This window comes from Callorhinus ursinus, unplaced genomic scaffold (genome assembly GCF_003265705.2).
Source record: "Callorhinus ursinus isolate GAN/ISIS: 27379988/994484 unplaced genomic scaffold, GSC_fseal_2.0 scaffold49, whole genome shotgun sequence".
NCBI classification, from domain to species: Eukaryota; Metazoa; Chordata; class Mammalia; order Carnivora; family Otariidae; genus Callorhinus; species Callorhinus ursinus.
In genome coordinates, this window is record NW_027397111.1 from 5,726,056 (window position 1) to 5,798,144 (window position 72,089).

General features: G+C 40.6%; 1 non-coding gene across 1 annotated transcript; it reads right to left on the minus strand.

Annotated features, from left to right (window-relative positions):
- Positions 1-17,032: 17,032 nt before the first annotated feature.
- On the minus strand, positions 17,033-17,139 carry LOC112806375 (U6 spliceosomal RNA). Its single transcript, XR_003203842.1, has one exon. It is a non-coding gene; the product is annotated as a U6 spliceosomal RNA (small nuclear RNA).
- Between the last annotated feature and the right edge of the window lie 54,950 nt (positions 17,140-72,089).

Genomic DNA, 72,089 nt, shown 5'->3' on the forward strand with positions numbered 1-72,089 from the left:
CACCACTTTTTTCTAACCTGCTGTGCTGGAGGGCAAACATGACCTCCTGGGGCCCTCATCTCCTGAGTAGGAGGCTCAGTCAGATTCCCTTGTCCTGAGCTCAGATTTCTTCCACTAAAAAAAGTACATAAATGGAAATACAGTTTGTGTCTAATGTGCTGTGAAGGCAAATGTGCTATTAATTAGTATACATTATATATGTATAATATGTGGTTAACATATCAGATTTCCTCCATTAAACACTGTGTGAATGTGTGTACATTCTCTCTGATATATGGTCCCCAAAGATGACCATATCCTAATTCTGAGAAGCTGTGAATATATAGCAAAAAGTCTTTGCAGATATGATTAATTTAAGGATCTTGAGGTAGGGAGAGTTTCTTGGATTATCTGGGTGGGCCCAACATAATGACGAAGTCCTTGTAAGAGGGGTGTAGGAGGGGTCAGAGTCAGAAAAAGGAGATGTGGTGATGGAGGCAGAGGTGGGAATGATACACTTGGAAGATGGAGAAAGGGACCATGAGTCAGGAATATAGGTAGCCTCTAGGAGCTGGAGGGGCCTAGGGAATGGATACTTCTCTGAATCCTCCAGAAGCAATACAGCCTTGCCACTATCTTGGTTTTAGACTTCTGACCTCCTTAACTGTTAAAAATAAATTTTTATTGTTTGAAGCACTAAGTTTATTGGCAATTTGTTATAGCAGCAATAGGAAACTAATACTACATATATGTATATATACACACACACACATACACATATACATATAGGTATACATATACACATATATATTCTAAGTTATAAAATTCAGTGATTATAAAACTTATACATGTTTGTACATATTATTTAAAGTGAAAATAACAATAACTTACATTTAGAGTACTACTTATGACTTAAGACTGTGGTTTCTCGAACCAGGTCTGCCATATTCTAGCATTAAGACTTGGGCAAGTCACTGATTTCTTTGCACCTCAGTTTCCTCATCTCTAAAATGAGGATATGATCCTACCTCATAGGTTGAACTGAGAGAGAGAGAGAGAGAAAATCAAGTACTTATAAGAGTACCTGGCACGCAGTAAGCACCATATTAAGTAACAGTATCCTGACTTTTCAGATGAAGAAACTGAGGTTGACTTTCACATGGCCATGCTGCTCCAAAGTGGCACAGGTAGGGTGAGAATCTATCCAATTCCAACTGCAGTATGGTTTCCACACCATACTTTCTCATTAACAGAGGGAAAGTATCTGTTATTAACTGAATATTTGTGTTGCCTCAAAATTCATATGTTGAAACTCCAACCTTCAGTATAGCTGTATTTGGAAATGGGCCTACAAGATTAATTAAGGTTCAAATGGGGTCATAAGAGTGGGGCCCTGATCAGAGAGGATTAGGGTTCTTAGGGCTTGTTCCCCTTGAGCCCCTCCTCTCTCTTCCTCCCCCTTGGGGAACACATTGAGGAAAAGGCCACGTGAGGACACAGCAAGGAGGTGGCCATCTACAAGCCAGGAAGAGAGCCCTCACTAGAAATCAAATTTGTCAGCACCTGGATCTTGGAATTTATAACCTCCAGAACTGTGAGAAATAAATCTCTGTTGTTTAAGCCACTTACTTGGTGCTATTTTGTTATGACAGCCTGAGCAGACTAATATATTATTCTTTCACAGGCCCCAATTCCCTTTCCACAACTGTATAATCCTGTTAACTATTTGGTATACACCCTTCCAGACAGACAGATAGACAGACAGACAGACACACACACACATACACAAACACACACAAAAACCACTTGTAAAAATTTTAAAAAATAAAATGCCATCATACAATATATATGGTTTTGTAATTTGGATATTCATTCAATATGTCATGAATATCTTAAAAAATTTATTCATTTCAGAGCTAGAGTTTAATGATTCATCAATTGTACATAACACCCAGTGATCATTACACCAAGTACCCTCCTTAATGCCTCTCACTCAATTATCCCTCTCCCCCCACCTCCCCTCCAGCAACCCTCAGTTTGTTTCCTAGAGTTCAGTGTCTCTATGGTTGTATCATGAACATTTTTTAAAAAATTTATTTCAATTACAAGATAATATATAGTTATTTCTTTTTAAAAAGGTAGAACATTATGGGTAAAGCTAAAGTCTCCTTGGGCCACGACTTCTAATTTTGGTCTTCTCTCTTATGACACAAGATAACTACTATTTGAGTTTAGTGAATATCCTTCCAGATCTTTCTTTATATACTCCAATGTTTATAGCAGCAATGTCCACAATAGCCAAAATATGGAAAGAACCCAGATGTCCAAAGACAGATAAATGGATAAAAAAATTCTGAGATTTTTATCCATTTTAAACTGCCAATAAAAGGCAGTTTTATCCATTTTAAACTGCCAATAAAAGGCAGTTTAAAGAAACTGCCTTTAATATATGAGGAAACAGAGGTTCAGTGAAGTTTAAATATATATATATAATGGAATATTACTCACCCATCAGAAAGAATGAAATCTTGCCATTTGCAACAATGTGGATGGAACTAGAGGGTATTATGCTAAGTGAAGTAAGTCAGAGAAAGACAAATACCATATGATTTTACTCGTGTGGAATTTAAGAAACAAAACAGATGAACATAGGGGAAGGGAAAGAAAAATAAAATAAGATAAAATAAGATAAAAACAGAGAGGGAGGCAAACCATAAGAGACTCTTAAGTATAGGGAACAAATAGGGTTTTGGGAGGGGCGGTGGGTGGGAGGGTGGGGTAAATGGGTGATGCGCTTAATTAAGGAGGGCACTTGAAATGAATACTTGGTGTTATATGCAAATGATGAATCACTACATGCTATTCCTGAAACTAATAATATACCATATGTTAACTAAATTGAATTTAAATAAAAATAAATAAATGCCTTTAAACACATGTACATATACCCATAACAAGTATATGATTTGTTGTTTGTGTCCATTTTCTTACATAAATTCTGTCATACTGTAAGGACTGTTCTGAAAGTTGGCATTGTATTTCTGAGATCTATATACATTTATGAACATAGATTTGGTTTACACCTCTTAACTGTTTAATTGTATTTTGTCACATGAATGTATTGCGTTATATTTGTCCATTCCATTATTGGGGATCTTTGGGTCATTTTCATTTTATTGCTATTATAATACTTCAACTAGTTCCCTTATTCAATCTTTTTGAACACATGTGAACATGGTTCTCTGGGGTATAGACCTAGAAGAGGAAATGCTGGGTCATAGGATATGCACTTTTAAAGTTTTAATAGACCCTGTCAAAGAAATTTTCAAAGTGATTGTCCTCATTTATATTTGTTCTAACAGTGTATGAGAGTACTCTTTTCTCTATAGTATCACCAACCCTTGATTTTGTCAGTGTTTTAAGTTTTGCAGATGTCATGAGTACAAATAGGATCTTCTTGTTTTAGTTTGCATTTGGAAAAGTTAGTTAGTTAGTTGAGCAACTTTTCAAACTGGCTATTTGAATTTTCTCTTTTATGAATTGCCTGTTCATATTCTCTCCCCAATTTTTATTGTGCTGTTTACCTTTTTCTTATGATCTGTAGGAGTCCTTGTGGTTATCTTTCTGTCCTAATACATGTGGGTCTACTTGATTATTATCATTTTTTAATAGTTGTGTAGTATTCAGCCATATATACCAGGGGTTGGAAAACACTGAGGCCAAATATGGCCTTCCATCTATTTTTCTAAATACAGTTTTGTTTTGTTTTGAGACATATCCAGGCCCATTATTTTACCTGTTGTCTGTGGATGATTTAGTGCTATAACAGCAGCACTGAGCAGTTGTCACAAAAGCTGAAAATATTTTCTCTCAGGCTCTTTACAGAAGAAGTTTGTCCTGATATAGATAAATCATAGTTCGTTTAACCATTCTTCTTTTGATGGATATATAGATTGTTTCCCATTTCCCACTATTATAAAGAATTCTGTAATTCATATCATCACACACACACACACATCTTTCTCTGCAGTTATGAGCATCTCCTTGGGCTGAATTCCTGAAAGTGGAATTGCTGGCTTATCAGACCTCTATGTTAGTGAAATTTGCTTATTTGAACAGTAATATTCTGAATTGGAGAATATTTTATTTTATTTTATAATTTTAAAGATTTTATTTATTTGACAGAGAGAGACCCAGCAAGAGAGGGAACACAAGCAGGGGGAGTGGGAGAGGGAGAAGCAGGCTTCCCGCCAAGCAGAGAGCCCGACGTGGGGCTCGATCCCAGGACCCTGGGACCATGACCTGAGCCGAAGGCAGATGCTTAATGACTGAGCCACCCAGGCACCCCCTGAATTGGAGAATATTTTAAAGAAGGGTTATTTCCCAGGAATAATGATAGTTTCCCGTTATTTAGTAGTACCAGACACTGTACCTTATACATATTATCTCATTTAATTGTTGTAGTGGCTCTGGAATTAGTATTAGAAACTGCCTTTAATATATGAGGAAACAGAGGTTCAGTGAAGTTAAGGAACTTGTCCAACGCCACAGAACTGATGCATGGTAGAACCAGGATTTGAACCCACTTTTCTATAGAAGTATTTTCTACTACAGGGTGATACTTCTTTAGTGAAGAACTAGGTGATGCACACTATTGGCATAACATAGTGTAACAAGTAGGAATTTTGCATATTTGTTCTTTAAATGAACAGGTAACAACATTTGTAATTATTGCAGTAAGTTTCTGTAGATAGATGGGTTAAATTAATTTTATAGACTCTTAAAAACTGTTGGCTTTCATAAGCAAGCTAAACATTTCCTTTGCGATCTTATTTATATTTCTATAAAAAAAAGCACAGCTGTGATGTCGTGGAAAAAATACTGGATTTGGAAACCCAAATTTGGAAAAAACCATGATTTCTGCCTCCGTCCAAGATTGCTCTGTGATTGTGGGCAAATTTTCTACCCTCTCTGTGCCTCTGTTTGTTCACAGAATTGTAAGAAATCAGTGTGAGTAGCTGTAAAGTGCTTGATACTGTGTCTGGCATGTAATAAGTATACAATCTGTGATGGCCCTCATGCCCTGGGGATATTTCCAGAAGGAGGATTCAATCTGATAAACCCTGGTACACTTCAATGAGTTTGTTTCAAGGCTCACGCTCTGCCCTGCTCTGAAATCCTAATGCCATACCCTTGGGATAATAGTAACCAAGAGATGGCAGATACTGTCCATTGCCAAGAATGTACCTAATGCCTGCAGTATGGAAAAGAGAGGCCAAGTCTTGACTTTTTCTGGCATTTAAATGTTGCTATGCCTGGTCCATGCTCTTTTACATACTGAGAACATTAATACTAACACGTAACACTTATTCAACACTTACTATATACCAGAGATTGTACCAGTTATTATCTCCTTTAATTCTCACCTCACTGCTGGTAGACCAGTACTCCTATTCCTACAAGGAATCCACTAGATGAGGAAATAGATAGAGGCCTACCCAGACAGGTTACAAAGTGGTATGTACTGAGTAGGTGGAAGAGCTAGAATTTGAATTTACATCTAACACTTAAGCCTGAGCATTTAACCACCTATGCTAGACTTTCCCCCTTAGTTAGGAAGCCTTCAGGAGGATTCCTTAAGGGGACTATATGTGTGTTTATTTCAGTGCAGGCTTTGGGGTGGGAGGATCTGCCCTCCTGGACATACAGTGCATCAGACTTGTGCATGCTAAATCATCATCTATTAACATCTGGTGGGTAGGATTGCCTTTGTTGACTGTCTGGCGCCACGAATCAACATGTCTGCCTTAGACATATTGATTTCTTTGTCATCTCAGGGAAGCCTCCCCAAGCATTAGAAAGTAAGGTCTGACAGCTGACCATTTTGCTTTTATCTTTGCCTTTCTCCTATCAACAAAGGAGTTTCTTTCACCCCAAATTAATGCCTAGCATCCATGTCAGAACCAGATCAATTTGTCTGTGCCATTCTGTTGGGATTTCTGTCATTCTTTTTTCTTTTAGCTGCCTCCCAGACCATCTTGTTCGCAGTATAAGCTCCAAATGGCCTGGAACTCGTCTTTTATGGCCTCTGCCAGATTAAACATTTAGAACATAATATACCCAGCTTCAAAAACAATTGTGCAGCCTTCTAGCCAAGCAGCATATTGATTTTAATTTAGGCAACTGCACACGTTTTCAGGTCTTAGGAGGAAATATGGGGCTTCAGACTGCCAGTGACTCATGGCCCCTTTCCCTTCCTCTTACCACTTCTTCACTTAGGGCTAAAAGAGCCTCAAGATCATAAGGTGGGAAACATTGGCTTCCTTCTGTGCATTGGTGTTTTCTCTTTTGGAGCTGAGACTATCAAAGCCTCAGTTCTAAAACTGCTCTGAAGTAGTAAGGAAGCAAGGTAATGTAGGAGTAGTGTGGACACAATTTGGTTCAGATCCCTGCCTTACTGTGGAATGGTATATGACCTCATTTCACCTGCTGGACCTCAGGCTTCTCACCCGTAAAATGGGGCAATAAGGACATTGAACTCACAAAGCAGATGTTAGGATTAATTATCAAGCACTATAAGATCCTCGGGAAATATCATGTTTTTTTGTGAGTGACTAATCATGGTGGAATATTTTAATGCTCAGGAAGAGTTTCTTCTCACCCCAAGGAGGCATCAATTCAACAACCACTCTGTGGAGACAATGAAGCCTGGTGCATTTTGCATTTTGATTAAACGTAGTGGCATCCTATATATCAGACTGATGGTGCATAACTTCATCAATGAGCTAATTCCAGGGATTCAGTCATTAACACAAGACCCCCAGTGTGGCTTCCACTTATTTGTTCAACATACATTTGCACAGTTCTTGCCTTGTGCCAGGTCTGTGCTAGGCGCTGCTCCATAATCAGGAATACGTCAAGAGTGTTTGCCTTTAAAAAGCTCACTCTAGGGTGGAAGACAGACACATATAACAGTAATTTCAATGCAATGCTATATAGTGGCTGTTCCCAAAGAAATATCTGCTAAGGTTGGGGAAGGCCATTCTAGGTCTTCTTATTTTCCAGTCTCAGGGGGAAATCACAGTAGCAGAGCTACCAGGAACCAAAACTCAAATACAATGGCTTAAACACATTATCAGGTTATTTTCTGACTTTTAAAAAAAGTCTGAAGGTCAGCAGCTAGGGCTGAGGAGCTCCAGCTGTCACATCAACATGCCAGTAGGAAGAAAAGAAAGGGTGTAAGAACAAAAGATGTTCACTCAGCTGAGTTAGGTCTCTTTAAAGTAGCTCCCCAGAAGCTCAACACTTCCCTGTTGTTGAAGCCCCTGGAGGCGGTTAGCTGGACACTTTGCTACCCATACAGAATGGAAGGGAGAGTGGTTATTGCATTGATAACTAGTCATTGCAACATCCACCCAATAGAATGTTAGGTTTCCCCACCATCTTGAGATGTCTTACATCTGTTTGTAAATAAAAATGGATGAGGGCAATGTCAGGCTGAACCAATGATAAAGTTTTGTGGTACTAGGTGGGGATAGCATGACTTTCAATGCCATGATTAATGTCAATTTGTGTTCCTGCTGTGATGAGCGGGGGGAGGGGGGACCAAGAGGGTGAAGGACAGAGATGAGATGGAGTGACAGAGCTGACTGGAGGCAAAGTTGGAAAAAAGTGGATTCCTTGGGTATAGGCCTTGGGAATGGAACACGTGAACAGCCATGTCTCCTGCAAGGAGAGAAGCTACTTTTCTCATCTGCAACTGAGCGGGGAAAGCTATAGAGAACACCAGGAGGTAGTCAGTATTCTGGGGCTATTTTGTTGGCTGCAGTGTTCTGACTTGAATCTACATAGCAGCAGTCAGAGGAGTTTCACCCCTTCAGCAAACTGCCTGAGAGGCCCCAGACTGCTGGAACGAGGTGTTCAGCTCTCAGAAATGAGCCTGGAAGTTATGCTGTCAGCCTTTTGCATTCCAAAATTGACTTGTCATGATGGTATGAAGCAATTGTGTCTTTCAGGTCAGAATGACTTTACATTAAAAAAAAACAACAAACAAAACTCTAACTCTGGTTGCAGAGAAATTAAATTAAAATAATTAATAGAGCTTGATAAGTGAAAATCTAACTTCGCTTGCTTGTAGCAAAATAACTGAATGTCAGCCAAAAATGAATGTTTCAGTACCTTGGAGAGTTTGATAAATGACAGGTACTGATAACCCATTTTATGGAGAGGTACTTAGAGTTATGAGGAGAGAGAGACAGTGGGGCCTCTTGTAACATTTGTCCTCACCTCCCCCTCCCTGTTATGCTCACACAAAGCTGCTGGCCACATTGCCATTGTGGAAGTAGCACATCCAGCTGCCTGTCCTCCATCCCTACTGAGTGCCCATGGACACCCCCAGCATGTCTAAATCTGATCATCATCCCTCCCCCTCAATTCTATTTTCCATCCAAATTTGAACTCTGAGTGGCATTCTGACTCTATGCCAACTGCCCAATTCTAATCAATCACAAAGTCCCACTAATTCAAATGCCAGAATTTTTCTCAAGTCCCTTTTCTCCTTTTCACCCATGGAACAATGGCCCTAATTCAGACTTTCCTTTTTCCTGTTATATAGCCAATCTTCCCTGGCTATTCCTGCCCTCAAATCTCCTCCATCAATTCTGTCTCTGTAAGCATGTGATGGTCCCACTTCCTGATATAGAATAATTCAATGGCTCCCTTTGTTACATGATAGCATCCAATCTCTTTAAGCATGGCTTGCTCCAATGATCTGTCACAAAAGGTAGTGGAACATGGCAGTTAAGAGTATATGCTCTGGAGCCAGCCTACTTTGATATAAATCCTGGCTCTGCCACTTGCTGTGTGATTTGGGGCAGTTACTTTTATTGCCTGTGACCTGGTTTTCCCATCTGTAAAATGGGGGTGATAGTCTTATTTCATTAGGTTGCTATGAGAATTAAATGGGTAAATGCATACATACATACATACATAGGTACGTAAAATAAATGTACACGCATACATACACACACACTTAGAATCGTGTCAGCCACATAGTAAGCACTGTATAAGCATTTGCTATTATGATTCTTCTCCCCATACATTATGCCTCACAACACCTGGTGGCTTCCACCACTCAGTGTAGTTTCTTGTCAGGCTATCCCTAATCTTTAAGTAGCCTTTGTTTACATTGACCTTCTGCCTCAGAAGTCTTCCTAACCACCTGGCCAACTGCCATCTATCCTCTGTGACTTAGTTCAGGAATTTCCTCCTGGTCACCCATGATACTTTGGGAACATCCTTTGCTTCCCATTTTCCTCTTTGTCTACAGTGATCTATTTATCAGCCTGTTTTCCCCACTAGCTTATGGAGAGGAGAGGTTGTATCTTATTTATTTTTTATTTTTTAAATTTCCTGCCTCTAGATCAGTGATTGGTATCAAGAAGAAATGCAGTAAAATTTGTGGACTGGAAGATATTATACTACTAATAAAAACCCCACTGTCAGAGCTATCTTTCTAAACATAGATCTGATGACAACTTTTCTCTACTCAAAAGTGTTTATGTTCTAATAATACATTATATATTAATTAATTGAATTTAAAAAATGTTTTTAAAAAATGCTTATACTGAAACACTGAGGACTGTATTTAGAATAAGCTACAAGTCTTGTGTCCCATTTCTTACTTGCAAGACCAGGGAGAACCTGGCTTGAGAGCTGCCCCATGGAAAGTTTCCATTTGAGGATGGAGAAACAAAGTCCTAGCTGAATGACCATCCAGCCTTGTTAGCGCCTTTGTGAGGGCTTTCTGTATCATACAGTGGTGAATAAATAGGCACTTCTATGTGTCATGGAGATTATTGTTGAGCAGGAGAGATAGACACTTAAACTTGGTCAGTGGATTGGGGATGGAGAGGAGTTAGGGATACTGAAACAGTCTGGAGGGAGAGCTTAGGATTGGAGGACACAGCTGGATAGCAACTTAACTGGTTTTACTCCTTTAGCCCAGCCCTGGGAATTCAGCCGCCAGGCTATAATGGTAAGATTTTTGTTTGACTTGAGATTCTCTATTCACTGTCCTTGGGGGTGGGCTCCTACCCTGAGGAATTGTGGGCTCCATGAAAAGCGTCCTCATCCAGGGAGTCTGGCCTAGGTACCACCTTGTTCTTTGTGACTCCATGACCCCAGGGCTTCCTGGTACAGGAGAGGAATTGTTATTGAATTTGCTGTAGTATATGATAGACGACCTAAAACTAGAGTTTCTGTCCCTGATATATTTTTCTGTTTAAAATTGAAAGGGACACTGTTAAAATAGTTTCCTTCCTGGATGCTTCTAAAACTCAGCCTCCCATCCTGCATGTTTACCCTTTGAAAACTCATGCAAAAGAATCCCCAGATCTAGCCTGCACATTGGAAAACTGTTGTTTACTCTCTAACTTTTATTCATCTGTTTTTTTATGTTTTTCAATACAATTTGGGCTGTTCATTACTGCTGTGACCTAGAGCATAAGTTCCATCTTAGTTATCAGACAGGTTCTTAGTTGCAAGTATCAGAAATCATTTGGTTAACTTAAGCAGAAAAGAGATTTAAAAAAATTTTATAACATAAAAAATTATACATATACACAACATAAAAATTGGAATTTTATGTAAATGGTCTAAATGCTGTAATCAAAAGATACAGGGTGGCAGAATGGATAAAAAAAAGATTCATCTATTTGCTGCCTACAAAAGGCCCACTTGAGGCCCAAAGACACATACAGACTGAAAGGGAAGGGATGAAAAAACATTCACCATGCAAATGAAAGTGGAAAAAAACAAAAGCCAGGGGAGCAATACTTATATCAGACAACATAGATTTTAAAACAAAAACTAACAAGAGACAAAGAAGGGCATTATATAATGATAAAGGGATCAATTCAATAAGAAGATATGATAAATATGAGTATCTACTCACCCAACACTGGAGCACCTAAATACATAAAACGATATTAACAGACGTAGAGGAATTGACATAACACAATAATAGTAGGGGGTTTTAACACCCGACTTAAATCAATAGATAGATCATCCAGGTAGAAAATCAATAAGGAAATACTGTCTTTAAATGACATATTAAACCAAATGGACATAACAGATATATACAGAACATTCCATCCCAAAACAACAGAATACACATTCTTTTAACGTGCACATGGAACATAATACCAGAGCAGAAATAAGTGATGGAAACTAAAAAGAAAAAGAAAAAACTCAATGAAACCAAGAGCTGGTTCTTTAAAAAGATCAATAAAATTGATAAACTCTTAGCTAGACTCATCAAGAAAAAAAGAGAAAGGATCCAAATAAATAAAATCAGAAATGAGAGAGAAGTAACAATTGACACTACAGAAATACGAAGGATTATAAGAGAATACTATTAAAAATTATGTCAACAAGTTGGACAACTTCGAAGAAATGAATAAATTCATAGAAACATATACTCTTCTAAAACTGAATCAGGAAGAAATAGAAAATCTGAACATAGTAATTACCAGAAATGAAATTGAATCAGTAATCAAAAAACTACCAAAAAATAAAAGTGCAGGACCAGATGGATTCATAGGTAAATTCTACCAAACATTTAGAGAAGAGTTAATATCTATTCTCCTCAAACTATACCAAAAAACAGAAGAGGAAGGAAAGCTTCCAAATACATTCTACAAGGTCAGCATTACCCTGATACCAAAACCAGGCAAAGACATCACAAAAAAGAAAACTAGAGGCCAATATTCCTGATGAACATTGATGCAAAAATCCTCAACAAAATATTAGCAAACTGCATTCAATGATACATTAAAAGGATCATTCACCATGATCAAGTGGATTTATTCTGGGAATGTAAGGTTGGTTCAATATTCACAAATCAATCAACATGATATACCATGTCAACAAAATGAAAGATAAAAATTTTATACTAATGGACCAATGAACTTTACATTAAAAACTAATGATGATGTACTATATGTTGGCTGACTGAACATAATAATAAAAAATTATATGATCATCTTAATAGATGCAGAAAAAGCATTTGACAAAATTCAACACCCATTAATGATAAAAACTCTCAACAAATTGGGTTTAGAGGGAACATACCTCAACATCATAAAGGCCATATACGGAAAACCCACAACTAAGTGGTAAAAAACTGAGAGCTTTTCCCCTAACATCAGGAACAGGGGGCCCACTCTTGCCACCTTTATTCAACATGGTACTAGAAGTCCTAGCCACAGCAATCAGATGAAAAAAAGAAATTAGAGGGATGTATATTGGTAAAGAAGAAGTTAAACTGTCACTGTTTGCAGATGACATGATACTATACATAGAAAACTCTAAAGACTCTACCAAAAAACTACTAGAAGTAATAAATGAATTCAGTAAATCTTGCAGGACACAAAATTAATATCCAGAAATCAGTAGCATTTCTATACACTAATAATATAGTAGCAGAAAGAGAAATTAAGTCCACTTAACAACTGCACAAAAAAGAATAAAATGCTTAGGAATAAACCTAACCACAGAGGTGAAAGTCCTATACTCTGAAAACTATAAAACATTGATGAAAGAAATTAAAGATGACATAAACAAATGGAAAAATATTTCATGCTCACGGGTTGGAAGAACAAATATTGTTAAAATGTCCACATTACCCAAAGCAATTTTCAGATTTAATGAAATCCCTGTCAAAATATCAACAACATTTTCCACAAAACTGGAATAATCCTACAATTTGTGCGGAACCACAAAAGATCCTGAATAGCAAAAGTGATCTTGAGAAAGAAAAACAAGGCTAGAGGTATCACAATTCTAGATCTCAAGATACACTACAAAGCTATAGTAGTTAAAACAGTATGGTACTGGGATAAAAATGGACACATAGATCAATGGAATAAAACAGAGAGTCCAGAATTAAACCCATGCTTATATGGTCATTTAATCTATGATAGAGGAGGCAAGAATGGGGAAAAACATCTCTTCAATAAATGGTGCTGGGAAAACTGGACAGCTACATGCAGAAGAACGAAACTTACACCATACACAAAAATAAATTCAAAATGTATTAAAGACCTAAATGTGAGACCTGAAACAATAAAAATCCTAGAAGAGAACACAGGGAGTAATTTCTCTGACATTTCTCTTAGCAACATTTTTCTAGATACATCTCCTAAGACAATGGAAACAAAAGCAAAAATAAACTATTGGGGCTACATCAAAATAAAAAAGGTTTACACAGTGAAGGAAACCATCAACAAAACAAAAGGCAAACTATTGAGGGGGAGAAGATATTTGCAAATGACATATTCAATAGGGGTTAATATCCAAGGACTACAAAGAACTTATACAATTCGTCACTAAAAACCCCAAACAATCCAATTCAAAAATGGGCAAAGGACTCAAATAGACATTTTTCCAAAGAAGACATCCAGATGGCCAACAGACGCATGAAAAAATGCTCAACATCACTCATCATCAGGGAAATGCAAATCAAAACCACCAAGAGATATCACCTTACACCAGTCAGAATGGCTAAAAAAAAAAAAAAAAAAAAAAAAAAAAAAAAAATAATAGGTGTTGGTTAGGATGTGGAGAACAAGGAACCCTCATACCCTGTTGATGGGAATGCAAACCAGTGCAGCCACTGTGGAAAACAATATGGAGGCTCCTCAAAAAAATTAAATAGAAATACCATATGATACAATAATTCTACTATTGGATATTTACCCCAAGAAAATGAAACACTAATTTGAAAAGCTATCTGCACCCCTATGTTTATTGTAGCATTATTTACAATAGCCAAGATATGGAGGCAACCTAAGTGTCCATTGATAGGCAAATAGATAAGGAAGATATGGTATAAAACTTTTTAAATTGGAATTTTAACTACTTTTTTGACATTTTTAAAATTTAAATTCAATTAGCCAAGGTATAGTACATCATTGGTTTTTGATATAATGTTCAATGATTCATCAGTTCAGTATAACACCCAGTGCTCATCACTGGAATTTTAACTATTTTAACATGTGCAATTCAGTGGCATAAACTACATTCACAATCTTGTGCAACCATCACTACTCATTAATAATAACTTTCTGTTCTCCCCCTTCCCCATTCTCCCTTTAGGTTTCCAGAGGTAACCTGAATCCTACTTTCTGTCTCTATGAATTTGCCTATTCTTGATATTTCATATAAGTGGAATTACACAATATTTGTCCTTTTGTGTCTGGCTTACTTCACTTAGCATAACATCTTCAAGTTTCATCCATGTTGTAGCACATTGTCAGTACTTCATTCCTTTTAATGGCTGTATAATATACCATTGTATGGATATACCATATTTAGTTTATACAAGGAAAGGATTTTTAAAAAGGATTTTTAAGGGGCGCCTGGGTGGCTCAGTCGTTAAGCATCTGCCTTTGGCTCAGGTAATGATCCCGGGGTCCTGGGATTGAGCCTCACATTGGGCTCCCTGCTCCACGGGGAAGCCTGCTTCTCCCTCTCCCACTCCCCCTGCTTGTGTTCCCTCTCTTGCTATGTCTCTCTCTGTCAAATAAATAAATAAAATCTTTTAAAAAAAAAGGATATTTAATAGGCTCTATAGAACAAGGCCTGGAGCCTATGTAACCAGTGTGGGGCTTTACCCCAGAAGATCTAGGCACTGAATTGAAGCTGCCTCTCAACAGTGTGATCTGGGTAAATTACTTTGAGCTTCCATCCCTCATCTGGAAATAGGGATAAAGAGTCTTGTGCAGACTATTTAATCATTTGAGACAATCCATGTAAATCACTCAGCATGAATTTTGACGCTTAAATAAAAAAATACTCATGAATGTTAACTGTTATCATGGCTTATAAAAATTATTATTTATACTTCTTCTTCCTAACGCCAAATCAGACAGGCAGAACTTTTTCTAAAACATCTCTTCCTAAGGAGAGAAATAAAACAGCTTTTTTATACATATTTTTAATCGATTGTTTCTTGGGCTTGGAATTTCTGAGGAAAGGAAAAATGCTCCCCTCCTGACCAAGAAGCAAACAACTGTGGTCAGTCCAACCTGATATCCTTTTTAGATGGGGGCAGCTCTAGGGTTTTCCTTTCCGAGTATAAGCCCACATCATGGAAACACAAAAGGACCAGATGGCTAAAGGTGATGTCTGATAGAAGGGAATAAGATGTAGTTCCCGTTGGCTCTAACTGGACTCACCTACAAAGTGAACTAGTTATAGACTGGGAGGAGGTTGTGGTTCTTAGAAAGCAGATGGACCTGGATTCAAATCCACGCTTTGTTGTTTACAGGTCAAGTTTCCCACTTTGTAGGGCTGGGAGAGGTTATCCGTGTGAGCTACTGCCCGAGAGCACTGTTGGCAAAGGCACTGGGGAGGAGTCCCCAAAAGAAGCTGGAACATCAGGTTGAGGTGTCCTGTTGCTCATTAGTCTGTCATTCCCTCTGGCCTCTCTGTGCTGGTTACCCTGGATATGTTGGCAGTGGGGAGCCTCTAGTGTGGTCTTTCAGTATCACCCTCAGCAAGGAAGGAGTATGACAATTTTCCATCCATTATTGGTTGAGATCTGGTAATTCTGAGTAGAACTTTAAGCCAGCCTGGGTAATCTTGAGATGTAGCTCTGCCCTCTTATTCCCTAAAGTGTTTTTATTTAGTTGTGAAATTGATTTTTTTTTTTTTTGGTGTAAACCTTGTTGTAACAGAATGATCTTCACCTATACTTCGGATGCCCTGAGAAATTAAATTTATATGCTACACTTCCACTTTGCTCATGCTACTGACCAGCAAGACCATGGGAGTGCGGGCAGTTACAAGGTATTTTCCAAAACCTATCATGGACACTTCTCTAACAGAGTCCTTCATTATAAGGACTATAATAATGATGATCTCTCATACACTGCAGGTCATTTAACTCCATTACTGAATTTATTCTTTTCAAAAACCTTTTGTGTCTGACATATGACAGAGGACTAGCCTCCATTTTACAGATATGAAACTGGAATTCAGGCATCAGTTGCTAACGGACGGCCTCGTTGGGGTCGGTATCCACACTTCTGACTTCTGGTCCAGTGGTCTACTTATTTCTCCCACTCTGAGCGGGGCAGTGTGGGAACTCCAGATTTTATTGACTTGGTGGTTTGTGATATGGTTCACTTGACCTCCCTCTGCCTGGAAAGGGAGCAAATCTGTGATCTTTCTTTCTCTCCAAATTTCCAAAGAGGAAGCAACTCTCAGCCAGAACAGGAGCCTGAGCCTGGTTTGTAGACAGTGGGGCATATAGGTGGCTTATTGCCATGTGCCCTGGGGCAGCAGTAAATTGATATTTGCTGATCTCCAAGCCTCTGGCAGAGATGGGAAGGGAGGGCTGGGAAAGTGACATTTCTGTAAATAACCACACCTGGTTCTAAGAGCAGAAGGATTGGCATGTCCCTGTAGCCTCATCAATTACCATCAACCTTTTGCAAAGGGAGCCCAGGGGAGAGAATCTCTTCACACTCTTAACATTATTTATAGACACCTCATCCTGTCCACATTCTGGGGGGGGAGCGTGGTTTGCTCAGCAGCGGCCTCCTTCCAGATGTGTTTGTATTCTTCCAGGCCCAGTGGAAAGCATCCTTCAGCCCCTCCACTCCAGGGAACAGAGGGGATGCCTGACATTGGGACATAAAGAAGATGTGAAAGGGAAGACATGAGCAGGATGCCTGAATTTCTCAGTTAGATTCATGTACCTCTCAGCAAGCACTGATTGAATAGCCACTTTGCTGCTAAAGAAGGCAATTCAGGCAATTTATGGTTAAATAAACATGCTTTGCAAGCAGATTTAAGTCCCAGCTCTGCTATTTACAAGCTGTGTGGTTTGGGTTAAGCTTCTACCTCCACTTCCTCATCTGTTAAATAGGATAATAATAGCTCCTCTCAGGGTCATTGTGAGTGTTTGAATGACCCTGAGGTCATTCTAGGGCTACTGCCACAGCAGATAATAGGTATAAGGTGCCTCTTCTTCTTGTTTTCAATTTTAAATATGGAATGCTTCATGAATTTGCATGTCATCCTTGTGCAGGGGCCATGATAATCTTCTCTGTAACATTCCAATTTTAGTATATGTGTTGCTGAAGCCATCACTGGTGCCTATTCTTGTAAGAGACTATGACTTACAGGCTGTGGGGGGTGTGTATGTGTGTGTGTATCTGTGTGTGTGTGTATACGGGTGCATGCAAATACGATTTTGATAGAAACAGGCCTCAAGAAACAAAGACAACGTAGGCAACACAGGCAGGGAATTTTTGGTGAAAAAGTAATGATTAAAACCTAGAGAAGGAGCAGCTCTTCAGACAAGACAGGTCAGAGGGAACTTCATGGTGGGAGAGACACTGAGTTACCAGAGGGTCGGAGGTATGTTATTGGACCAGCAGTGTGCCCGCCTCATGCCTGTGGGCTGGCAGAAGGCCTTAGGCCAGCTTTTAGGAAAAGGTGGTTTAGTCTGGAAAGGTGGCCTGGGGCCATGGGGCAGTGTCAAGCTTTGGTAGCCTCTCCAGATGGGGAATTTTGTTGGCATACCATACTCCACGTGGAGCATTTGTTAAACAGCTAATCTAGCCCCAGCAAAATGTGGCTGCCTAAAGTGACAAAAAGAATAGATACATTTTGAGTGAGTTTAATGGGTTTTCCTGCTCAGTTCTCTACTTTCAAAAGGCCTACCTCACACAAATAGTGATTAGCCAGTTTATGAATTTCTTGCATTAAACAGTTTTTATAACAAATTCAAAAATTCACAAAATTAGACAGAATAGTATAATGAACTCTCATGTCCCTATTACCCACACATAAAATAAACTCACAGCCACTTTCATTTCATCTGTACCCCTCCCGCATCAGAGTATTTAACACACATCCCCTAAATAATGTCATCTGTAAATATTTGTGTATGCTTTTCTAAATGTTGAGCTTTTTAAAAAGTACAATCTTAACATCATTATTGCATTGAAAAAAATTAGTAAGTTCTTAATATCATCAAATATCCAGTGTTCACATTTCAACAATTGTCTCCTATTTTTTTCCAGTTGAATTAGGATCTAAATAAGATTCACGCGTTGCAAGAAATTGCTATTTCTCTTTGTGTCCTCAATTTATAGATTCCCCTGCCCTTTTTTTTTTTTTTTTTACTACTTTATAATTCATTTGTTGAAGAGATCAGGTCATTTCCTATTTTCTAGATAGGACTGCATCCCTCTGGTATCATTTACCTTGCTCCTTTGTCCCCTATATTTCCCATAACGTGGCAGCTAGATCTAGTGACTTGTTGGTCTAATTCAGATTTGTTTCTTTCTTTGCAAGACTACATTATAAGTATTGTCATGCACTTCTATCGGCCAGCACATATGACTGGTTGTCTCTTTTTGTGATGTAACAGCCATTAATAATCATCGTCCAGATTCATGATTTCATTTGGGGATTTGCAAAATGGTGGCATTCTAATTCGATTATTCCTTCCCCATTTATTACTTGGACTATTTCTGTAGAGAGAATTGTTTTCTCATCACCCATTTAGTTAACTTATGATATAGTTTAGTCAGGAAAAACAGGTTAAATGTTTCTTTCCCTATACTTACCTGCATTCAGAATAGTGGGTTGGTTCCCTTATATCCTCCAGAGGTGACCAATGAGGTTTTTTGTTTTATGGTATCATTAGGAAGGAACTCATGAATTTTAACATATTCCATGTGTTTCAATCCACTGCAGTTGTTTTTCTCTTTGTGCTCAGATTTTCTCATCTCTGGCAGGTGAGAACCTCTAAATTGCTTCCTGAGTTCTGACATGGCCATGACCCCAGTCATCATCTTCTGGAAAAAAAAGGTATCCAAGATTGGAAATGGAAATCTCTCTTAAAGAGAAAATATATTATAAGTTTATACTGATACTTTCAGTCCAAATTTAAGATTACAGGGCTTTGCTTAACTCTTCAGTTCTATTTCTTTTATTTTTTAATTTTTATTTTTTTTGCCTAATAATTTTTTTAATTTAAATTCAATTAGCCCAGGTATAGTACATCCTTAGTTTTTGATTTAATGTTCAATGATACATTAGTTGAATATAACACCCAGTGCTCATCATATCACATGCCCTCTCTAATGCCCATCATCCAGTTACCCCATCCCCCACCCACCTCCCTTTTGCAACTCTCAGTATTTTTTTTTATTTTTAAATTAAAAAATTTTTTTCTTTATTATGTTATGTTAATCACCAAACATTACATCATTAGTTTTTGATGTAGTGTTCCATGATTCATTGTTTGTGTATAACACCCAGTGCTCCATGCAGTATGTGCCCTCTTTAATACCCATCACCAGGTTAACCCATCCCCCCACCCCCCTCCCCTCTAGAACCCTCAGTTTGTTTCTCAGAGTCCATCGTCTCTCATGGTTCGTCTCCCCCTCCGATTCCTCCCCTTCATTTTTCCCTTCCTATTATCTTCTTCTTTTTTTTTTTAACATATAATGTATTATTTGTTTCAGAGGTACAGGTCTGTGATTCAACAGTCTTGCACAATTCACAGCGCTCACCATAGCACATACCCTCCCCAATGTCTATCACCCAGCCACCCCATCCCGCAACCCTCAGTATTTTGAATCTTTTCCTCTTATGGGAAAAAATCTTGGCTCTTAATGACAGTAGTGTAATTGCTTAGTTGCTTTATCCTATTGCATAGATTTTGGAAAAATAATACCAAAATATGATTAGTGAAAATAGTTATTATTATTATTATTATTGCAGTTCTTAGATCTATCTTACTAGAGACATACAGCTGAATTGTTGTATTTTGAAACCATTTAAAATAATATACCTCTGCCTCATAGGCCTATTTATTTTATTTTGTTCTTATTTTAGGCATTGTTTTTTTTCATTCTGATTTGACACTATTTATAATCATCTAAAATATTTTCATCGCTCATTTTCCTAGAAGTAGGCTTCTTGGGTCAAATCTGAAAAAACTGCACTTGTGGTGAGCAGTGCATAATATATAGAATTGTCAATTCACTATGGTGTTTACCTGAAACTAATATAACATTATTTGTCAGCTATGCTTTGATAAAAAGTAATGTAAAAAATAAAAAAAAAACCAAGGTATTATTCAGAGAAGTCCAGCTTCTATCCCAAACTCTCCTCCTTTTTTTCCCCTTTCCCTGTAGCCAACAATTTTATTTACTTTATGGTTTATCCTTCTGTAATTTTCTACATAGTTAAAACCATACCTGAATCTTACATACATGTGTGCGTATGTGTGTTTGTATACAGAACTGTAGTCTGGAAAATCATGCCATAGTAATATATATAATAGCCTGCATTCCTTTCCATAATTGCATAGTACTTCACTATTTGAATGTACATAATTTATCCAGTCTATTCCTGTTGATGGACATTAGGTTAGGTTTTTTGCTATTACAAGACAAGTGTTCATGTTTTTGAGTTTCTGTCAGTGTTTTTTAGGACAGATACCTAGAAGTAGTCTTCCCGGGTCAAAGGATCAGAGTGCATATGCCATTTTGCTAAATATCGCTAAATTCCTCTCTGTAGGATTTGTACCTTTTTGCATTACTTCCAGCAATGATGAGAGTTCCTGTTTTCCCAAAGCCTGGTCAAAAGAGTACATGTTGATATTTTGGATTTTTACCACTCTGATAGGTGAGAAGAGGTACACTGGTGTATTTTTTATTTTTATTTAAATTCAATTTAGTTAACATATAGTGTATTATTAGTTTCAGGGATAGAATTTAGTGATTCATCAGTTGCATATAACACCCAGTGCTCATTACATCAAGTGCCTTCCTTAATGCTCATCACCCAATTACCCTATCCCCCTACGCATCTCCCCTCCAGCAATCCTCTTCTCGTTAAGAGTCTCTTATGGTTTGCCTCCCCCTCTGTTTTTGTATTATTTTATTTTTCCTTCCCTTCTCCTATGTTCATTGTTTTGTTTCTGAAATTCCAAATCCAAGTGAAATCATATGGTATTTGTCTTTCTCTGACTGACTTATTTTGCTTAGCCTAATACCCTCTAGTTCCATCCACATTGTTGCAAATGGCAAGTTTTCATTTTTCCTGATGGCTGAGTAATACTCCATTGTATATATATATATATACCACATTTTTATCCATTTATCTGTCTATGGACATCTGGGCTCTTTCCATATTTTGGCTATTGTGGACATTGCTACTATAAACATTGGGGTGCAGGTGCCCCTTCAAATCACTATGTTTGTATCCTTTGGATAAATACGTAGAATTGCACTTCTGGGTCATAAAGTAGTTCTATTCTATGTTTAACTTTTTGAGGAAACTCCATACTGTTTTCCAGAGTGGCTGCACCAGCTTGCATTCCCACCAACAGTGTAAAGGTTTCCCCTTCTGTGCATCCTTGCCAACATCTGTTGTTTCCTGAGTTGTTAATTTTAGCCATTCTGATGGGTATGAGGTGGTATATCATTGTGGTTTTGATTTGTATTTCCCTGATGATGAGTGATGTTGAGCATTTTTCATGTGTCTTTTGGCCATTTATATGTCTTCTTTGGAGAAATGTCTGTTCCTGTCTTCTGCCCATTTCTTGACAGGATTTTTTGTTTTTCGGGTGTTGAGTTTGATAAGTTCTTTATAGACTTTGGATACTAGCCCTTTAATCAATAGGTCATTTGTGAATATCTTCTCCCATTCCATAGGTTGTTGTTGATTGTTTCCTTTGCTGTGCAAAAGCTTTTTATCCTGATGCAGAAATCAATACACTAGTGTATTTTTAATTTGCCTTTTTCTTATTGTGTGTATAATCAAGATCTTTTCATGTAGATAAGGGGCATATTTAGTTTTCTGTGAATTGTCTGTACATCTTCCTAGCTTCTTTCTCCCTGTATACCATTATTAGTCTTTCATTCTTTCCTTTTTAAGGCTCTTTATATATTGTAAATATTAACCTTTTATCTACGATAAAGTTGAAAAACTTCCCCCAGTTTCTCTTTACTTTCCTTATGGTGTTTTTATGCTATGTTAGTAAAAAAATTTTTTTCCTTGTTTTATGTAACAAATTCATTAATTTTTTCCCTTATGACTTCTAGATACTGAATCAGGTAGGAAAGTTCCCCTCACTCTTGGATTATAGAATAATTCAAATTTGTTTTTTCTATACTTGTATGGATTCATTTAATACATTTAGTTTCCTAATCTGGGGCACCTGGGTGGCTCAGTCGTTAGGCGACTGCCTTTGGCTCAGGTCATGATCTCAGGGTCCTGGGATTGAGCCCCGCTCCTGGTATTGAGCCCCACATTGGGCTCCCTGCTCAGCGGGGAGCCTGCTTTTCCCTCTCCCACTCCCCCTGCTTGTGTTCCCTCTCTTGCTGTGTCTCTCTCTGTCAAATGAATAAATAAAGTCTTTTAAAAAATACAGTTAATTTCCTAATCCACTTGAAATTTATCTTGGTACACAGTTTGGGGGAATTAATACAGTTTTATCCTTTTATCTATGGCTATTGAGTTAGCCTGATGCCTTTGATCAAAAAGCCATCATTTTCTCCACTAACTTGAGATTCTGCCTTTATACTAAATTTCCAAATGCAGTTCTATTTCTGGATTTTCTATTTGTTCCACTGGGCCATGCATGTTACACTGCCACACTTTTAATTAGAGACATTATAGTATGTTTTAATATCTGACAATGCTATCCCTTTCTCATTTCTCTCTCTCTCTCTTTCTCAGGTTTTTCCCCCTTGGCTATTCTTGCTTATCTGTTCTTCCAAATGAATTTTATAAAAAAAAAATTGTCTAGCTCCAGAAAGAAACTTACTCATATTTTTGTTGAATTATATTAAACTTATGAACTATATTACATTTTATGAACTTAGGGAGACTTAAAATTTCTGATACTGAGTTTTCCTGTCCAAGAATATGGTATATCTTTTCATTTAAGCAAGGTTATTTTTGTGTTTTTTAATTACTCCATAGTTACTCTTCCTGTAGGTTTTGGACATTTCTTGATAAATTTATTCCGGGTCGTTTAATTTTTTTATTTTATTATGTTATGTTAGTCACCATACAGTACAACATTAGTTTTGATGTAGTGTTCCATGATTCATTGTTTGGTGTTTAATTTTATTTAATTTTCACAAAGGTGATTTTCTCTTCCAATATAAACTGATTTTTGTTTTCTTTATAGGAAGACTTGATTTTTGTATGTTGATTTTATAACCTACTTCACTAAATTCTTTTGTTTGTAGTAGTTTTCTAGTCTTGTAATATTTCGGCTTTTCTAGATACATACTTATGTAATTCTTAGCTCTGTTAATATGACAGATCATATTAATGGATTTTTAGAATATTGAATCTACTCAGTCAGGATGCATGTTTGAATGTGCTGTTGGATTCTATTTGCTAATTATTGATATTTATAAGTTAGATTGGTCTACAGTTTTCTTTTGTTGATGCAATCATTTCACTTCATACAATAATTTTTAAAAATAGAATATCTCTGAGAAACAGTCCGGGCCTGGGACATTTTTATGGGAAAGCTGTTTTTCTACTTCCTCTATTTCTTCTGTGGTATTTTATGTGTTTAGACTTTCTGTCTCCACTGAGATTGATTTTGACATGTTGTATTTGCTAGAAAATTATCCACTGCATCTACTTTTCCAAATTTATTTGCAAAGTAGACTCATATCATTTTAAGAAGTGCTCAGTCTGATGGTTATTTCCTCATTGTCATTTCTAATTTTATGTATTTAAAGTCCCCCCCCCATTTTTTTCTCAATTGCAACAGCTAACAGGTTTTTTATTATGTTCTTTTTTTTTCAAATAATTAACTTTTGGATGTATTTATTGGCTCTATTTTTTCTGTTTTTAACTCAATTTTTTTTCAAGGTATAGTTAACTTATTGTGAAATTCATTGTGGGCACCGTTTGATGATTTTGACAAATTTATACACCTCAACAACAAAACACTAATCAAGATAGAAAACAGTTCTATTATTCTAGAAAGTTTCTTCTTCCTCCTTTCCAGACAACTTCCTACTGCACCCTAGAGGTAACAGTGTTCTAATATCTATCACCATAGTTTAATTTTGCCCATTCTCAAATATAATAGAAATGGGATTATACAGTATATGCTATTTTGTATCTGGCTTCTTGCACTTAATATGTGTTTTAAGATTCATACATGTTCTTGAGTGTATCAGTAATATATTCTTTTTAATTTATGAGTGGTATTCTATATTAGATATACTACAGTTTATGCATCTGTTGTCAAATTTGGTTTATTCCATTTTGGGGCTATAAAGAAAAAACTGCTATACAAAATTAAACTATTGGGGCAACACCAAAATAAAAGCTTTTGCACATGGGGCTCCTGGGTGGCTCAGTCGTTAACATCTGCCTTCAGCTCAGGTCATGGTCCTGGGGTCCTGGGAGTGAGCCCAGCATCGGGCTCCCTGCTTCTCCCTCTCCCTCTCCCCCTGCTTGGGTTCCCTCTCTCACTGTGTCTCTCTCTGTCAAATAAATAAAATCTTTAAACAAAAAAAAGCTTATGCACAGTGAAGGAAACCATCAACAAAACAGAAAGCAACAGACTGAATGGGAGAAGATATTTGCAAATGATATATCTGGTAAGGGGTTAATATTTAAAATACATAAAGAGCTTATACAACTCAACATAAAAAAAATCCAATTTTAATCTAATTAAAAATGGTCAGGACACATGAACAGACATTTCTCCAAAGACATACAGAAGGCCAACAGACACATAAAAAGATGCTCAAAATCACTCATCATCAGGGAAATGCAAATCCAAACCACAATGAGATATCACTTCACACCTGTCAGAATGGCTAAAATCAAAAACGGAAGAAGTAAGTGTTGGTGAGGACATGAAGAAAAAGGAACCCTTGTGCACTGTTGGTGGGAATGCAAACTGGTGCAGCCACTGTGGGAAGCAGTATGGAGGTTTCTCAAAAAATTAAAAATAGAATTACCATGTGATCCAGTAATTCTACTACTGGGTATTTTCTCAAAAAAACAAAAAACAAAAACCAAAAACACTGGGCTCCTGGGTGGCTCAGTTGGTTAAGCGACTGCCTTCGGCTGAGGTCATGATCCTGGGGTCCTGGGATCGAGCCCCACATCAGGCTCCCTGCTCGGTGGGAAGCCTGCTTCTCCCTCTACCACTCCCCCTGCTTGTGTTCCCTCTCTCGCTATCTCTCTCTCTGTCAAATAAATAAATAAAATCTTAAAAAAAAAAGAAAACAAAGACACTAATTCAAAAAGATATATGCACCCCTATGTTTATAGCAGTTACAGTAGCCCAGATATGGAAGCAACTCAAATGTCCATTCATAGATGAATGGATAAAGAAGGCGTGGCATATATATATACACACATATATATTAACATATATATACATAAGGTATATATATTAATATTACTCAGCTATAAAAAAGAATGAAGTCTTGCCATTCAAAACAACATGGATGGACAATCTAGAGGGTATTATGCTAAGTGAAATAAGTCAGTGAGAGAAAGACAAATACCATATGATTTCACTCATACATGGAATTTAAAAAACAAAACAAATGAAGAAAAAAAGAGACAAACAAAAAACCAGACTCTTAAGTATAGAGAACAAACTGGTAGTTGCTGGAGGGGAGCTGGGTGGGGGATGGGTGAAATAGGTGAAGGTGATTAAGAGTACACTTATCATGATGAGCGCTGAGTAATTGTTGAATAATTATTTTGTACATCTGAAACTAATATAACACTATATGCTAATTATACGTGGATTAAAAAATAAAATAAAAAAAGAATAAAGCTGTTATAAATATTTTGCACAAGTCTTTTTGGAGACATGTTTTCATTTTATTTGGATGAATACCTAAACATGGAACAGTTGGCTTATAAGGTAGATGTGGCTAAACTTGATAAGAAATAGGCAATTCCACTTGTTATATTTCTGAAGGAAATGAAAACACTAATTCAAAAAATACCTGCCACCACAATATTCATTGCAGCATTATTTACAATAGCCAAGAAGCAACCTAAGTATCCATCAGTAGATGAATGGATAAAGAAAATGTCACACACACACACCCCAGTGGAATATTATTCAGCCTTAAAAAGAAGGAAATCTTGTCATTTGTTTTTTTTTTTTAAGATTTTATTTATTTATTTGACAGAGTGACAGCGAGAGAGGGAACACAAGCAGGGGGAATGGGAGAGGGAGAAGCAGGCTTCCCGCTGAGCAGGGAGCCTGATGTGGGGCTCGATCCCAGGACCCTGGGATCATGACCTGAGCCGAAGGCAGACGCTTAACGACTGAGCCACCCAGGCATCCTGAAATCTTGTAATTTGTGACAACTTGAGGGCATTATGCTAAGTAGAATAAGTCAAACAGAGAAAGATAAATACCATATAATCTCACTTATATGTGAAATCTTAAAAAAAAATAACAAATTCATAGATACAGAGAACAGATTGGCTGGGGGCTGGTTTAAGGGGGTGAAATGGGTGAAGATGGTCAAGGTACAAATTTTCAGTTACAGAGTAAGTCACAGGGATGTAACTTACAGCATGATCACTGTAATTAATACCATACTGTATATTTGAAAGTGGCTAAGAGAGTAGATCTTAAAAGTTCTTACCATAAGAAAACAAATTTGCAACAATGTGTGGTAACATATTAACTAGACTTATTGTGGTGATCATTTCACTATCTATACATATCAAATTATGCTGTATACAAATATAATGTTATAAGTCAATTATATCTCAATAGAAAATTAAAAAAATAATGAAGCTAAATTTTAAAAAAAGAAACAAGCAATTATTTTTCAAAAGTGTTGTACTATTAATAATCCATCAACAATGCATGAATGTTCCAGTTGCCCTATATCCTCATTGACAATTGGTATTACTGGTCTTAAATTTAGCCATTCTAGTGGGTGTGCAGTGTTATTTCATTATGGTTTTAATTTTAATTTCTCTGATGACTAATGATGTTGAGTAGCTTTTGATGTGCTTATTTTTTTTTAAGATTTTATTTACTTATTTGATGTGGAGAGAGAGAGAGAGAGAGCACAAACAAGGGGAGTGGCAGAGGGAGAAGCAGGCTCCTTGCTGAGCAGGGAGCCTGAGGTAGGACTCAATCCCATGACCCTGGGACCATGACCCAAGCCAAAGGCAGACACCCAACCGACTGAGCCACCCAGGTGCCCTTTTTATATGCTTATTAGCCATTTATATATCTTCTTTGGTAAAGTTCTTTTTGAAGCATTTGCCCTTTTTAATTGAATTGTCTTTCTATTATTGATTTGTAGTTCTGATACAACTTCTTTGTCAGGTATATGTTTTGCAAACATTTTCTTTCAGTCTGTGACTTGCCTTTTCCCCCCCCTTCACTGTGTCTTTTGATAAGCAGATATTGTTAATTTTGATGAAGCCAAATATGTCATTTTTTTCTTTTATACTCAGCGTGTTTTGTGTTCTCTCTAGAAACTTTTTCCCTGTTCCAAAGTTGTAAGGATATTCTCCCATGATTTCTTCTAGTTTTATTGTTTTAGCACTTCCATATCTTGAATTAATCCTTGTATATGGTCTGAGGTTTTTTATTTTGCTTTTTTTAACATGGATATCCAGTTGTTTGACTCATTGAGAAGGCTTTTCTTTCCCCATTGAACTGCCTTAACACCTTTGTGAAAAATAAATTAACTATATATGTGTGTGTCTATTTCCATTTTCTCTAGACATCTGTCTATGCTTACCCCAACTGCCTTGATTACTGTAACTTTATAGCAAAATTTGAAATCAGGCATTGTAAGTCCAACGTAAGTTGAATCTTTTTAAAAAGACTTAACAAGATTGTTGTGGCTATTCCAGACCATTTGCCTTTCCATTTAAATTTTAGAATCAGCTTGTCCATTTCTGTAAAAAAGCCTTCTGGGATTATGGGGGGATTTGTGTTAGTTTGGTAGGGCTGCCACAACAAAATACCATACACTGGGGGCTTAAACAGCAGAAATTTATATTCATACCGTTCTGGAGCCTGGAAGTCCAAGATCAAGGTGTCAGCTGATTTTTCTCCTTGGCTGGCAGATGGCTACCTCTACGCTGTGTCTTCACATGGCCTTTATTCATGAGAGAGAGAGAGAGAAAGAGAGAGACAGAGGGAGAAGCAGGCTCCCAAGGAGCAGGGAGCCTGATGCGGGACTCGATCCCAGGACCCTGGGATCATGACCTGAGCCGAAGGCAGACGCTTAACCATCTGAGCCACCCAGGCGCCCTCCTCTAGTAAATTTCTTGCATGTCTAATCCTATCTTGGTGTCTGCTTCTTAGAAAATCCATACTAACACAGAGATTGAGGAATTCCTGTTCCAATCCTAGTTTGCTAAGAGACTTTTTTTCTTTTTCTTTTTCTTTTTTTGGTTTTTTATTTATTTATTTGACAGAGAGAGAGACAGCGAGAGTGGGAGCACAAACAAGGGGAGTGGGAGAGGGAGAAGCAGGCTCCCTGCTGAGCAGGGAGCCCAATGCGGGGCTCGATCCCAGGACCCTGGGATCATGACCTGAGCCGAAGGCAGACGCTTAACAACTGAGCCACCCAGGCGCCCCAAGAGACTTTTTTTTTTAAATCATGAATATGTATTGAATTTTGTGAAAGGGTTTTTCTGTGTTTACTGAAATGATCACATGAGTTTTCTCCTTTTTTTTCTTCTTAATATGGTTACATTGATTCCTTTTTTAAAGTTAAGCCAACCTTGCATTCCTGAGATAAATCTTAGTCAGTCATTATCCTTTTTATATATTGTTGTATCTTGGAGTATTTTCAAGGGTTTTATATGTATATTTATGGGGGATATTGATCTGTGTGTCTAGTATCTTCATAAGATTTTAGCACCAAGGTTATTCTAGTTTCATAAAATTAGTTTGGGAGTGTTCCCTCCTCCTCTAGTTTCTAAAAAAGTTTTTGTAAGATTGGCATTATATCTTTTAAATGTTTTGATAGAATTCACCCAGGCAGCCATCTGGTGCCTGGGGTTTTCTTTGTTTTCTTCTCTGCATTTTTAGTCTTTATTTCTGGCTTATTTATTGTCTATGGGGACATTTTGCTCATTATTCTCTTTTTTTTCTTGAAATAACTTTGTGTGGGATTCAAACACAATTATTTTTTGTTGTTAGTGCTTGAAGGGCCTGAGTTCTCCTATTCACTTTGGAAGGGAGCGTGGGCCAGGATCATTTTCCTAGTTTCAAAACTCTAGAGTTCAGTTCACTATTCTGTTATTATTACAAAGTGTTCAAATATATGGCTTTTATTTATTCTAATATCTGCAGACTCAGTTACCCTCCTCATTTTTGTCAGGAACATTTCTTTCTTTCTCCCCTAATACCTTGTCCTACATAAATTAGATTCTATTCTCAGTATTTTCTACTCAGTGTAGGCCTTTGTTTTGGAAGGGAGCTCTTGTTAGTTCTAAGAGCTCATAGCACCCAAACGGTTCCAGTGTTCTCTGATCTTGTGCTTAGAAACTAAAGCATGTAAGGCCTCTGCCAGTTAAGGCTGTTTTCCCCAGATTGTGTTTCCCTTCTGTTGGGAGTATCTGTTGGCAATTTTGGGTTCTCTGAATCTCAAGTTCAACAGAAATTCCTTTGTCCTTCCTTTGCTTCCCTCTGCACACTTGGTGATGCTACATGGTGTTGGTGGCATTCATGGTCGTTCCTCAATTCCTCATATTGCGGAGTGGTATAGATTCCTTGTATTGCTGTAGATATTGTCTGCAGGAGTTTGGTTTTGCCATGTTAGTCTCTCTGTAGGCTGATTCAAAAAGATAAAAAATTACATCTACCACCTTCCTAGAATCCCATCAGTGTTTCTGGAAATTTTATGGTGGTGGTGGTGGGGGGTGAAGACATCCAATTTTATGTCCATTTTAAGAGCTTAAGCAATTGGTACAAACCACCAAGAGTCCTTTTGATTTTGAAAGTGTTAAGACTCTCATGTGAAACTACAAAAGACCTTTAGAATTGATGGTGGTAAGCCCAGAACACTAAAATTAATACTTGTGAAACAAAAATGAGAAGAATAATATAAAGCTTCTCACTGAGCTCTTCTTCGTACCAGGTGTTGTGCAAAATTTTTACATGATTGTTCTCAATTAAGCCTCTGAACCACCTTCTAAGGCAGATGCTATTATCATCCTTACTTAATCACTTTTATTACTATTATAATAAGGCAGGTAGTATCATACCTACTTTACAGTGTTGAAAATGAAGCCATAGAGAGATTTGTTACTTTTCCACAGTCACACATCTTTCAAACTCAAAGCTAGTGCTCATAGCCATTCTACCATACCACCTCCCACCTATTTGTGCATATATACCAGTGGGAAATGGAGCTCAGATGTTCAGGGGATCACTCTCATGTAGGAAATCACTCTCAAGCAGGTACCTGAACTCTTGCCTGAGTCGTGGGAGTAGTACCATGTGCCTAGCTTTACTGACTTGTCCTCAGGGTACAAAGCAACACTCCCTCCAACCCCACAAAAAGAAAAACTGTTGATGGAGTATTGAAAGAAAATGGCAACTCAGTAGTCTAATGGTAGGAAGAAAGCCCCCCCCCCCCCCGCAGTCAGGCAGAGTAGCCAAGACAGATGGGTCAATAATAGCAAGGCCAGTAGTAGAAGCTTCAGCGGAGGTCATCAAATAACAGATGGGATACCAACTTCATTGGAAGCATCAGGAAAGCTTCAACTGCTCAGGATGAGAAAGTATGAGCCAGCCTGCCATGCTTGAGGAAATGTAGTGGGTTCAGTTCTTTGACTTCAATAGATTCTCTTAAGAAACTAAGGTCATTGGTGGAGATTGTTACCCAGAGGCAATATGGATTAAGCATGCGGGTGCTAGAGCAAAATACCTGGTTCACATCCTGGCTTTGTGAGTTCCTGGTTGTAGGAACTTCAGCAAGTTACTTGGCCCTTTTTGCCTCCATTCCCCAAGCTATAAAATGGAGACAATAGTAACACCCACTTCATTGTGTTGCTGGCAGGATTAAATGAGTCAATACATGTAAAATGCTTAGAATGCTTGTGCCCTGCAAGTCTCTATATATGTTCCTTCCAGTTACAATCCATTCTCATTATTTGCAGATTCTGTATTTGCAAATTTGCCTACTGGCTAAAATCTATTTGTAACCCCAACATCAATACTTATAGTGATTTCATGGTCATTTGTGGACATGTACAGAATGGCAACAAATTTGAATTGCTCAATGTGCACATTCCCAGCTGTTGGGCAAGATGATGCTCTGCCTTCTTATTCCAGTGCTCATAATGTAAACAAGTGTCAGTCCAATTCAGAGGAGGCAGGCAGGAGTCTTTCTGCAGTCTATTTAGTGCCACATTTTCTCTTGCATTTTTGTGCTTTCTATTGGTTGATTTCATTGTCTAAAATGCCCCTAGTGTGGTGCCAAAATACTGTCTGCTGTTCCTAAGCACAAGAAAGCTGGAATGTACCTTACAGAGAAAACGCGTGTGTCAAATAAGCTTCATTCAGGCATGAGTTATAGTGTTGGCTGTAAGGTCAATGTTAATGAATCAATAATATATATTAAAAAAGTATCTTTACACAGAAACACACAGAAAACAAAGTTATGTGTTGATTGGTTGATGAAAATGTTGTGAGCAGAGGCTCATAGGAACCTAACCCTAATTTCCTCTGTGAGCGATGGTTCTGTATTGGAGACAATTTGACAGAACATAACTACTGTGAATGACAAGAATCCCTTGTATTGTCTTACCAGGACTCCTCTATCCTATGCGGCCCAGAGAAGTGAGGCATATGGAAATGAGCAGGTTTCTGCCTCACATCTACTGGAACAGATATATTTTAATCTCAGAACCACAGTTTTATATGGTTCCACGCCTTTGTTGACAAAATGGGGGCAGGACATGGGTATCTTGAGAAACTTCAGCCTGAAAGGCTCTTTGGACCAGTGGGGTAGGCCATGGTCCCCAAGCACAGGGGCAGAAGCTGGCCAGCTGACTGCTGCCCTTGGTGAGTTCAGAGTCAGTCCTCCCCAGGAGAAGGTTCATTCTGGCTAAGGGACTGAGCTGTGCCTCTGCTCCTTGCCTGCCTCCTCTGGCTTGGACTAACAACTGCCTTTTATGTGGCAAGCTTTGAAAGCACCTGGCAGACACCTGAGACAAAGCTGAGATCAAAGTTATTAGGCCTCCCAGGTAACTGTCACTAAATGCTCTCCTGCCTGAGGAGAAATGTGTGCGGCATGTTTGGACCAGTGAGGGGAACAAATAGTGTCTTGGACACTGAAATGAAAAGAATTTCTGGTCTCAAACCAGATGGGAGCCCTTCTAGCAAGAAAGGTGGTGTCACACATACCTCACCACCACTTCACAATGCAAGCTCATACAGCCAGAGCACAGCAGAGTCATCATGGCCTTGGAACATCCTGGCGAGCTGGGGCAATATTGTTGTGACACAGCTGTAACAGCACATGGCCAGAACGTCCCACCATGACAAAGTGGAACTTGGTACCAACACAACTCCACACTGGGAGCATATAAGCAGGCCCCACACTGCACACCGCCACCACCACGACATGACACAAGGGCTGTAATGTGACAACTTGATAGCCCCACTGTCCTGATCATGGTATCATCACATGTCTATCACCATATTGCAATGCCCTGACAATACACCAGCATGCTGCAAAGCTCTAACCCCATAGCGTCTGTTTTGACCAACTTCCTTGATGGAGTCTCATCAGCTCAGAGTCTAGATATTTTGGGGGCCATTAAGCCCAGCCCGGAAGCACCACTGACATAAATATCTAAAGGAATTCCCTCTGGCTGTGCCCTCCCTGTGCTATTGATAGACCCCTGCCTGCCTTGTCCACCAGGTGTGAGGACAGAGTTCATTTCTTCTTCACTTTTCTGTGTCTCAGCACTTAACATAGCACATAGCTCAGAGTGAGTATAAATTTGTTTGGTGAACTTGGCATTGAGGTAAAGAGATCCAATGACATCAAGGGGTCATTGTGTAAGTCATAGTCACAGGCTCAGAAGTCACTTCAGACTGGAACCAATGGTTCTCAGGTTTACTTATTTCTATATTTATTTTTGCCATATTTGTGTATTACTTATTATTAGCTCAATATCTTTAAATGGCCATATTTTTTAAAAATATGCAAATTATATTCCTTAAAATGAAAACAAAAAGCCCAAAGAATTGATAACCCCTTACCCCATCTCTCTGCAGGGGTTTCCCCGATGTTGGCCTCTGGGTCCTGCTTGATGTGTGAGGACTACATTTCACATGCTGGAGGGGACCAGGTGAAGTCCAAGACAGTCTGTGACCCCTGATGAAGGGAGAGTTCCATGGATTTGGTGGCATTGGCCAAAGCCAGGTGGTGGGCGTTGGGTCTGTGTGTGTGTGTGTGACTGCAGTTAGGGAAATGTTTGTCTCAGGGAGACTGGTAGACTTAAAAAATATATCCCAGCCTTCCTGGGATAAGGGAACTGGGGCTCTTGCAATAAGCCTGGCAGGAGATATAGTCCTGGAACTCTTCTTCGTTACAATACCACCCTAGCTAACTAACATTTATCGAGCTCTTACACTAAAGTGTCCTACTCTCTTTTAAATTACATAGCAGCTGGATGAGGTTGGTATTTTCCACTATCTCCAGTTGACTTTTGGGAAACTGAGGCTCAGAGTGGTTGTGACTTGCACAGGGTCACACGGCTAGCAAGAAGTGGAGGCAGAGTTCAACTGCAGGCTGTCAGCTCTCTGGCTTCAGAGTCTGGGCTCCTAACCATTACACTTGACTCCCTCTCTGAGCTGTTTTCCCTAATTTGTATCCAGCTGCCCAGTGTGGCCAGGAAATACAAGTTGGGGTGGGTCACCATATTTGGGGTGATGTCCTGCTCACCATCTTTGCTGGGACAAAGCCATTCTCTGAGGGTTTAGAGAAGCTAATTAGTAAGACCTAGAGCATCTGGGAGCCAGTGGTCAGCCGAGTTGTGTGATACTCTGTCCCTGACTATGTCTGGGGGCCTGGCCAGAGCTTCACCATGAGGTGTTAGAGAGCATAACAGAACCTACTCTCAGGCATTAAAAAATGAAAAATGAGAAGGTAAGATGTGGCTAATTCTATTGCCATCATTTTGCTTAACTAAATGACACTCCCAGGATGTGTAGTAGTAATTACTCCTTCCCTGTCATGTCCTCTTGTTCTCTCACTAATTTACTACCGGAAACCACCTCCATTCCAAGGCCTGTCATGGCTGGCTCTTTCTGAATCTACAACATTTTTCATCTTTCTGACTTGCTTGGACTTTTTCCTGGTTTGGAGGACAGAGAAGTTGGCTCCTAAATGTGGGGGTCCCCAGATGGAATCCTTAAGATGGTGAAAACAGATATTTACCCTAAAATATAAACTTGTTAATACTACATAGGAACCAAGTACATGTGCACACATGTTCATAGCAGCCATACCTGCAATAGCCAAAAGGTGGAAATAACCCAAATGTCCATCAGTGGATGAGTGGATAAACAACATGTGGTAAATCCATACAGTGGAATGTTATCTGGCCACAAAAAGGAATGAAGTACTGAAAAACAGCAGTCAAGAGGTCAAAGATGGTAGGGGAGCAGGAAACCTTAGTTTTGTCTGGTTCCAGGAATTCAGCTAGATATCTATCAAATCATACTGAATACCTGTGAACTCAACTGGAGATCTAAGAAAAGAATAGCTGCAACTCTATGAATAGAAAAGCGACCACTCTGCAAGAATGACAAGACAGAAAAACTCACCTCAAAAAAGAGAACAAGAGGTAGTATTGACTGCCAGGGAACTAATGAGTATGGATGTAAGTAAGATGTCAAAACTAAGGTTCAGAATAACAATTATGAAGATACTAGCTGGGCTTGAAAAAAGCATAGAAGACACTAGAGAATCCCTTTCTGGAGAAATAAAAGAACTAAAATCTAACCAAGTTGAAATAAAAAAGGCCATTAATGAGATGCAATAAAAAAAGGAGACTCTAACTGCTAGGATAAATGAGGCAGAAGAGAGAATTAGTGATATGGAGAAAAATTATGGAGAATAAAGAAACTAAGAAAAAGGGAGATAAACACCTACTGGATCACAAGGGGAGAATTCAAGAGATAAGTGATACCATAAAGTGAAACAATATCAGAATAATTGGGATCCCAGAAGAAGAGGAGAGAGAGAGAGGGGGGCAGAAAGTATATTGGAGCAAATTATAGTGGAGAACTTCCCTAATCTGGAGAAGGAAACAGGCATTCAAGTCCAGGAGGCACAAAGAAGCCCTCTCAAAATCAATAAAAATAGGTCAAGAACTCGACATATAATAGTGAAACTTGCAAACCTCAGAGACAAAGAGAAAATCCTGAAAGCAGCTCGGGACAAGAGGTCTGTAACCCACAAGGGTAGAAACACGAGACTTGCAGTAGACCTATCCACAGGGACCTGGCAGACCAGAAAGGGCTGGCACGATATAATCAGGGTGCTAAATGAGAAAAACATGCAGGCAAGAATACTTTATCCAGGTAGGCTGTCATAAAGTAGAAGAAATAAAAAGCTTCCAGGACAAACAGAAATTAAAAGAATTTGTGATCACTAAACCAGCCCTGCAAGAAATATTAAAAGGAATCCTTTAAGTGAAGAGAGAGCCCAAAAGTAACATAGAACAGAAAGGAACAAAGACAATATACAGAAACAGTGACTTCATTGGTAATACAATGGCACTAAATTCATATCTTTCAATAGTTAACTCTGAATGTAAATGGGCTAAATGTGCCCATTACAAAGATACAGGGTATCAGACTGGATAAAAAAGCAAGACACATTGATATGCTGTCTGCAAGAGACTCATTTTAGACCCAAAGACATCTCCAGACTGAAAGTGATGGGGAGGAGAATGATTTTCATACTAAAAGACATCAGAAGAAAGCTGGGGGTAGCAATCCTTATATCAGATAGATTATATTTAATTTAATTAATTTATTTATTTGAAGTAGAACTTCTTTTTATTTTTTATTTTTTTTATTAACATATAATGTATTATTTGTTTCAGGGGTACAAGTCTGTGATTCATCAGTCTTACATAATTCACAGTGCTAACCATAGCACATACCCTCCCCAATGTCCATCACGCAGCCACCCCATCCCTCTCACCCCCCTCCACTCCAGCAACCCTCAGTTTGCTTCCTGAGATTTAGAGTCTCTTATGGTTTATCTCCCTCTCTGGTTTTGTCTTTTTTCATTTTTCCCTCCCTTCCCCTATGATCCTCTGTCTTGTTTCTCAAATTCCACATATCAATGAGATCATATGATAATTGTCTTTCTAGTGATTGACTTATTTTGCTTAGCATAATACCCTCTAGTTCCATCCACGTTATTGCAAATGGCAAGATTTCAATTTTTTGATGGCTGCATAATATTCCATTGTATATATATACCACATCTTCTTTCCATAGTTTGGCTATTGTGGACATTGCTGGATAAACATTGGAGTGCATGTGCCCCTTTGGATCACTACATTCAGACAAATTAGATTTTAAACCAAAGACTGAAGGGGGGGATATTGGAGGGGAAGACGAACCATGAGAGATTATGGACTCCAGGAAAGAGGATCAATAAGCCCCTGGCCAGACCTATATAATTTTAGAGGGGAGGGGGGTGGGGGGATGGGTTAGCCCAGTGATGGGTATTAAGGAGGGCATGTATTGCATGGAGCACTGGGTGCTATATGCAAACAATGAATCATGGAACACTACATCAAAAACTAATGATGTACTGTATGGTGACTAACATAAAATAATAAAAAAAAATTTAAAATAAAAATAAATAAATCTTTTTTAAAAAGTGAAAAAAAAACCAAAGACTGTAATAAAAGATGAGTAAAGACACTATATCATAATTAAAGGGTCTATCCAACAAGAAGATCTAACAATTTTAAATATTTATGCCCCTAACATGGGAGCAGCCAATTATATAAATCAATTAATAATAAAATTAAACTCATTGATAATAATACAATAACAGTAGGGGACTTTAACACCCCACTCACTGCAATGGACAGATCATCTAAGCAGAAGATCGACAAGGAAACAAGGGCTTTGAATGACACACTGGACCAGATGGACTTCACAGATATATATAGAGCATTCCATCCTAAAGCAATAGAATACACATTCTTCTCGAGTGCACATGGAACATTCTCCAGAATAGATCACATCCTGGGTCACAAATCAGGTCTCAACCGGTACCAAAAAATTGGGATCATTCCCTGCATATTTTCAGACCACAGTGCTTTCAAACTGCAACTCAATCACAAGAGGAAATTTGGAAAGAGCTCAAATACATGGGGGCTAAAGAGCATCCTACTAAAGAATGAATGGGTCAACCAGGAAATTAAAGATTTTAAAAAATTCGCGGAAACAAGTGAAAATGAAAACACAACTGTTCAAAACCTTTCAGATACAGCAAAGATGATCCTAAGAGGGAAGTACAGAGCAATACAAGTCTCTCTCAAAAAATTAGAAAAGTCTCAAATAGACAAACTAACCTTACACCTAAAGGAGCTGGAGAAAGAATAGCAAATAAAGCCTAAACCCAGCAGGAGAAGAGAATTAATAAAGATTAGAGCAGAAATAAAGGAAATAGAAACCAAAAGAACAATAGGACAGGTCAACGAAACTAGGAGATGGTTCTTTGAAAGGATTAATAAGATCAATAAGCCCCTGGCCAGACCTATCAAAAAGAAAAGAGAAAGGACCCAAATAAATAAAATCATGAATGAAAGAGGAGAGATCACAACCAACACCCAAGAAATACAATTATAAGAACACATTATGAGCAACTACATGCCAGCAAATTAGACAATCTGTAAGAAATGGAAGCATTCCTAGAGATGTATAAACTACTAAAACTGAACCAGGAAGAAACAGAAAACCTGAACAGACCCATAAACAGCAAGGAAATTGAGAGTCATCAAAAATCTCCCAACAAGAGTCCAGGGCTGGATGGCTTCTTAGGGGAATTCTTCCAAACATGTAAAGAAGAATTAATACCTATTCTTCTGAAGTTGTTTCAAAAAAATAGAAATGGAAGGAAAACTTCCAAACTCTTTCTATGATGTCAGCATTACCTTGATCCCAAAATCAGACAGAGACCCCACCAAAAAGGGGAATTACACACCAACATCCCTGATGATTATGGTTGCAAAAATTCTCACCAAAATACTAGCCAATAGGATCCAACAGTACATTCAAAGGATTACTCACCGTGACCAAGTGGGATTTATTCCTGGGCTTCAAGGATGGCTCAACATCTGCAAATCAATCAATGTGATACACTACATTAATAAAAAGAAGGACAAGAACCATATGATCCTCTCAATAGATGCAGAAAAAGCATTTGACCAAATACAGCATCCTTTCTTGATTAAAACTCTTCCCAGTGTAGGGATAGAGGGAACATGCTTCAATATCATAAGCCATATACAAAAAGCCTGCAGCGAATATCATTCTCAATGGGGAAAATCTGAGAGCTTTTCCCTTAAGGTCAGGAACACGACAGGGATGGGCACTTTCACCACTGTTGTTCAATATAGTAGTAGAAGTCCTAGCCTTAGCAATCAGACAAAAGAAAGAAATAAAAGGCATCCAAATTGGCAAAGAAGAAGTCAAACTCTCACTCTTCACAGATGACATGATACTGTATGTGGAAAACCCAAAAGACTCCACCCCAAAATTGCTAGAACTCATATAGGAATTCAGCAAAGTGGCAGGATATAAAATCAATGCACAGAAATCAGTTGCATTTGTACACACTAACAATGAGACTGAAGAAAGAGAAATTAAGGAGTCGATCCCATTTACAATTGCATCCCAAACCATAAGATACCTAGGAATAAACCTAACCAAAGAGGCAAAGGATCTGTACTCAGAAAACTATAAAACACTCCTGAAAGAAATTGAGGAGACATAAAGGAACAGAAAAACGTTCCCTGCTCATGGATTGGGAGAATAAATATTGTTAAAATGTCTATGCTACCTAGAACACTCAATACATTCAATGCAATCCCTATCAAAATACCATCAGCCTTTTTCACAGAGCTGGAACAAATAGTCTTAAAATTTGTATGGAACCAGAAAAGACCCCGAATAGCCCAGGGAATGTTGAAAAAGAAAACCAAAGCTGGTGGCATCACAATTCCAGACTTTAAGCTCTAATACAAAGCTGTAATCATCAAGACAGTATGGTACTGGCACAAAAAACAGACACACAGATCAATAGAACAGAATAGAGAACCCAGAAACAGACCCTCAACTCTATGGTCAACTAATCTTTGACAAAGCAGGCAAGAATATTCAATGGAAAAAAAGACAGTCTCTTCAGCAAATAGTGTTGGGAAGGTTGGACAGCCACATGCAGAAGAATGAAACTGGACCATTTTCTTATACCATACACAAAAATAGAATCAAAATGGATGAAAGACCTAAATGTAAGACAAGAATCCATCAGAATCCTAGAGGAGAATACAGGCAGCAATTTCTGTGACCTTGGCCACTGTAACTTCTTGCTAGACACATCTCCAAAGGCAAGGGAAACAAAGGCAAAATGGACTGTTGGGACTTCATCAATACAAAAACTTTCGCACATCAAAGGAAAGAGTCGACAAAACCAAAAGACTATCAACAGAATGGGAGAAGATATTTGTGAATGTCTTATCATCAGATAAAGTGCTGGTATCCAAAATCTATAAAGAACATATCAAACTCAACACCCAAAAAACTAATCATCCAATCAAGAAATGGGCAGAAGACATGAACAAACATTTTTCTAAGGAAGACATACAAATGGCCAACAGACATATGAAAAAATGCTCGACATCACTTGGCATCGGGGAAATACAAATCAAAACCATAATGAGATAGCACCTCGCTCCAGTCAGAATGGCTAAAATTAACAAGTCAGGAAACAACAGATGTTGGAGAGGATGTGGAGAAAGGGGAACCCTTTTACACTGTTGGTGGGAATGCAAGCTGGTACAGCCACTCTGGAAAACAGTGTGGTTGACAATAGAGCTACCCTACAACCCAACAATTGCAATTCTAGGTATTTATCCAAAGGATACAAACATAGTGATTTGAAGGGGCACCTGCACCCCAATGTTTATAGCAGCAATGTCCACAATAGCCAAAATATGGAAAGAGCCCAGATGTCCAATGACAGATGAGTAGATAAAGAAGATATGGTAGATAGATAGATAGATAGATAGATAGATAGACAGACAGATATGATATATATATATATGAATATTAGTCATCAAAAAGAATGAAATCTTGTCCTTTTAAAAAGATTTTATTTATTTATTTGAGAGAGAGAGTGAGAGAGAGAGATCACAAGCAGGGGTGGGGGGTAGAGGGAGAAGCAGGCTCCCCGCTAATCAGGGAGCCCAATGCGGGACTCAATCCCAGGACCCTAGGATCATGACTTGAGCCGAAGGCAGATGCTAAACTGACTGAGCCACCCAGGCACCCTGAAATCTTGTCATTTGCCACAACATGGGTGGAACTAGAGGGTATTATGCTAAGCAAAATAAGTCAATCAGAGAAAGACAATTATCATATGATTTCACTCATATGTGGAATTTAAGAAACAAAACAGAGGATCACAGGGGAAGGGAGGGAAAAATAAAACAAGATGAAATGAGAGAGGGAGACAAACCATAAGAGACTCTTAATGATAGGAAAGAAACTGTGAGGGTTGCTGGAACTGGGGTAACTGGGTGATAGACATTAAGGAGGGCATGTGATGTAATGAGCACTGGGTATTACATTAAGACTGATGAATCACTGACCTCTATGTCTGAAATTAATAATACATTGTATGTTAATTAATTGAATTTAAATTTTAAAAAGTGTCTATAAAAAAGAAAGAAAAAATACAAATGTAATTTGAAATAGAAAAAAAATTAATTAAAAAAAGGAATGAAGTACTGGTAACATGCTACAATGTGGATGAACCTCAAAATAATTATGCTAAGAAGCCAGACTCAAAATGTCACAACTAATGAATCATTGAACACTATATCAAAAACTAATGATGTACTATACGGTGGCTAACTGAACATAATAAAAAAAGACACATATTGTATGATTCCATTTATATGAAATATCCAGAATAATAAATCCATACAGACAGGCACAGATTGGTGGTTGCCAGGGTTTGGGGGGAGAGGGGAATGGGGAGCAACTGTTTTATAGTATGGGGTTTTGGAACTAGATAGAGGTGGTGGTCATACAACACGGTACTGAATGCCACTGAATTGTTCACTTTCAAATGGTTAATTTTATGTTATGTGAATCTTACCTCAATAAAATGAGGTAAAATTTTTTAAAGTGGTACCTACATAGGAGAGATATGGTTTTAAAGCATCATATAATCATTGGAAAGGATTTGAAGTCATGTCGGCAACTACCTAATCCTTTGATGAAAGGAGCATATGTATCTTTCCATCTTTATACATTGCCATTGGACAGCATGTTCCCCATGCTGACAGGGTCGCAGTGCATATTAACCAGGGTGCTCCAGGAAAGCATCTGGTCAAGAGGGTGGTGGTGGGGAAGGGAGGCGAGCCTGGGCAGGGGAGCTAGCCTCTATTTCTAGACACACTAGGCCACCTCCTCTGCCTTGGATATGGGAGGGAGGAGACCTTTTTATAATCCAGTTTCTCTATGACCTACCCCCCCCCAAAAAATCACTAAAGGATACATAATTAAATAGCAATACGTTTTTAGGGAAATGGTTAATGTTCTACTCAGGAATTTTTTCTTTAAAGTTTATTGTTTTACTTAACTATAAAAGTAACATAATGCTTATTATAGATTGGGAAGCACAGAAAGGCATCAAGAGAAAGGGAGGGAGTCGACTGTTATGCCACCATGTAGAAGTAGCTCCTTTTAACAGTTAAATAAATCTTTCTAGTATTTTATGCCTTTACTCACATAGCTAACATCACATGATGTATCCATGATGTACTTCTTTTCCCCATAATATCATAGAATAAGCATTCCTCGGGGTCATTAAAACGTCACTGTGTTGGCTGCACAATAAGCCATTGTAAGGAGGTATGGTTTATTTAACCACTCCCCTATCGTTAGATATTTTAGTTGCCCTCTGAGAACAAAATACCAAACTCTGCATGTACAGTAGAAGTTACAAGCAGAAGGACCCAGGAAATGCTGTGGGTCTGACCGTGTGGCTGGGGATATACAAACCTCAGTTGGGAAGACTGAGTATAGTCTTGGGAAGGTGAGACTGGTGTGTGATTATAATTTTGCTGGTAGGAAACAAACCCACAGCAGTATATGTACTGTTTGGAGAACAAACAGAAAGGGAAGGTTAGCATGCAGCCTGGAGAAGGACTCAGAGTTGGCAGACTCTCAGGCACTGCGCAGTTAGGACAGAGTCCTGGCCCAAAGATTTAGATTTGTATCTTAGTGTCTCCAATAGCACAGTGCCCTCTATATGGCAGGTGAAGGGGACAATGTAGGAAGAAGGCACCCTCCTTGCCTCAAAGGCGCATAATAGGCAGCAGGGCAGACTGTTAGCGTGGTTAGTGAAGATTGTTAAATAGTGTGGCCGGAGCCATGGGAGGACTATGCATTCTGGGAGCATAGAGGGGGCATGTTGGCCCAGCCTTGGTATCGGGGATGGAGGGTGGGGATGGGGAGGCTTCCAGTAGAGAGTGACTCCCAAGCTAAGACTCAGCAGAGGAACTGAAATTACAGAGTCCTCTGAGCACTACTGTGAACTCCCCCATTAGCCACCCCTCTTCTGATTCCCCACTCACCGTGTGGCCATTGGTGAGTAAATCGGCTTCCAATATCCATAGAGAGACAATGCACTGTTCAAGTCCATGTGATAGATGCATTGCTCATTGCCATGGCCAGGTTAGCATCTGTTCTTTTTTTTTTTTTTTTTTTAAGATTTTAATTATTTATTTGAGAGAGAGCACAAGCAGGGGTGAGAGGGAGAAGCAGGCTCCCTGATGGAGAGGGAGCCTGACGTGGGGCTCGATCCCAGGACCCTGGGATCATGACCTGACCTGAAGGCAGAAGCTTAACCAACTGAGCCACCCAGGCACCTCAGCATCTATTCTTGAGGCTTGTTCCCATTAGTCTGTCCCTGAGAAATGGGCCTGCTCTTTGTTGTGACCTGGTGAGGTTTCTGAGCCTGCAAGGCTAAGGATGTCAGGGCTCGAAGCAAGGAGAGTTCACCAACATGACACAAGTCCCCTAAGAAGTCCTCTCCAGGAACATTGAGCTCCCTACCTCCTTTTCCCCTTGTAACTGCAACAGCTCCATCTCAAGGGGGTTGTATAGAGTAAGCAAGATGATGTGGGCAATGGGCCTGGCTCGGAGCTGGTGCTTAGAAGCTCTGAGCTGGTACTAATTCATGTCTTTCTTCCTTGTAGATTCTCCTGCTTCCATTGGTTGGGGGAGGGTGGGTAGCTGATAAGTGGAGATGATGAGTCACATAGTTCACTAACACCCTCCAGCTAGTTCTCCCACTTCATTAGCCAAGCCATCAGTCAATGTGACTAATTGTTACTTTTTGAGATAAATGTTTAAAATATCATCTCCTATGACAAGGTTCTTTAATAGCTCAAGGACTTGTTGGGGGTGGTAGGGAAAGATAGGATGCATGCACAGAACAACCAGAAAATAATGCTGGAAACTATTTGTCTATGAAGGTTCCTTCCTCTAGGCCTGGGCTGGAATGTGCCAGTACAACCCGGTTGGTTGTCTATGGTCAGTATGTGATCTGACCAGGTGGTGCTCACTTTGTACCACTTCCCCTCGAGGCCCAGTACAAAGGCTGACTTCTCCTTTCTTGTCTCTCCCCAGCACTGCACCTCTGCTAGTGCTGGTGCCAGCCACCTTTATACCTTTGTGGGGAGAAGAGGCTCTCCTTCCCTGGACCTCTATGACTCAGTGGTGTACCTAGAAATGGTCCTGTTGAAAAGCCTGATGTGGGCTCCACCTGGGAGAAACAAAAGACCCTGCACTGCTTCCTTTTGTGAGCTAAGAGACCTTGAGTAAGCTTGGTTTCGTAGGTGGTGGGAGATAGGTGCCTTAGGCTATAGGTAATTTTCATTACCTATAAAGTATATTTCATATACTTTAGCCTTAGGCTATAGGTATAGGCTATAGGCTAAAGTATAATTTTCATAGGCTTAGGTGAAGCTTTTAGGAACTTCCACAGGTGCCCCTGATAGTCTTGGAATTGAACTCGGACCTCTGGGTAGCCAAGGGTCAACTCTAGTAGATAGGATTCTAGATGGACTGAGCCAAGAATACAGCCCTGGGGATGTCAGAGTTGTCTGGGGTCTCCACCAGGAATGCTCCTGATCCACACACACCTAGAATCACCATTTCTTTGACTTCTCTTTCCTTGTCTACTCTTTCATCCACCTTCTGTCCAAATCCTTCCTTGATAATGTTTCGTCAGTCTGAGTCCTGGGGTCGCCATGGCTACACTGAAGGGAGGAGTTACCACCAAGGCTCATGCTCTAATTGGAGCTCAGTGGTGGTCACCTTTTGCTGGACACAGCCTCACGCCCCTGACAGGGCCACATGGACCCTCATAATTCATGAGATCCGACATACCCCAGATGCAACAATGGACTTATCCTGCTATTGCTGTCACTGACCCTGGGTCTATGGGATCCTTGCTAGCTGGTCACCTGGCTGAAAAAATCACTTCAAGTTCCATACTTAGACTTGCATCTAGTAATAAATACCCTTTTGAGAGGTGAAACTAGCAATTGATAAGCAACCAACCAACCATCACCACCTCCACCATCACTAAAAAAAGAACATGAAAAGAAAAAAGCAGATTCTAGCACTCAGTTCCTAATGTAATGCCCACACCTGTCATCTTTCACACTCCCACCCCCAACTGCTGCTTCAGATTCCTTTAGGGGCTCTGAGGTCTCAGTCATATATGTCCATGTTCCCGCACGAAAGGGGAGATCTGAATATAGTTCGTAGGTCAGGAACAGAAATTCTGGGACCAGATGCTTATGTTCAAATTGAGGCTCAGCAGATTACTGGCTATTTAATCTTGGGCTAGTTATTAGTTTCTCTGTGCCTCAGTTTCCCCATATGTAGAATGAAGATGATTATATTACTAACTTCATAGGGTTGCTGTAAGGATCAAATGAGTTAATATATGCAAAACACTTCAAATAGTGCCAGGAATATGGTAAGTGCTATGTAAGTGTTCGCTCTTACAAGGCCCTGGATGGTCACTGGGTTTCTGGCTAGGGCCAGCCACCCTGCTCTAGAGGGAATTCTACTTTGTGCTTTGGTTCTTGCCTATTCTTTGAGCAAGGGATCTGCCATTTGCAACAAAATGATATTTATTACAAGGGGTTCGGTATTTACCCCCCAAAACAAGTGTAGAATTAAAACATAAAATGTGACTCAGTAGAGCAATTCAGCTGAAAGACAACAGAAGCCAGTTTATTTCTTGCAATAGCAGCCAAAGTCTTTGAACCCACCCCTGTGTATTCCTGACTCTCAACCTTGTCTCTGTCTCCTGGTTTCTAGATGCAGGCATGTGTCAAGCACATATGGGGTGCATGGGGCTCTCAGCAGCCCCAGACAGGCTGCAGCGTTAACACCCACTTCTGACCTTCAAAACAGAAACTGCACCACTGCCCAGCTGTGTCGGCTGCTCTGCCACGTTAGACCTGAAGCCTCTGGAACTGTTGTCAGTCTACCCAGAGTTCCTTTTTTTTTTTTTTTTTTTGATTTTATTTATTTGTTTTATTTTAGAGAGAGAATGAGAGAGTGTGTGAGAGGGGGGAGGGGCAGAGGGAGAGGGAGAAAATCTCAAGCAGACTCTCTGCTGAGCATGGAGCCTGGTGTGGCCCAATCCTACCACCAGGAACTGACTGGAAACCAAGAGTCAGATGCTCAACGGACTGAGCCGCCCTGGTGCCCCAGATCTACCCAGAGTTCTCTTCCCAGGACACTCAGGGATTTTCTAGCCAATTTTGTGGCTTTAAAGAGAATGAAACATACATTCTGGTGAAATCTTCACCTACCAAAAAGCCGTCCCTTGACAGTATTATCAACAGCGTGTTAGAAGGGGGTCTCCAGGATGATCTGAAGCCCAAAGCAGTATATCTCCTCTTTGCCAGCTTAGCATTCCTTTTTGGTAAATTATGTCTTTGTTTGCCCTTTCAATGTCTGATGAGAGTAATAATAATTAAGTGCATTAAGCACTTACTGAGAGCTTTCACATCTGAGGGCACTTAATCCTCAAAACTAACATGGAGGTGGGTCCTATTATTATCCCCATTTACAGATTCATAAACTAAAGTTCAGGGAGGCAAAGTGACTTGCCCAAGATCACCTAGCTGGAAACTGGCAGAGCTGGAAGTCAAAACTAGGTTTGTTTTTCTAACCCTCAGAGCCTGTACTTTTGACTGCAATGTGTGGTGCCTCCATGTGTGGTGAGTGGACGGAAAGCTTATGGATTTTGGTGTCAGAGAGGCCCGGCTCTGCCTTATAAGCTGAGTAAACTTGAACAGAGCATTTAATCTCCTTAACAACATCAGCAGCAGCAACATGGCACATGCTTTACTATTTTAGCTTGTTTAACTTGCAACAACCCTCTGAGGTTAATACTAGTGTTTTGCCAGGGACGGGCACCTCAGTGTCCTGGGTGACAGGACCTCAGTGTGGTCTCGTGAAGATTAAATGAGATACTATGTGTCCAAGTACTCGGCCTAGCAGAGAGTAAGGGCTAAATATTAGGAAGTGTGGGTGACTACAGCTCTGAGAAAGACACACAGGCCAGTCCTTTTCTGCCAATGTCCTCTGTTTGTGAGAAGAAAGGACGCTAAACTGGATTAGATTCTGTGTTCTCTTTGATTTTCACCACTAAACATAACTGCTCTGTTTCATGAAGCTGCCAGTCCTGATACCTTTGAGCACAGCCCAGGCACTCCATAAATGTCTGTTAAATGAATGAGCCCAGGGGACCTGCTCCAGCCACCTGTAGCTGACGTTGTCATCACGCATTCCAGAACAGAAAGGCCATTTTCTCATAAACAGAGAAAGCTCATCACTGAGAAAAGCATAGGGGCAACTCATGAGTCTCTGGTGCATTTGTGTGGTACTTGGGGGGCACTCTGCTTTTTATTAGTAGAAAAGGGGCCACCTGCATGGTCCACCACCATCCCACTCCCAATAGGATGACCTATTTTTCTCCACACAATTCCTAGGATTTTGTTCCTGGGGGTAGGAGGCAGGATGGGGGCTGGGAATTGGGGAAAAGGACCATCACTGCATCAGCTGGAAAGACACTCATATCCCAACCAGTGGGCTGCTGCTCCTCAGAGCGCTGCCTGGACAGAGGCGTCCCTGAGTGCTCAGGAGGCCTATCCTCCAGGCATCATGCTGTACCACGTATGACCACTGTGGTTCCTTTAATGGCCCATTTCCATCCTCACAGGAAGATTTATTTTATTTTATTTATGTTTATTTATTTATACATACATACCTAACCTGAGCATCTCCTCCGGACCATAAACTCATTTCCTCTGGTCTCGTGCTCTGAGCAGAGAGGGGCCAGCTGGTCACCAATTTGTATATAATAACCCTTCAGATCTTCAAAGACTGTTATTAAATCTCTCCTTGGCTGCCTCCTGTCCAACTATAATAATTCCTGCCCCTTTCACCTTTCTCCACAGGTCCAGTTTTTCCACTCTGTGCGGCATTGTTCAGAGCCCCTCCATCCTCTCCAGCAGGAAATCAGGCAGACCAGGGGTCATAAGGGCTATGGCTAGCTGAGGGACGAGGGCGAAGGGCAACCGGTGTTGGGGGGTGGGGGGACGCCATTCTCTGTTGCCCCTGGACCCCAGGGACACAGCCTCAGCTTCTCTCTTGGCTGCCACCACCCTAGAAAAATGTCTTTTCCACCAGGGGACAGCCTTGGCACCCATCTTTTCTACCCTTCCTCTCCCTTCCAGCTCTGACCTTCCCCATGCTGACCGTGGCCATCTGGCACCCTCCACTGGGTTCAGATATGCCAAAGAAGACAAGGAGAGAGCTGAAACAGGCAACAAGAGTAACAAGTAACAAGGACAGCTGACATTGTTCACCAGCTGCCAGCTAACTGTGTGCTTTATCTCAGTTCCTCAGACAACCTGATTGTCCTCATTTCACGCAAGGAGATTCTAAAGCTCAGCGACAGAGCCTGTAAGGCACTTGTCTGAGACCACACGTAGGAGGTGGTATGGCCAGAATTGAAAGCCAGGCAGTGGGGCTTCCGACACAGTGCTTTTAACACTGACGATCTCACTCTACCTATTTTGCAGAAAGTGAATCAAGGATGGGGGAAGAGCCCACAATGGGATCATTTGGAGCAAATTACTACTGTGGACAACTGGAGCCAAAGAAAGGGACTCCAAGGGAGCAGTTACAGAGGCAGGAGGGGAAGCAGAAGGGAGAGGTTCAAGAAGGAGGATAAGCAATGTCAAATGTGCAGAAAGGCCAAATTTAAGTTTTCCATGTCTGTCTTCCATCCAGGCCCAAGGTGAGCTGCCTCCATTGGACCCATTTTTTGGACTCTGGAAGAGGCCCATTTGTGTCCCATCCTCTCAGCTGAACCTCCTCTCCATTAGGGCTCTCCCCAAGCTTCTCCAGCCCCAAGACTTCAAACTCCCCCCAAAGCCACCTCTTGGTGATGTGATGAGAAGGTGATGTGAAAATGAAACAGCGAGATCTGAGGATGCTGACCTTGAAGACTGGAGCCAGGTGGCTACCGGCAGCCACCAGGAGCTGGAAGAGGCAAGGAACAGATTCTCTCTTCGACTGTGGGGTAAGCCCGGCTCTGCTAACCCTTTGATTTTGGCCCAGTGATACTGATTTTTGAACTTCAAACCCCCAGAACCATAGGAGAATAAATTTCTGTGCTTTTAAGCCAGGCAGTGAGGCTTCAGCTGTCCCCCGAACACCACACAGGTTTATGATAGTTTGTTACAGCAGCCCCAGGAAAATGAATATATGGGTATCACCAATACACATTTGTAGGTCAAACCCAGCACCATTTAAAAATGCTTGGACTCCATATTTGCACTTCAGTGCCTTAAAGGTGGGGTAGGAGTTGGGGTGTAGCTCAAAAATTCAAATTCATTATTTTAGGGAGTGGGTATTTTGCTACCATTCTTTCATACTCCTGAATCCCCTTCCAGAAGCTTCTCCTATGGGCATGAGAGGAACTTGTTGAGTTTGTTAATTTGCACCTTCTCAAGGGTGTTTGCATTTTAAAAAGAGGCCCCCCCCCGCCCCATCTGTCCTCAAAGTGGTCTTTAATCTTTTTATTTATTTATTTTTTAAATTTTATTTTGTTATGTTAGTCACCATACGGTACATTATTAGTTTTTGATGTAGTGTTCCATGATTTGTTGTGTGCGTATAACACCCAGTGCTCCATGCAATACCTGCCCTCCTTAATACCCATCACCGGGCTAACACATCCCGCCACACCCCTCCCCTCTAAAACCCTCAGTTTCTCGGAGTCCATTGTCTCTCATCGTTCGTCTCCCCCTCTAATTAATCCCTTCATTTTTCCCTTCCGTCTCCTAATGTCCTCCATGCTCTTCCTTATGTTCCACAAATTAGTGAAACCATATGATAATTGATTTCCTCTGCTTGACTTATTTCACTTAGCATAATCTCCTCCAGTCCCATCCATGTTGATGTGAAAGTTGGGTATTCATCCTTTCTGATGGCTGAATAATATTCCATTGTATATGTGCAGTCTTTAATCTTGTGCCTTCCCTAGGTTCTGCAGGTCCCTGAGAACTGGCCACTTTGTTGACCCCCAAAATGCTAGAAAGGAAATAAAGATAGTGAATACTGAATAGTGGAGTGAGGGAGGGGATGAGGCCACTTAGATAAAGGGGTCAAGAAAGACTTTCTGAGGATGATGTCACATTCATGCCTAAAATCTGGGTTATTCCAGGCAGGGAGCAGCATGAGCGAAGGTTCTGAAGCAGGAAAAAAGTCAGACATGTTCTAGAATGGAAAGGAGGCCAGCGTAGCTAAAGAGTAGAGCTAAGTTGATCATGCAGTGGTCTGTCGGTAACCCTGAGGAGTCTGGATTTTTAAGTAAAATGCAAAGCAGGCTAAGTTGTCGGTGCAAAATCCCAGCCCCTTCCCAATTTCTGACTTCCCAGTACAATCTTTTCCCATCACCATCACACAGATGAAGAAACAGACACAGAAAAATTAAGTTGAGTAATTTGTTTAAAGTCATATAGCTAATAAGATCTGGATGAACACCTATTTCTGGATGACTCGGTACTCTATGCCCTTAAACCCCACAAACCAGGGTGTTGAGTGGACTTCACTGTGACATACAGCTCAGCATGGTGGTAAGTAGAGACAGACCTCTTGGAGCGTAGTCTCCAGTGTCACAAACCTTAATTATGTCATTTAGCGCACTGATCATCCAAGATGTGATGAGGAAGTGTGGTTAATTCATCCTGGGGCTGGGCCCATCAGGCCCATGGCTTTGACTTCTAATTGTCTGAAATGCCTTTCTAATCTAATGGAATCCAGAATGCTAATGATCCAGAAACTGCTGGCTGATGAGAGAGAGAGAGAGGGAGACAGAGGGGCTCAGTCATGGGGGACACTTTTTAGGACTTTGGAGGTCAGGGATCGATTGGCTGACACACAGAGGAGGGAGACTGTAGTAAAATTGTCAGCCTTCTGGCATCTGGTTTTATGCCACCATGAATCCTTCAACACCTTGAAGTGGCCTGAAGCATGTGAGGGGGTAGCTGTCCCTCCCCATCAGAAGTGGAGACAGAGAGCTGATCTTGTCACAAACCCCCACCCAGACCTCATGATGGGTCAAATCGTTGGCCATGCATTGCCCCAGAAATGGCTGCCCCTCGCATCTGGAAAGTATCGCAGAGCCTCGGAGAGCTGTACCCTTTGAGACCCTATTCTAGCTCATTCTGCCACCCCTTCTGGGCCAGCCTCAGTGGCAGAGTGAGAGCCACTGTCCGGTTGGCGCTGCCCCTCCCAACTGCCAAGGGCACCAACTCCATGGGGGAAAGACTCCACATGCAGACCCAGACTGGGCCTTGAGGGTGATTGGTAACGGGAAGAGTTAAATCTGGCCTGGGCTTTGGTACATGATAATGATCCTCTAAAAAAAGAAACGCAGTTACACCTTGGAATGGAATGCTTCCTTTATTCCCTTGAACTGAATACCTCGAGCTTGGGAAGCTGCTGGCTTTCTGGCTGCCTGGTCTATTTCTTCTTCTTCTTCTTCTTCTTTTTTTTTTTTTTTTAAAGATTTTTATTTATTTCTTTGACAGAGACACAGCGAGAGAGGGAACACAAGCAGGGGGAGTGGGAGAGGGAGAAGCAGCCTCCCCGCTGAGCAGGGAGCCTGATGTGGGGCTCAATCCCAGGACCCTGGGATCATGACCTGAGCCAAAGGCAGACGCTTAACGACTGAACCACCCAGGCACCCCTGCCTGGTCTATTTCTACTTCTCTTTTTGGCCAATGTTGTTTGTGTGACATTCCAGAATTTTTGTCTAGGGTGGAAATCGCATGAAACACGGACCACTGACCACTTGTAACTCAGAGTTCCTCATAGGTGTACTCCTCAGACACCATCAGGAGAATTTACAATGCCCTCAGTGACCCCGGATGCTTTCAGTTCTTCCAGCTTGGTTTATCGTTAAGAGTAACAATATTTACCATATTGACTCACATGGCAGGTATTCAATAAATTATTTTGGAAAAAAAAAAAAAGAAGGAACGATTAAAGTGAAAGCATGTGGTCTGATGCCAAGTAAGTGATGGAGAGAATTAGAAGAACCTGAATTTCATCAATTTCCTTATCTGTGAAAATGGGAATAACAGCACCTCTGAATAGGGTCACTGTAGGAATGCAGTGGGACTATCTGTTCAAAAGGCCCAGCAGAGCGCCTGTCATGTGCAGCGTATTCAAGATCTGTTCACTATTATCATCCTTACAGCCTTGGGGACTTCTATAGTGTGGTTAATTTGAAAACTGGAAGTGAGAAATGAACAGCCTCTGAGAAAGTCCTCAGCTCTCCACACCACAGCAGGTCTGGGAGTGTCAGGTGTGGCGTGTGGGGGGGGAGGCGGGGGCAGGGGTTGGATGGGGAAGCGAAGGGAGGGACATCATAACTCACACAACATTCCTGGCTGCTGGTTACTTTGTAAGACAATGGGAGTCTAGATAGGTCCAAATAAAGCTCTTTGTTGCAAGAAAAGGAGGCAGCTAAAGTGTAGAGGAGGCCTAGTGTGACCTGCTCCAGCCCTGCTGTCCTTGGAATCCTAGGAGCATTTTTCAAGGGACAAGTCTGATTTCCATCTGCTGAGACCAGGCTCAAGGCATTCACGACAAATGGCTTTGTTCCTAGGCATAGCTGTTCACCTTAGAGAGCCAGGGAGTGGCTGCTTAAAGCTTTATCCCCATATGAGATTGAGCAGATTTGCAAGACCTGGGCTCTATGAGATGAGCATCAGACTAAACCTGGAACCTATTTGATTTCAGTTGGGATCTCCCTGTCTCTTCAGCTCTGGAGGATATGAATGTGAATCCCCATTCCATGACTGATTTCTGTAATCCCATGTGGCCTCATGTTTACTCAGATGTGGAACTCATCCCTTTTCTAAATTTACACACACATGAACTCACATGTGGAATTGTGCATCTAGCAGATCTCACTGACAATTTTGGATAAACAAAAAAGGTATATAACTTAAAATTAGATACTAGCTGTTTCTGCCCCTAGAATTTTCTTAGCCCTTTCCTCAGCTGGGAGTTCTGCTTCCCACCCCCTTCTCTCTCCTCTTTGCTTTCCCAGTGACTAGTCCCTCCTCTCCAATTCAGCTCCAGGCCACCCTTGTGTATCAGGAAGGAAGTGTCCTTGAACAGAATGTACCCTCAGGAGAAAGATGTGCTTCTAAATTGCCCTCCTCCCCAGTACATATTAAAAACCCAGAGGATTTCTAAACCTGTTCATTGAAGAAGGGCAAGAGAATGTGTTCTGTGTACCAGAAGACACTTCCTCCTAGGCTGAACAAGACAAAAGGGGTCCAAGCCATCTGTCCGGATCCACAGGCCTCCCTTTCCAGCCTGGAGAATGGACTGGCCAGGCTGGCCCCATCCTCTGGATGGACGGTGGTTTTGGAATTGGCCTCAGGCCTTCCTGGTCTGCACACAGGGCTATCTATGTCTGTCATTAGGCATGTCCTCTCACTGCCTTGGACTAATAAGCCTGGGTGACAGGTGGCAAAGTGCGATATCATAAGCCGAAGGCTTCAGCCAGAGGCCAACAGTCACGCTGACTAGACCCAGTTCTCCAGAGCAGGGCTGGCACCGCCTCGCACATCATACCATTGATATTCCCTTCTCTTCCATCCTGCAATGTTACAAGAGAAAATGAAGCATATCTCAGTTGTTTCTGTGTCCTCCCAAAGAGCAGGGGTCACCCAGGTCTCCTTTTCTGGCATTTACTGAAGGCATACTCTGCAAAGTGCTCCACATGGGTCGGTCCTCATAGTAATTCTGTGGGGAGAGATCTCACCCTACAGAGGAAGATGCAGGCACAGGTTCACAGAGGGCTCCAGAGCCTGTCCACCTTACCCTTCCTGGTGGATGTTCATCCTTCCTGGGAGAAGAGGAAGGACACTGACATTTACTGGGCACAAGCAGTATCCCTGGTGCTTCCACACAAATGTCACCCTTTTAAATTCTTGTTGCGCTGCTTTGAGATATTATTAGCCCCACTTTCCTGATGAGGAAACCAAGTCTCAGAGAGAACCATCAGAGGTCACATCATTATCCTCGCTGCAGCTCTTCTCCCTGTTGTCACCCACAGAGCGGCAATTCTGGGTTAAGCTGACCTGGACTCAGCCCATGGTGTGTGGATGCCATTGGGAACCTCACCAAGCTCCCCCCCCATCCAGCTCTGCTGGCTCACTGTTTCCAGTGCTCCCCAGCTGCCAGCCTTCATAACCAGCCACTGTCCGGCTCAGCTCTGCCAAGGCCCCCCGCCAGTAGAAGCCTGGCCTGGCACAGTGGAAACGCCCTCCTCATCAGAGGGTGACTTCTGGAGTTGGCCTGCTATCCCATGCCCTATGACCAGGTTGTCCAGAACGAGTGAGCTGAGCAGGAGCTGGTGGCAGCCTGGTGGCAGCCTCCCTTCCGGACCCTTCTGCCTGCCTGGCTTTACACCAGGGCACTGGTTTGCAATCCAAGTCCTACCTTACTAGGGCTTCCCGGGCCTGGAGAATGGTCTTGACTGTCAGCCTTTGGACTGGGGCTTTGATCTGATTTGAAACTATCTTGGTCAAGCTAGGTGCCCCCCTGAATAGTACCCCCTGCTCACTCCCATAATGCAATGCTTAAGTACTATATTAGTCAGAGTTCTATAGAGCAACAGACCAATAGGACACACACACACACACACACGTAGGGGGGATATTTATTTTAAGGCATTTGTTTACCGAATGGGGGCTGGCAAGTCTGAAATCTGCAGGGCAGTCCAGTGGGCCAGAGACTCAGGTAAGAGCTGCTATTGCAGAGATGAGGCTGAATCCGGGACAGCAGCAGGTTGGACACTCAGGCAGGGTTTCTGTGTTGCATTCTTGAAGAGAATTCCTTCCTCTCTGCTCTTCAGGACTTCAGCTGATTAAATGAAGTCTACCCACGTTATGGAGGGTAGTCTACTTTGCTGAGAGTCAACTGATTTAAATGTTAATCACATCTAAAAAAAATACCTTCACGGCAACATCTAGACCGGTGTTTGACCAAACGACTGGGCACGATAGGCTGGGCATGCTGCCACGGAAAGTTAACCATCACAAGTCCCAATCTATGAGCAGGGGGAGCAAGCCCAGAAGCCCAGTCCTTACCCCTCCAGAGCTCCTTGAGATGGATCAGGGGTGGCCTGGCACAGAACCTCCTATAATGACCACACACACAGGCGTTACCATAAATAGCAGTAGAGCTCCCCCCAGGATTATACTCAGGGGAAGGTCCTCAGCTGACCTGATCAGAGCCCTTTGGGTTAAAACTTTGGGAAAATTCCCAGGCACGAGGAGGTGGATTTTGCTGTGGCACAGCTGTGCAAGTAGAAGCAAATGCTCCTGACCTGGCACCATGACATTTAGGAATTAAGCAATTGAGTCTCACCAGCGGAAAGGTCAACTACCCTGAAGGTGATGCCCAGAGCATGCCGGGGGTGGTGGAGTGCTCTGCTCTGGCTGCCACCTCAGGCAGCAATTCATGGCATGGTGTTGCGCTATGGGGCCCTCCGGCCTTCCTTGGCCTAACCCCAAAGGGAAAGAGAGAGAGCTACTGGGTCCTGGTGCCCTGGTTCCTGGGTCTAGCTGTAGCAAGGTGCCCTACCGGAAAGCTTTTTCTTTCTTTTCCATAAATGAAGCTGGTTGCAGCTCCCTGGACAGGCAGTGCTAAAGGTCACATTTCTTAATATAGGTGACCTGGGGAGCTGATCATCAGGAACAGTACTACGACTGGCAAGGCCTGCCTCCTTCCCTTACAACTGTGAGGCCAGGGTAAGAGCACAAATGAAGGACCACATATCATATGCTGAAATATTTAAGAGTTATAAATCATGCTAATATACTGTTAAATAAAATATGTTCTATCCTCCAACCTGCACAAATATACCCTCATAAGCACCTCGAAGCCTGGACTGAAATCAGAATCCTCAGCCTCCTCTGAGTACCGAGAAAATGGTATTGCAGAGAAAGCCAACATGGGACCCCCAGCCCCCAGAATGCCTCTCTCTCCCTTCCCATTCCTGGCTCTGACCCCCACTGCAAGGGTCACTGCATGCACACACCAGGTGTCCCACGTTGCATATCTAAGCTCTGTCTGTAAGCCCTACAAGCAGCTTAAGCCTGGGGATGTACACACTACTGGAGTGATCGATCTTTTGGAGAATGGGTCCAGGGAAGAGGCCTGCTCAAATCTGGGAGGCAGACTCAGGCTGCCTTGGCAAAGGATTTAATTCAGGATACCCAAAGTGTGATCCAGGTGTAGGGTGTGGGCAAACTGAGGGTGGCCTCATCCTCTAGACACTAGAGTCTTTGCTTTAGGAAGAGGGGCATGGCCAATGGAGGTTCAAAGCAGTGCTCCCTAAAGTGTGGGGGCCAGGGCAGGGACCCCTCTTGCCTAAGAGTGGTCCTGCACATTGGAATGGTCCCATTAGTGCTAGATCAGGATTAGCTTCTTGCTCTGGGTACCAGCTATTTTGTGATTTGATGTGCAATCTGTTTCCATGGTATCACCTCCCTTTCATCATTCTCTTCTTTTCTCTTCTCTCATCTTAGAGGTTTTCCGAGTGTGTTCTTTCTATCACAGATTAGGATGGTTTTTTGTTTGTTTTGTTTTGTTTTGTTTTGGTGGGTCAATCTTGCTAACCACTGCCATTTAGGGGGATTTAGAATTTTTTTGCTATTTTATTTTGGGTTGTGTTATGATTTTGAAAATTTCATCCAGTTCCCTGTGCCTCCCAGATTTTCTCTTAGCCTAGTTTCCACTTGTGGTTCTTTTGGCCTACCTTATAAAGGCCAGAGCTTCTTTCATGGTATTAAAACATCAAGCATGTTTCTAAGAGTTTCTTCTGTCTCTTGTGGTAAACAGTTTTTCGAAGACATAATTTTATTTATTCCTCTGTCATGCTTCATTTTGTATATTTTGGTTGTTTGTTCATTTGTGAAAAGAAATAAGACTAGGCTTTCTTTCGTTTTGCCAACAGACTGCCTGACTTCCTCCAGAGTCCTGGCATCGCCTCCTCCCATAGCCCGAGCTGCTGGGTGGTCTGAGGAGCGTGGTGTCTCTTCCAGCTCAGGTTCCCAGGGGTTTTCCAGGTATCTGCCTTTGGGCAGAGGAGCTCACTCTTGTTCTGAGGACCCTGTGCTCTGCCTAAGTGTGAGCCTGAGTCCAGTTCCCTTGTATCTGTGCGTAGTACATGGAGAGCCCTAAGCTGCTGAATACTGAGCTTCTTGGGGTCTGTCTCTGTCCCTACTTATGGTTTGCTGAGATGCAGCACCTTCTACCCCCAGTGCTATTGTATTCTTGAAGTTTTCATTTCTGAACAGTTCTAGGAAATAGGGCCAGGGGAGGGGAAGAGAGCAAATAAACTAGCATGAATTTTGCTGCCTCAGAAAATAAATGTTGAACAGGAAGGCTGGTAGTCCTCTTGCTTTGGTAGGTACTGGCATGCCCAAGCCAAGGGAAGGCAGTGGGCAATGAGGGGCATACAAGGTTTTTTTTACTGCCTTTCCCCTTGGTGTCTGCCTGGGGTTCAGAGGACAGCCTATTTAGTCATTAACTGCGTGTTTCAATCTACCCTTAACAGGAATGTACTAAGTGTTTGCTTTGTAAATTAGCCCTTAGGTTAGAGAAATTTCCACCTCGATTCTGGCAATGATCTCCTCTTAACCTTAGTTTCTACCTTATTCAGGGATTATTTAGTTGCAGGTGACAGACCATGCAAGCTAATTTAAGGAGAAAGTAGAATTAATTGGAAGGATGTAAGAGCTCAAAAACCCAAGGATGGGAAATGAGGTTAATCCCATGAGGGACCGGGAAGCCAAAATGCTTTGATTTATAGTGTGGGATGTGATTAGCATACCTTGGCCAAGTGTCAGAGTAAATGCTCCCCATGCTATAGCAGTAGGAAGATTAGAAATAGCTAACCCTTCCAAGGCCCACAAACACCTTCCCCTTTATATAGACAATGTTTATACTTTCAGCTCCAGGAACATGTACATCCCATTGTGGTGTAAACTGTGGTGCAAGGCCACTGGCCACTGAGTGAAAGCTGGTCTCAGTGGGTCAGGTCTGAAGCCCAGTGGCTGGGGCAAGTTGCTAGGGCTCCATCTTGACCCAGTCACAGCACATTTTGAGAAGTTGTGAGCCCACTGCCCAGTGAAAGTGCTCCCTAGTAAACTGACCATGTCACCTACCCTTTCCCTCAATGTGTAGACTTGGGTGACCAAGTCAACACAGGTTCCAATGTCCCCTGGCCTGTATGTTGTTAGTAAAAAGCAGCAAAACCCTGCTTTGTGCTGTGGGAAATAATTCATAGAGCATAAAGATCTTTGAGATTTATCCTTCCTCAAATCTCTACTATAGGAGCTGATGTGGAACTCTCTTCAACTGCTATGGAGTTTTAGTTGGGAAGGCTCCATGTTTTAAGCCTATATGTTAGAGTATTCAGTAATTGGCTTTTTGAGTAAAATTCAGGGCTTAAGGCAGTATCTGAAAGGCTGGGTGCAAGCTGGCTTTAGTGTCTACTGACCCACAATTTCTGTTCCCCTTCTTTCTTTTTTTTTCCCCCAAAGATTTATTTCTTTACTACAGAGAGAGAGAGAGAGAGAGAAAGCATGAGCAGGAGGGGCAGAAGGAAAGGAAGAGAGAATCCCAGGCAGACTCCATGCTGTGCATGGAGGCTGATGCGGGGCTCAATCTCACGACCCTGAGATCATGACCTGAGCTGAAACCAAGAGTAGGACACTTAACTGACTGCACCACCCAGGTGCCCCTGTTCCCTTTCTTAATAGGGTGCCAGGACTACCCCATAATTTCTACCTGTCTTCATTCTTATGGCAACTTATCTTGAGGGCTCTTGGGCCTATCACTGGTGCTGGGTTGTGTTTAGGGACATATGTTTACCATTAAATCTTGGAGGGAAAGTGTTAAAAGTAAGGGTTTCTTCCCTCCCAGAACCTGTGTCCATTATGCAAAATTTCCCACTTTCTTCCCAGAGCTTAGAACACCATAAACAAGCAAATGGATCCCATTGTGTCTTTTTCCCATGGCTGGGACTGCCTGCCTTACATCTATATAAATGGGAGAGGTCCTCAAGAACAGACCAGGGTGAACATGAACTCTTTCTTCTTTACCAAAGGCAAGGATTATTGAACTCAGATGGGGCATTCCAGGATAGCCTGAACCAGGAGGTCAATGTCATCAGTACCAAAGGCAGTCCTCCTCCCTTGCCCTCCCCTCCCCGCTCCCTGGCCACTTTTTTCTGCTTCTCTCTGTGGAAATGTTCCGTTTCCCCATTTTTGCAGAGTGCCTTTCTCCATCCCACTTAAACATGATGCAAACATGGCTGACCTAGAGCCAGCTTTATACACCGTCCCAATTGAAGTGTTGAGAGACCAATCGGAACTCCCGCGTTGCAGGTTTAAAGTCTGGGAAGAAAGAATCGCAGTGGCCAGTTTGGATCAGGTGTTCATCAGAGGACCAGTCAGCCCTTGTCAGGGTATGGGGCCACAAGTCCACTGCCCGGTCATCAGAGGCTACTGGAAATTCTCTCTGGAGACAACAGTGCAGGGAAATGGGAACATAGCCACTACAGTTTCCAGCACTTTATTGTGTTTCTTCCAGTTTTTTTTTTTTTAAAGGTTCAAACATTTGATTTATTGGTATTTTAATTTTCAACAAATCGTTCCTGGTATTTTACTGAAAGGAAGTAGAGGATTCAGCAAGTGCTCTGTATTAACCTGATATGTGAGTCACTTGTGATAACCTCCTGTGGTGTCCGGTCAACCCAGGTCTGTCATCTGACTCCATGGGAGAGAGACTGCCAAACTTTTGAGGACGTGGAGGTTTTATATCTAGAAATACACTGATCAAGCATTAATGTTTTCATGATACAGTGATGAATAATTCCAATATGTGATTATTCTTAATTTGTACTCAGTGTTTCAAAGGAGATAGGAAACAGCAAGAATGAAATGAAGTCTGGATTATGGGGTTGAGGATGCAGCAAATGAGGTTGTAATAAAATTCCATTTTTCCTCTTATTTCATAATTTATCTAGGTCACCATAAAACTAATGCAATATATTTTCTGCCATCCTGAGCCCCCCAGGCAGAGTTGTGTCCCTTCTTTCTGCATTCCTGCAGCACTTTGTTCATACCTCAATTTACCATTTATCACTCTGCATGGTAGTTATTTGCTGAGAGGTCCGTTTTCTCAGCTAGACCAGTCTTCTCTATGGAAGAATCTGTATCATGTTCCCTGTGTACTCATAGAATGAATGGGACTTGAACACAGTAAAGGCTCAATAAATATTTGTTGAATGAACCTGACCCAGGATTTGATGAACTTAGGTAAGCCTTGGGTATCTGTGCAGCATCCAAGTTGAAGACTTCCCTGCCTTTCCACTTCTCACTCTGTGGACTCGATCCATGGTTTGGGTCCTCTTGTGGTTTCCTGCCTCCTATCACATACTTTCTTTCTGATTAGGGGGCTTGCCCAAATCCCAGCCTACTTGGCTGCACACTTGACCCTCTGCCTAGCCCTCTCAGCCCTCTTCCTGGGAGATCAGACCCTGAATTGTGTTCCTCTCAGCACTGCTTGGATCCAACCTGAACTGATAGATCTCTGGCACCATGAAATTTCAATGTACATGATATAGTACAGTTTCCTGCTATATGGGGGTTCTTCTGCTTAGAAGCTAAGAACTAAGCTTAGAAGCTAAGAACTAAGCTAAGCTAACCATAAACTAACACTTGCATGTTATTTTAGACAGTGATTCCTGTACACCCCTTTTTGTTACTTGCTTTACTGTGGACCATATTTAAACTCCATAAGCATCTTGCCTAGTATAGTCCCTTTCTCTGCCTCCACTCAATTTGGCATTACTCCCTCTTCCTCATGCTATCGGCTGATCCCTGCTTTCCTCATTCTTTTTTTTTTTTAAGGATTTTATTTATTTATTTGTCAGAGAGAGAGAGAGCACAAGCAGGGGGAGTGGGAGAGGGAAAAGCAGACTCCCCACTGAGCAGGGAGCCCGATGCGGGACCTGATCCCGGGACGCTGGCAGATGCTTAACCGACTGAGCCACCAGGCACCCCTGCCTTCCTTATTCTATGCCCACTATCAGCTGCACTCCCAACACCACCACACATAAGGGCCCTATCTTCCCTGGGTCACTATGCTCCATGTGAGCTTTTCTGGGTCCCTTTTAGAACTTTTTCTTAATGCTAATATGGAAAGAGGCATTTTCATCCTGGGCTAGCTGGAGCACTCAGTGTTTCCTCAGCTGATCTGTTGCCATGGACACCATGTCAAACAGACCCTCCTGAAGCTAAGGCTGGGATATGTGTACACTCTGTAAAATCAAAGCATATTTGTGTTTGGCTGGCTGACTTAGCATGGAGCTGAGGGCTGTCTGATTTCCTAAAGCAGGACAGGGGAGACCTAGGACTTGGGATGAAGCCCACCTACCAGGAAGGGAGCCAGAACTCCAGGCAGACTCAGCTTAGGAAACCTTCAGTCTGGCAGGAAAGTCTGTGGGGACCAGAGTGGTAGTAATTGTATTGGTCTCTAGAGCTGCTGTAACAAAGTATACAACCTGGTTGGCTTAAAACAACAGAAATTTATTGTCTCACAGTTCTGGAGACTAGAAGTCCAAAATCAGGGTGTGGGCAGGGCCACGCTCCCTCTGAAACCTGAAGGAGACCATCCTTCCCGGCCTCTTCCTGGCTTCTGGTGGTTTGCCAGCACACCTTTGTGTCCTTGGCTTGCAGCTTCAGTCCCTGCCTCTGTCATCACATGGCCTTCTTTCTTCATGTGTCTCTGTGTCTCTGTCTTTTCCCTTTTACTGATAAGGACATCAGTCATATTAGGTGCCTGGGTGGGTCAGGTGGTTAAGCATCTGCTTTTGGCTCAGGTCATGATCCCGGAGTCCTGGGATCGAGTCCCACATCGGGCTCCCTGCTCAGCGGGGAGCCTGCTTCTCGCTCTGACCCTCTCCTCTCTCATGCTGTTTCTTTCTGTCTCTCTAATAAATAAATGAATAAATAAAATCTTTAAAATAAAATAAAAAAAAAGACTCTTAAAAGGACATCAGTCATATTGGATTAAGGGCTCAGCCTATTCCCGTATGACCTCATCTTAACTAATTACATCTGCAGTGACCCTGTTTCCAGATAAAGTCACACTCTGAGGTACTGGGGTTAGTACTTCACCATATCTTTTTGGGGTACACAGTAACAGTAATGTTGCAGAGGGTGTCAGTTGAAGGTTTGGGCATTTCATTAAGTGGGTGGGACTAATTAATGGTGCATTTAGGATGAATATTAATCAGGAACCTTGGTAGATTGTTGGATGGCTTAGGGCGTCAAAGTGAGGTTTGAATTCTATTATGATGACATTATGGCCAGGGACACAGGAAACTCCGGATACTGACCCTTCTATCCACTAGACGCTTAACCAAGGGAGGTATCCACAAGGAACAACGGCCACCTGGGGGAAAAAAACACTATCCTCAAAAACTGGGCAAGCACCTGGGCTCCTAAGTTCATTACTTAAATATGTCACATTGATTGGGTTCTGACTAGTCAGGTTACAATATCTTCTCCCTTAGAAAGAGCTAGTAATGGGAGAGGCATTCTTCATACTCACTGGGCAAAACTCCAAGCTTGGATGCACTCAGCCAGCTACCTGCATGAATTTGAGCAACTGAATATTGCTGGAGAAAATCACACAACTGAGAATCTTCCCTTTAAGCTCACAAGCTCAATCCACTGCCCAGCATTTTATGGGGATCTAATAAACTTGCTGTTCCACTCTTTAGGATGCTGTTTTGTACCTTCACCTCTCTTCCCAAAGCTCCTACTTCATTCCTAACTGCTCACTCTGATCTGATTATTCTGAGTCACTTGTATCGAAACAAAAAATTAGAACCGTCAGACAAGAACTCCCCTCGTCTACATCTGTGTTCATCTGCATCTTCCCCTTCTGCCCTCTGGTGCAAAGGAGAAAGTGTACTGCTCCTGTCAGAATAGCTCTTCCTGCACCTGGAAACTCTGTGGGCTCTGGGTCCTGTCCTCTCTCACATTCTCAAGGTTTTATTCCTCCAGTTATTTCCTATCCCTCTTAAATGATCAATCCTCCCTTTTTCTAAGAGATGATTCTCTTCAGCTCACAAACATGATTGGCTCTTCTTTATCTCTAAAAGCCCTTCTTTGTTTCCCTCATCCCTTTCCAATCAGTGCCCATTTCTCCACATCCTTTCACAGCTTAATGTCTCAAAACAGTTGTTTACATACTTCTTTCCATTGTTTCACCTTAGATTATTCTTCAAAACTCTCAAATTGGGTCTCTTCCCTTATCATTTCAACACAACTTCTCATCTCAAGGTCACCAATAATCTCCATATTGTCAAGTCCAATAGACAATTTGTGCCCTCATCTTAGTCTCTCAGTGCACTAGACCCAAGTGGCCTCCCTTATTTGATATTATACTGTTGGCTCTCTCCTCACCTCTGATATTGCTACAATTTCTTTTTAGTCTTTATCACAGACTTTCTTCCTCTACCAACATCTACATGTTGGTGTTTCACAAGGCTTGTTCTTTACACTCTCATCCTAAGTGATTTATTTCCATGACCTACAATGTCATCTACATGCTCACAAAATTCAACCTGTATTTCCATCTCAATCTCTCATTTGAGCTTCAGACATATATATTCAACTGTCAACTTGCGTTTTCTACGTGGACGTGTCATATGCATCTCAGCCCAAATATGCCCGAAAGCTCTTGATTCTCCCTTATACCCTCAACCAAATCTATTCCTTTCATAGTCTGCTAATCCATTTCAGTAAATGGCAAGACTACGTACCCATAGGCTCAAGCCAAAAATGTAGGTGTTGTCCTTTATTTTTTCATCCTTTTAAAATAAATAAACCCTGTCACTTCTAGCTGCTCATACATCTCAAGTCTATATACCGGCTTCCCTTATTTCTCACTAGTCAAAGCCTTCAGCATCTTACTCCTGGATTGCTGTTATAACTCCTTAAGTGGTCACTCTACCTGCTCTTTAGCTCCCTTCAAGTTGATTTTCACATAGTGATCAGAGGAATCTGTTAAGAACCAAGTCACATTTCTCTCTTGCTTTAGAAACCCTTCTGCATCTTTCCATTACATTTTAAAATACTAAGCTGTAATTTACATACAGTAAAATGGGCAATCTGACACGGTCCATTCAATGAATTTTGATAATTATAAACGCCCCAGTGGCCACCAATAAAAACAAGTTTAATCTTGTATGAGTAGTTTGCTCTCTCTTTTTTTTTTTTTACCTGCCTAGCAATATTCTATTCTATGGACATACCATTTCTTTATCCATGCTCTTATTAACAGACAATTGAATTGTTCCAAGTCTTAGACCACTATAAATAATGCTGTTGTGAACATTCAAGTCTTTGTGTAGATATATGTTTTTCATTCTTCTTGAGTACTTAGTAGTGCAATTGCTGGGTTGTATGGTAAAACTATGTTTAACTTTTAAAGAAATTGCCAAACTGTTTTTCAAAGTGGCTAGCTATATTGTTGTGAGGAGCACTGGGTGTTATACACAACTAATGGATCGTTGAACACTACGTCAAAAACTAATGATATGTTGGCTAACTGAACATAAAAAAAAACACAAAGTGGCTATATTTTTGTAGATTCAATATAAAATCCAAACTCCTTTCCTGGCCCCAATTCTCTTCCTCTCCCAACTTAATCTCACTCTACCCCTTTGCTGATTCCACCTCTTTCCCACCTCCAGGTCTCATCTATGTTATTCTATACCCCTCACTCTTTATACTTCAGGTCTCAGAGAGCCCCTTCTGCCCTCTCCCATCCAAAAAGATTCCCTCTTATCATTATAGATTGCTATTTCCTGTTAATTTTTTTCATAGCACGAAGCACTCATTTATGATTATTTTTGAGTTTATGTGCTTATTTCCTTCTCTCTCCTCCACTAGACTGTGTTCTCCTTGAAGGCAAGACTGTGCCTGTTTTCTTGCCACTGTATACCCAGCTCACAGTACAGTGTCTGGCACGTAGTAGGTACTCAATAATGATTTGAAAAATGAATGTACATCTATTGACTGGGCTTTAGATTGCCTTGGAAATGCAGATCCCTGGATTGGACAAGGATGTCCCCCAGGACTGTTACTCATATTAAGAAATTAGTGCCAGGGAAAGAATGTAAGATTTCTTTCTAGGAAATCTGAAAACATTTTAAATAACTGTGCCTATTCATTTATATAATTGCACAGAGCACTTCCCAAAAGCTCTCATTCTAAGTACTTCAGTAAAACAGAATGAGTCAGAGTGTTGAGAGGAGAAAAGCCTCCTTTGAACTCAAGGTCTTGGGAGAATCAGGACTAATACCCTAAGCATGGCTTCACTGTATGGATACTGATCCAAAGGGCCAAGATGAGTCCATCATCAGGAACTGGGACAGGGCGCCTGGGTGGCTCAGTTGGTTAAGCGACTGCCTTCGGCTCAGGTCATGATCTCAGGGTCCTGGGATTGAGCCCCGCATCGGGCTCCCTGCTCAGCGGGAAGCCTGCTTCTCCCTTTCCCACTCCCCCTGCTTGTGTTCCCTCTCTCGCTGTCTCTCTCTGTCAAATAAATAAATAAAATCTTAAAAAAAAAAAAAAAGAAAGAAACTGGGACATGAGCCTCAAGCCTGAGAGTTGCCTTGTTAGGCTGAATACAGACCCTTCATAACTAAGGCATGACATCTGTTTTACATTGCTGTAGAAAAAATGTTGACTTGGCTAAATGGAGTTAGCCTCTGTTGCTTGGGCTCCCGAATACATATGACTCCGTTAACGATTCATTACTTTTTCACTTACAGATGGCCCCAAAGGTGAGCATGAGGTTGAATATAAACAACTGAGGCAGAACCAATGGTGTCTCTTGCATAAAGGGCATCCCAGAAGGTTGGATCAGAGACTACTGCAAAACAACTAGCAGTTGAGCAACTGATCAATAAAGAAATATTTACTTGTTTCAAAGATGGTATATTTCCAAGACGGACACTCTTTCCAAAAAGAAGGGTTTCTTCCAGTTATTCTAAATGGACCAGGGGGAAAACTGGTGTCCCAGGGAACCAAGCTATACCTGAGAGGATTCTTAGGCTGAAAACAATAGAAATGGACTCTGATGGTTTAAATGAGAAAAGGGGAGTCACCGGGAGGAATGTGGCCCTAGGATTGAAGGAAAAGGAAAAGACCCCTGAAAGGCCAGGAACCAAGGGGGCTCCAAGGCTCCCAACTGCAGAAACTCATTAACATTTCTTTAGGGGACTACCATCCAATGACTTACACTCAAAATCCTGATTGGGAGAATTTAACTGACCTATATCGCGGGCTGCATGCCTCGTTTAGTGGGTGTGGGGTGGGAGCCTGAGATATTGAGTCCCACCAGAGCCACAGGGAGTAGAGAAAAAAAAGTTTCACAAAGGGCTTGATGTAGGGCAGACAAAAACAAGTGATTCATTATTCTGGTAGAGGTAGAAGTATTAGTAACCAGGGCGCCTGGGTGGCTCAGTTGGTTAAGCGACTGCCTTCAGCTCAGGTCATGATCCTGGAGTCCCGGGATCGAGTCCCACATCGGGCTCCCTGCTCAGCAAGGAGCCTGCTTCTCCCTCTGACCCTCTTCCCTCTCGTGCTATCTCTCATTCTCTCTCTCAAATAAATAAATAAAATCTTTAAAAAAAAGAAAAAAAGAAGTGTTAGTAACCAGATTAATGAATTCATTCATTATTAACCTTATCAACACTTATATAATTCAGTCATGTTGCTATGAACTGTGTTATACAGATGAAATAAAATACACTGCTTACCCTTAAAGAAGTTACTATGCAATACTGGGAGACAATTAAAAAGACACATGAAATTGTTCAAGTTATGGCTCCTTTGGTTACACGAAAACAAAACTCATTCAAAGTTACTCAAGTAAAGAAGAGTGTTTATTGCAAAGATACAGAGCTCTCACAGAACCAAATGACATGAAATCAAGTACAGCTGAGCATCAGGGGAGATTGAGGGGAACAGAAGCAGCTGCCTTCTACCTCAATTTCCCTCTCTTGGGCCACAGGCTCTTCTCCCCTCTCTGCATCTTGTCAGCTCCATTTTCCTTTCTCTGCAGAACAGCTTCCCTCTTTTACTCATCAAATTGCAAATGGTTGCCATTACTTTCAATTCACTGTATCTTCCCACCACCAAGTGTCAGCAATCTTGCGTCCTGTATTAAATTCTCAAGATAGAATCTCTTCAGCCCCACTCGTCTCCTAATGCAAAGTCACACAGAGTCAGATTTCTAGCCAATTAACATATCAACTACATTTGGGTCAGACGGTCATCACTAGTTCAATTTAACCCTAGCTCTCTATGTGTGAATTTTGGGGGTGGGGGCTATTGACTGGGCTTTAGATTGCCTTGGAAATGCAGATCCCTGGATTGGACAAGGATGTCCCCCAGGACTGTTACTCATATTAAGAAATTAGTGCCAGGGAAAGAATATAAGATTTCTTTCTAGGAAATCTGAAAACATTTGTTATTTATTTATTTATTTATTTATTTTTATATTTTTGCTTTGCAAAATCTTTTAAGTTTGATGTAGTCCCATTTGTTGATTTTGGTGTCATATCCAAAAAATCATTGCCAAGACCAACGTCAAAGAAATTCTTCTCTATGTTTTCTTCTGGGAGTTTTATAGTATCAGGTCTTATGTTTAAATCTTTGAACGATTTCAGGTTAATTTTTGTGAGTGGTATAAGATAGGGGTCCAATTTCATTGCTTTGCATGTGTTTGTTCAGTTTCCCCAACACCATTTGTTGAAGAGACTTTTTCCCATTGGGTGTTCTTGGCTCCCTTGCTGAATATTAGTTGACCCTATAAGCAGGGGTTTAATTCTGGGCTCTCTACTCTGTTCCATTGGTCTATGTGTCTATTTTTGTGCCAGTACCATACTGTTTTTATCACCAAAGCTTTGTAGTATAGTTTGAAATCGAGAAGTATGATACCTTCTGATACCTTCAGCTTTGTTCTTTCTTCCTCAGTATCGCTTTGGCTACTCCAGGTCTTTTGTGGTTCATGTGAGTTTTAGGATATCTATTTTTTCTATTTCTGTGAGGAATGCCATTTTGGTATTTTGATGGGAATTGCACTGAATCTATAGATGGTGTTGGGTAGTATGGACATTTTAACAATATTAATTCTTCTAATCCATGAATACAGGATGCGCTTCCATTTATTTGTGTCATCCTCAATTTCTTTCAGCAAAGTCTTATAGTTTTAATTGTACAGATCTTTCATTTCCTTTGTTAAATTTATTCATAAGTATTTTATTGTTTTTGATGTTGTTATAAATGGCATAGCTTTTAAAATTATTTGTTTAAATTCAGTTTAGTTAACATATACTGTATTATTAGTTTCAGGGGTAGAATTTAGTGATTCATGAATTGCATATAACACCCAGTGCTCATTTCATCAAGCCCTCGTTAGTGCCTATCAGCTAATTACCCCATCCCCCTCACCCATCTTCCCTCTAGCAACCCTCAGTTTGTTTCCTAGAGTTAAGAGTCTCTTATGGTCTACCTCCCCCTCTGTTTTTATATCATTTTATTTTTCCTTCCCTTCTCCTATGTTCATCTGTTTTGTTTCTTAAATTCCATGTATGAGTGAAATCTATGGTATTTGTCTTTCTCTGACTGACTTATTTTGCTTAGCATAATACCGTCTAGTTCCATCCACAGCATTGCAAATGGCAAGATTTCATTTTTTCTGATGGCTTAGTCATATTCCATTGTATATATATGCCACATCTTTATCCATACTCTGCTTTCTCTTCAGATCATACAAATCTTTCACCTTTAAACTGATATATTTTTAGAAATATACCTCTTGGGGTGCCTGGATGGCTTAGTTGGTTAAGGGGCCAACTCTTGATTTTGGCTCGGGTCATGATCTCAAGGTCCTGGGATTGTGCCCCAAGTAGGTCTCTGTGCTCAGCAGGGAGACTGCTTCTCTCCCTCTCCCTCTGCTCCTCCCCCACCCACACATGCATGGTGTGCTCTCTCACTCTCAAAATAAATAAATCTTAAGAAACAGGTAATATGCCTCTTTTTCTTGTAATATTTCTTATCCTGAAGCCTTTTCTCTGTATTAATATAGCCACTCCAACTTTCTTTTGATTATTCTTTCATGATATATCTTGTTTACCTCCTTTTACTTTTAACTTACCTGTGCTTGTATTTTTTTAAAGATTTTATGGATGTATGTATGTATTTAGAGCTGCAAGCAAGGGGAGGCAGAGGGAGAGAGAGAATCCACAGACTCCATGCTAAGTGTGGAGCCCAACATGGGACTCGATCTTATGACCTTGAGATGCTGACCTGAGCGGAAGTCAAGAGTCAGTCGCTTAACCAAGTGAGCCACCCAGGTGCCCCTTCCTGTGCCTGTGTTTTTATTTTTATTTTTTTTAAGATTTTATTTATTTATTTGACAGAGAGAGAGAGAGAGTACAAGCAGGGGGAGCAGCAGGCAGAGGGAGAAGCAGGCTCCCCACTGAGCAGGGAGCCCAATATGGGACTCAATCCCAGGACTCTGGGATTATGACCTGAGCCGAGGGCAGACACTTAACCAACTGAGCCACCCAGGCTCCTGTGCCTGTGTTTTTAAAGTAGGTTTTTAACAGGTAGCACAAAATTGGTTCTTGCTTTTTCATACAGTCTTAGAATCTCTGCTTTTAGTTGCAGTGTTTAGATTGCTCATATTTAATGTAATTATTGATATGGCTGGGTTTAAATCTATGATATTGCTATTTGTTTTCTATTTTCTTTTTCATTCTTTTTCCCCCTCTTTTCCTACATTCTTTTTATGATTCCGTTAGATCCTTTTGTTGGCTTATTAGCCATACCTTTGTTTTGCTATTGGTTACTCTAAAGTTTATGGTATACATCTTTAACTTATCACAGTCTACCTTCAGGTAATATTATACCACTTCATGTATAGGGTAAGAAACTTCTCTTATCTTTTGCACTCATTGTCATGTTTTACTTCTATATATGTTGTAAATCTCATAGTATACTGGTATGATTTTTGTTTTCAATAGCCATTTTTATTTTAAAGAGATTAAACAATGGAAAAATGTCTTTTATATTAATCCACCTATTCTCATTACTGACACTCCTGACTCTTTTGTGTAGATCCAGGCTTGAAGAATTTCCTTTAGCATTTCTTATAGTGTAGCTCTGCTGGTCATGAATTTTCTCAGATGTTGTTTGTCTGAAAAAATGTTTATTTCACTTTCATTTTTGAAAGATACCTTTGCTGGGCATAAAAATCTAGATGACAGATTTATTTTCTTCTGGTTTACATGGTTTCTAACATGAAATCTTCTGTCAGTCTTATCTTTGTTTCTCTGTACATGTGTCTTTTTCTCTCTTCTGACTGCTTTTAAGAATTTCTTTTTAGCAGCAATTTCCAGCAATTTGATTATTAAGTGGTCTGTTGCACTAAAGACATTTTTATTCTCCTTGGAGTCATTGAGCTTTTTCGATCTGTGGAGATATATATATATATATATATATATATATATATATATATATATATGAAAATTTGGAAAGTTTTCAGCCATTATTTCTTTAAATATTTTTCTGCACCCCTCTGTCTTTGCAGGATTCCAATTATACATTTGTTAAACTGTTTGTTTGATATGGTCCTATGGGCCACTGAGACACTGCTCATGTTTTCAATCTTTTTACTCTTTGTACTTCATTTTGGGTCATTCCTATTGCTATGTCTTTTACTTCTGCACTTATTTATTGTTAATCTCATCTGATACTTTTTTTGTGTGGGTTTTTTTTTTTTTTTGGCCATTTAAGATTTTGTTTTTTTTCCATTGTCAGAAGTTTCATTTGGATGTTTTATATATCTTTTAATTCTCTTTCTATCATGTTTTCGTTTACCTTCCTGAACCTATAAGGCAGTTTTTAATAGCCATTTTAATATTCTCACTTGCTATTTTTATCCTATCACTCATTTCTGGGCTTGTTGATATTGTTGATTATTCTCTGGAAATAGGTTTATTTTCCTGCTTCCCTTCACATTTGGTAATTTTTTTCAAGATTTCTAATTTTATTACTATATAATGTTTTATCATTAAAAATCTATCTTTTTTTTTTTAGAGATTTTATTTATTTATTTGACAGAGAGAGACACAGCAAGAGAGGGAACACAAGCAGGGGGAGTGGGAGAGGGAGAAGCAGGCTTCCCGCAGAGCAGGGAGCCTGATACAGGGCTCGATCCCAGGACTCTGGGATCATGACCTGAGCCAAAGGCAGACGCTTAACGACTGAGCCACCCAGGTGCCCCTAAAAATCTATCTTTTTAAAGAGCTTTTTTTTTAGTTTTATTGAGATATAATTGACAAATAAAAATTGTAAATACCTAGGCTGTACAATATGGCTTTTTAAAGATATACAATGTGATGATTTAATATATGTATACATTTTGAAATGATTAGCACAAACAAGTTAATTAACATATCTATCACCTCACATAGTTAACCTTTTTGTATATGGTGAGAATACTTAAGATCTACTCTCAGCAAATTTCAAGGATACAATATAGTACTATTAACTATAATCGCCATGCTGTACATTAGATCCTCAGAATTTATTTATCTTATAACTGAAAGTTTGTACTGTTTGCATGTCTGGTAATTTTTTAATGGATGCCAGACATTGTTGATCTTATGTTGTTGGATACTGGATTTCACTGTATTTTTTGATAAAAAGAGTATCGGGCTTACTTTTTTCCTGACATGCAGTTACATTTCTTGGTATTAGTTAGATCTTTTTCAAGTTTGATATTAAGCTTTGTTAGAGTAGATCCAAAGCAGCTTTTGGGTCAGGTTAATTTAGGCAATGCCTTTCTGATGACTCCAGCTGATGTCATTTGTATTATGAGATCTTTATACTCTGGCTGGTGACAACCTAAACTAATCTCAGCCCTGGGTAAACTGAAAGTTGTTCAGCCTACTACTTTCTGGTGATTCTTTCACTAGCCTGAGGCAGTTTTA